Source organism: Clarias gariepinus, chromosome 21 (assembly GCF_024256425.1).
Source record: "Clarias gariepinus isolate MV-2021 ecotype Netherlands chromosome 21, CGAR_prim_01v2, whole genome shotgun sequence".
Taxonomy (NCBI): Eukaryota; Metazoa; Chordata; class Actinopteri; order Siluriformes; family Clariidae; genus Clarias; species Clarias gariepinus.
The window spans coordinates 926,345-976,935 of NC_071120.1; the positions used below are offsets into that span (position 1 = coordinate 926,345).

General features: G+C 41.0%; 2 protein-coding genes across 2 annotated transcripts; one reads left to right on the forward strand and one right to left on the reverse strand.

The window, feature by feature from the left end:
* The first annotated feature begins 4,736 nt into the window (after positions 1 to 4,736).
* Positions 4,737 to 30,415, forward strand: LOC128509411 (uncharacterized). The gene is made up of 4 exons (XM_053481146.1): positions 4,737 to 4,944; positions 23,313 to 23,615; positions 27,070 to 27,360; positions 29,794 to 30,415. The coding sequence occupies exons 2-4, from the start codon at positions 23,366 to 23,368 to the stop codon at positions 30,009 to 30,011; spliced, it is 759 nt and encodes a 252-aa protein (XP_053337121.1). The 5' UTR covers positions 4,737 to 4,944; positions 23,313 to 23,365; the 3' UTR covers positions 30,012 to 30,415.
* On the reverse strand, positions 18,536 to 21,309 carry LOC128509696 (endonuclease domain-containing 1 protein-like). Its single transcript, XM_053481528.1, has 2 exons — positions 20,995 to 21,309; positions 18,536 to 19,198 (listed from the first exon to the last, which is right to left on the reverse strand). Exons 1-2 carry the CDS (start codon positions 21,307 to 21,309, stop codon positions 18,536 to 18,538), a joined length of 978 nt encoding a protein of 325 aa, XP_053337503.1.
* Positions 30,416 to 50,591: the final 20,176 nt, after the last annotated feature.

Here is a 50,591-nt window from a genome sequence, read left to right on the forward strand (position 1 = left end):
CTCTGGATGCCTCAGGATCCTCACAGGGTTGGCCTTTATCTACTGAAGCTGGTACAATCTCCAAATGCCTCGGGATGGGTAGAAAAGTACAGAATAGATGGAGAGAATTAGCGTAGTTGCCATTCAGGATAGATGTACTGAAGTATGAAGTTATGGGATGAGTTACGTGTATGCCAGATTAAAGAGATGCGTCTTGAGTCTACTTTTAAACTGGGAAACTGTGTCTGAGCCCTGAACACTGTCTGGAAGGCTATTCCAAAGCTTTGGAGCTAAATATGAAAAAGCCCCGCTCCCTTTTGTAGATTTTGATATTCTGGGAAGTCCAGAGTTTTGTGATCTTAAGGAGCGTGGTGGATTATAGCGTCTCAGAAGACTGGTTAGGTATGTGGGAGCTAAACCATTTAAAGCCTTGTATGTAAGTAATACTATTTTGTAATTAATTCTAAACTGAACAGGTAGCCAGTGCAGGGATGATAATATTGGGGTTATATGATCATATTTTCTGGATCTAGTGAGAACCCTGGCGGCTGCATTTTGGACTAACTGAAGCTTGTTTATTGAGGATGCAGGACAACCACCTAGTAGTGCATTACAATAGTCCAGTCTGGAGGTCATGAATGCATGAACTAGCTTTTCTGCATCAGATACGGATAAGATGCTCCTAAGTTTGCCAATGTTTCTAAGATTGTAAAAGGGCTGTTTTTGTGATATTGGAAATATGATTTTCAAAGGACAAGTTACTGTCTTATATTACGCCCAGGTCTTTTACTGTTGAGCTGGTAGTAACAGTACATCCTTCTAAACGCAGGCTGAATTGTGAGAGCTGTTGTGTGCTGGTTTTTGGGCCGATGAGTAATATCTCTGTCTTATCTGAGTTAAATAAAAGAAAGTTATTGGTCATCCAATCTTTTATGTCCTGGACACACTCGGTTAATCTAGACAACTTGGGTATTTCATCTGGTTTTGTTGAGATATATAATTGAGTATCATCAGCATAACAATGGAAAATAATCCCATGTCTTCTAATAATGTTACCCAAGGGAAGCCTGTATATTGAGAACAGCAGAGGTCCTAAAACTGACCCTTGTAGGACCCCATATTTCACTGGCATTACACCAGACGGTTCTCCATTAAGATCTACAAGATAGTATCTTGTATAGATGATCAAAACCATTTTAATGCCTGCCCCTGAATACCTATATGATTTTGTAGGTGATCTATGAGAATATTATGATCTATAGTGTCGAATGCAGCACTAAGATTAAGTAAGACTAGTATTGAGATGCAGCCTTGGTCCGAAGCTAAAAATCATTTGCAATCTTAACTAGTGCAGTTTCTGTACTATGATGGGGCCTGAAACCTGACTGAAATTCTTTAAGGATGTTGTTTTCCTGCAAGAATGTGCATATTTGAGCTGATACTACTTTTTCTAATATTTTTGAAATCGGTCTATAATTTGTTATTTCGTTTGCGTCCAAATTAGATTTTTTAAGAAGCGGCTTAATAACTGCCAACTTGAAAGGTTTAGGGACGTGACCTAGATATAATGAGGAATTAATAATGTTTAGAAGTGGCTCTCCAACCGTAAACATCACTTCTTTTAAAAATCTGGTTGGGATTGGGTCTAACAGGCACGTTGTTGATTTAGCTGAGGTGATAAGTTCATACAGCTCTTCCTGTCCTACACCTGTAAAGCACTAAAAATCTAAATGTGAAGCTCTAGGCTGAACTAGATCATGAGATGTTATTAGAGGTTGAACCTCCGTTATTTTCTTCCTAATGCTATCAATTTTTTCATTAAAGAAGTCCATAAAGTCTTCACTACTAAAATCTTGTGGAGTACTCTCTGCAGGCATCTTAGGTTTTGTTAGGCAGGCCACTGTACTAAATAAGAACTTGGGATTGTTTTGGTTTCTTGCTATCAGTTGGCTAAGATGCTCGGTCCTAGCAGTTTTTAGAGCCTGTCTATAGCTGCACATACTGTCTTTAAACGCAATTCGAAAAAACTTCTAATTTAGTTTTTCTCCATTTTCGCTCGAGGTTACGGGTTGCTCTCTTTAGGGCGCGAGTATGACTATTGTACCAAGGTGCAAGTGTTTTATCTCTGACTTTTTTAAATCTGATTGGAGCAACAGTGTACTGGTAAAAATAGTACCTATGCTGCTAGTCACTTCATCTAGATCGTCTGCATTTAGGGGTCTAATAAGAAATGTGTAAGTAATCGCCACTAGAGGGCACTGTTTTGTCTTTTGTAGTTTTTGTTTTGCAGACTCGGTTTCCCAGAAGGCACCTTGGTCAGGTGATGCGGGAGCACACCTAAACCGAGGTAGGTCATTAAATCTTCAATAAAGAGCTGATTAGTCTGGGAAACTGGGTCGAGCATTGAACGTTTGTACGTACTGTCAGTTAAGTGGGCATTTTGTTTTGTGTATTGTTTTTCTTTGTTTATATGTTGGTTTATTTTATATTATTTTGTAGTTCATGTTATTCCATAACTACAAAGCATGTCCCCAGACTAGATGTGTTTGTATGGCTAAGTGAGTCTTTGGTGTTCAAGTGTGTGTGGAGCTGATTCGGTGTTGAGTCGAGTTGTGTTGTGTGTTAGAGAAGAGGTAAGTTGTTTGCTCTGTGTGTCCCTTAGCCTCTGGGCTTCTGTGTGTCCCTCTTTTGATGTTTAGCTATATGGTAGGGGTAGCTAAGTGTATGTTAGACTAAAGACATGTTTAGCTAATTGTCATGTGTATCTCATTGCCATGTCTTTAGCCTTAGTCCTGGCTCGGGTCTCTAGTCCTGTCTCTAGTCTCCTCATTACAGCCTACAAGTGACTCGGCCGAGGTTCATCATTCTAAATATGTCCAAGATAACAAGGGAAACACATCCTGATGGCTAGAGTTCGTCAGGGGATTAAAAAACGCTAACAATTTCCTTTTTGGCCTTTACTGTGTTCCGTAGAAGCTCAGTGGTCCGCGCATATAGACAATTTTTTATAGCCAAACGAAGCTACCTTCGGTATCATTTCGCGAACTGGCGCGTTCACGTTGTTGTCACGTGTTGGACGCTGTCGAATCAAAAGAATCTACGGTACTTTGATTTGATGTCGTGCCGAATGCGCGCATGCGCTCTGTCACACACACGCGCACAGACACATAAACAGAGATAGAGCGGACCGTGTTAACATACTTTTTATCTTTGGGCTTTTTATGGGAAGTAGCGAGTCTTTACAAGTCAATAGGCGCAAGTCCAAGTGAAAGTCCGAGTTATTTATGTTAAAGTCCAAGTCGAGTTGCAAGTCTTTTTATATTTTGTCAAGTCGAGTCTAAAGTCATCAAATTCATGACTCGAGTCTGACTCGAGTCCAAGTCACATGACTCGAGTCCACACCTTTGGTATATAGTCAAGAAAATGCAAGAAGGTATCCAGCAGGTTGAGAGGTGGGGAATAAAATGGGGCTTTAAATTCTCTGTTAAAAAAACTAAAGTAATGTTTTTTACTAGGAAGAAAATTAATGAGGGGATTAATTTAAAATTATATGGAAATAGTTTGGAGAAGGTTAATAAATTTTGCTTTTTGGGAGTACATTTTGACCCAGGGTTAACCTGGGCAGAACATATAAGGAAGGTGGAGGTTAAATGCAAAAAAGTAATAAACACAATGAGGTGTTTAACAGGACTGGAGTGGGTGCAGACTATCAATCACTAAAATATATATATGTAAGTTTAATAAGATCAAGAATTGATTATGGGAGTGTGGTGTACAGATCAGCAGCCAATTGTGTACTTACAGTACAAGGCTTAATAAAATACAGGCTAGAGCTTTAAGATTATGCTTAGGTGCAGTAAAAACATCTCCAGTGTGTGCGCTTCAGGTGGAAGTGGGAGAAATGCCATTAAACAGTCGACGTAAACAACTGCTGGTAAATTGTTGGATTAATTTAAAAGGACATCGAGACAATCACCCCACTAAGAAAGTGTTATGAATATGTTGGGAAAAGGAAAAAGTACAAAAGAATAGTTTTGGGTGGGTAGGAGATGAGTCAGCTAGAGATTTGGGGGTGAGTGAAGAAGAGTTCTGTCCAACTGTGATATGGCCCGACTATCCAATGTGGAAAATAGAAACCATGGAAGTTGATTTTAAATTGCGTCAAATCAAATCAATAAATAATAATATAGACCTAGTAGATGAATTTTATAGATACGTGGAACACAAGTATAGAAACCATAGTCAGATTTACACAGATGGATCAAAAGAACCTGAAACTGGAAGGACTGGATCTGCAATTGTTATAAGTAACCAGGGAAATGAAGAGCAAACGAACTTCGAATAAACAGAGTGTGTATACAGTCGAACTGTATCCCATCATGACGGCATTAGAATGGGTTGGAAAGGAGGAAAAAATAAGTAAATCAGGGGGTCCAATAGCCGTCAGGATCTGGTGTATGCGATATTGATAACATATATGAGAATAAAAGCAAAAGGTAAAAAGATTCAGCTTATTTGGACTCCAGCAAACATACTGTAGGTGTTTTGGGAAACGAGAGGGTGGATAAATTAGCCAAGCAAGCAATTAAAAAAGATAAAATTGAAGTAAATATAAAAATTAAAGGGAGACTTCTTACTTACTACTGGTTTGATGGGTAGAATGTAAGGATGTGAAGGAAATAATCTGGAAATAGAGAAACATCAAAGGAAAATCAACCAGAAGGTGGCGGCAGTGCAACACTTACGGGTGCAAGCCGCCGTTAAACTCCAAAGAAGAAGAAGAAGAAAAGAAGTAAACACAGCCGCGCGGAGCTCCACTGGATACTAACAGAGAAGTTCTGACCGCACGAGCTCCTCTGATCCTGAACCTGGTGAACAGTGACTCAGCAGGAAGTGTTCCTGTACACAGGTGACGTCACTCAGGTCCCGTATGTAGTGTTAGTTTGGAGACTCGGACAGTAAAGTGTAAGTGATGATATTATAACGTTAATGTATCATTAATAATCTGATTAATACACACGTGTTAGGAGGGAATTTACAGGACATACTGTATTTACTGCTGTCAATAACTTCTGTTCGTCACGTGACCGAAATGTTTATTTCATGAACCTTCATTTAAAAGCTCGTTATACTGACCTCTAGTGGTGACATTGTGTAGCACAATTAATATGGACATGCAGCTGTAAAATATTATTACATACGTGTGTGTGTGTGTGTGTGTGTGAAAATCCACTGAGCAAAAGCAAATGCTTATGCACATGATCTCTGAATCTTTAAAAAGAAAGTGAAGAACTAAAACAGAAAGGAAAAGTGAAGAACTTCGATTTATAAATTTTTAAATTATGATCATAAATACAATAACAATCTATTTGGAATCTTTGACCAGCATTTAGATAAATAAGAAGTCAATGTAAAGTTTATTGATCTCTCTGTGACAGTCAGGAAAGTGATTCTGCTCCCTATAGGAGAACACAGAGAGACTGAGGAGGAGCTTCTCCTCCATACGGTCTCTCAGTCAGACACCACACAAGACTAAACCATTCTCTGCATTAGGACGTAGGACATAAGACTAACCATCTTTCCATTATTGCACATTGCATATGTATGGATATTTCTGATCACTGCACATCAGCACACTCGGGTACATTTACACTCACCCTGGACATTTCTGGACATTGGCACATTCAGTCTCACACACCCTGGACATAGGCACATCTACACATTCATGCACATTTGCACACTCCGTGGACATTTGTCTTTTAGTTTACTAGAATCCAGTCCTTTTTCAGTGTTCACCCTCCCCCAAATGTACATAGTGTTTATATTTATTCTTACAGCTAAGGTTTTTCTATAGTTTTCTATATTTCACTAATTAATATATAGTATAGCTAGGTTTTTTTTATATTTTATTATATTTTGTTCTATTTTCAATAGCTTTGTTTTTCTATAGCTAAGTTCCTCTATATTTTATTTCTAATTTTATTCCATAATTTATCTTTTATTTTTGCTTTAAGGTCACAGGCAGTCGTATAATCATTTCATACGCATTTCATATGCATATTTGAATTTAAATTCAAAATGTATTTGTCACAAACACAGTCATACACAGTACGATATGCAGTGAAATGCTTAGACAACTGCCCGTGACCTTAAAAAATAGACAATGAATAGGATATAAATATAAAAAGGAAAACAGAAGGTAAATTTGACTAAGTAAGAATGAAATAAAATATAAAATAAAAAATAAAATAACACTATACAGTACAAAATATACAATATAAGAAAAATGTATGAAAAATTTAGAAAAATAAGAGACATCTGTACTGTACAGGACAAATATACAATATAAGAAACATTTATGAAAAATGAAAAATGTAAAAAATAAGAAACAGTTGTGCAATACAGAGATATAAAGTTTATGGACTTTTGTGGAAATGAAGTTGAATATAAATTGAATAAAAAACAGAAATGCCACATATTTAAAGTGTTTAAAGTGACTGTGAACAGTCCATTGTTGGGATGGCTGAGGTCCTTCACAATCTTCCTGGCCTTGGTCCAGCACCGCTTGCTGTAGATCGAGTGCAGGTCAGGGAGCTCGGTGCGGATGGTGCGCTCAGCTGATCGCACCACCCTCTGTAGAGGTCGTCTGTCCTGTATGGTGCTGTTCCCGAACCAGGTCGAGATGTTTCCCGTCAGGATGCTCTCTATGGTGCACGAGTAGAAATTCCTGAGCACCTTGGAGGGCAGTCTGAAGTCTCTCAAGCGTCTGAGGTGGTAGAGATGCTGTCGGGCCTTTTTCACCACGGTGTTGATGTGACAGGACCATGACAAGTCCTGCGTGATGTGAACACCGAGGTATTTAAAGCTCTCCCCTCTCTCCACTGGGCTTCCGTTGATGATGGGGGTCTGGTAGCTCCTTTCCTGCTTAGTGCTGAAGTCCACTATCAACTCCTTTGTCTTACTGCCGTTTAGAAGAAGATTGTTTCTCTGGCACAAGTTCTCCAGATTCCCAATCTCCTTCAGGTAGGCCGACTCATTGTTGTCAGAGATCAGGCCCACCACGACGGTGTCATCAGCAAACTTAATGATGGTGGTGGAGCTGGTAGTGGCCACGCAGTCGTGGGTGTACAGTGAGTACAGCAGGGGGCTCAGAACACAACCCTGGGGGGCTCCAGTGCTGAGAGTGCCTGTGGTCTGCCAGTTAGAAAATTAGAGATCCACTGGCACAGAGATGGGTTGAGTCCCAGGTGCTTTAGCTTGGTGGTGAGTGTGGAGGGAATTATGGTATTGAATGCTGAGCTGTAGTCGATGAAGAATATTTTTACATAATTCCCCCTTCTAGTATCCAAGTGAGTAAGTGATGTGTGGAGGAGATGAGAGATGGCATGATCAGTAGAACGGTTTGGACAGTAAGCAAACTGTAGTGGGTCCAGTGTGCCTGGTAATAAAGAAATTATGAGGTCTCTGACCAGGCGCTCAAAGCACTTCATCACTACTGAGGTGAGGGCTACAGGGCGATAGTCATTGAGAGAAGCAGGATGAGGTCTCTTCGGGACAGGAACAATGATGGACTCTTTAAAGCATGTGGGGATCACCGGCTGAGATAAAGAGATGTTGAATATCTCACTGAACACAGGTGCTAGCTGGTCTGCGCAAGCTCTGAGGATACGACCTGAGATGCCGTCTGGTCCTGCTGCTTTCCTGGTGTTCACTCTCTTGAAGGCTCTCCTCACGTCATGCTCTGAGATGATGAACGCGTTACCGGTGCTGGCGGTGGCTTCCTGTCTGCAGCCGTTAGCGCCGCTAGCATTAGCATCGCTAGCGTCTTTAGCTGCAGCCTCGAAGTGAGCATAGAAAGTGTTCAGCTTGTCTGCCAGAGTCACGTCCGCATTCGTCATACCGGATGTTGGTGCTTTATAATCCGTTATTGTCCTCAGTCCCTGCCACAGGCTCCTAGAGTCACTCTGTTGGAGCTGTGACTCTAGTTTCCTCCTGTAGCGCTGCTTCGCCTCTTTTACCGCCTTCCGGACGTTATAAGACGCAGCCTTGTACGGTTCCATGTCCCCTGACGCAAGTCTCGTGTTGAAGGCAGCGGTGCGAGATCTTAGAGCGTCGCGGATGGTTTTATCCACCCACGGCTTCTGGTTGGGAAACGTTCTAATAGTCTTTTTCTCCACGGTATCATCTGCTAGTTTCCCGATGAATCCCACAACCGCTTCCGTAAACACGCTGACGTCATCATCGGAGCTGTTTCTGAACATGTCCCAGTCTGCGTCATCGAGTGCGTCCTGTAACGCGGCCACCGATTGGTCCGTCCAGCGCGCGACCTCCCTCTGAACCGGAACTTCCTGTTTTAGCCTTTGTTTGTATTTAGGCATGAGGAAGATGGCGGCATGGTCGGATTTACCAAACGGAGGACGAGATTGTGCCTTGTAGTCGTCCTTGACTGTAGTGTAACAGTGGTCCAGTGTCCTTTCGCCCCTGGTGGGGCAGGTGATATGCTCATAAAAGTTTGACGCTGCGCGTTTGAGGTTGGCACTGTTAAAGTCCCCCGCCACAATAAGTTGGGTGTGCAGGAGCGTGTGAGAGGAACAACGCTCGCGCTGTTGCACCAGCTGCTGTTTACCATTAAACACCAGTTATATTTGGTTTTATTTGGATATTTGGTTGTGTATTCTTCCCTCCCCTTGACTTCCCCGAGTCCCGCGTCCTGTCCATGCGGTGAACTGAGAAGAACTCGGCCGGCTGGATGGCGTGGTCCGGCACCGCTGGGTTCAGCCATGTCTCAGTAAAGCAGAGGAGATTGCAGTCCCGAATGTCTCTCTGGAACTTTATCCTGGCCCTGAGGTCATCGAGCTTGTTCTCCAGTGAGAACAAGGCCTCGTTTACAGAGGTGGAAAGTAACGAATTACATTTACTCGCGCTACTGTAATTGAGTAGTTTTTTTTTGTGTATTTCTACCTTTTTTTTGTTTTTAAAATCTGTAATTTTACTTTTACTTTAGTATCTTTTGTTTGAAGTATTGTAATTCGCTACATTTTAAATCATATTCTGTACTGAGTAAAACAAATGAATGAAAATGATAAAATAAAAATATTCTGCTTTGTATAAATGCGTCGTTGCGCTCGCGTGTGTGTATCATGTCCTGGTCGTGCTCCTGACTCCACTCCAGGTGTTCTTACTGTCCCCACACAGGCATCTACCTGACCTTCCACACGGTCGCTTCCGCCCTGAGAGTGACGTCATCGACTAGCGTGACCATATAGAAACCGAAGAGAGACGCGGGAAAGGGGAAAGAGATTGTGATTTTGGCGTTTTGATATTTGGTTGTGTATTCTGGTTTTGATTTTGTCCCTCCAATTGACTTTGGTTATTGCTTTGTCCCTTTGGTTTGGTTGGTCTTTGTATATATTTGTAGATAATTTCACTGTATGTTTGTGCACTCACTAGTAGTAGGGGCGTGGCTGCCATTTATTTTGGGAAGAGGGAATTTATTCACTGGTTTTGATTGTTTTTTTAGGGAGTCCGGGAACGTACCTGTATTTGTTTGTGTGTGTTTTTTTTTGCAGGTACTCTAGCTACTAAATATAAATAACATTTTGTTTATTTTGGCCTGGGTCCACCCTAAATCTGATTTTCCTCCTGATGTGTTTGTGTGTGTGTGTGTGTATTTTTTGTATATACAAACCTCATTATTTCATCAGTTAATGATTGGATCTAGTTCTTTCTGCTATATACCACCATTTCCATACAGTTTAAAATAGAACCCTGAACCATTCTTGCTGTATGGCCCAACCCTAGACTGGGAGGGTAACCTATTGATAGGATGGAATACTGAAGCACGGATGGAGAAGGAGAGGAAAAGGACTAGTGGGGGGGATATGAGGGTCATTAGAGTAGTGAGAGTGGGAGGAAAGTGGATCAGTTGTTACGTGCGGCTGTAGTGCACGTATGTGCGCGTGCGTGCGTGCGTGGCTGCTGGTGCTGCTCTCTCTCTCCCTGCCTTTCTCTCTCTCCCTCGCTCTCCCTGCTGCAGGAGGTCCCGCCTTGATTGAGCGTGCTGTGACGTGCGACGGGATTGGCTGGCCGTGGAGAAGCCCGTCCTTTTAAGCTGGCCGGTAAAACCCGGAAGCGCGCGCTGTAGGATTTTGGAGATGTGTATTGTGTTGTGTGGTTGGCTAGTGATTGTAAAACTGTTGGGTCGCGCCGGTATTTTGTCAGTTGTAAAGTGTTGGTTTTTCTTTTGTTTCTATCGTTGTTTTGCTTTCGTTGTAAATATTGTAAATAGTTTTCTGGTTGGTTGTATATACTTTTTTTGTTGGAAGCAGTAGGGGTTGGGTGCCATTTCCTTTAAAACCCATTTTCTCCTGTTTTTTTGTGTTAGTTAGGAAGTTAGGTTAGTTTATGTATTTTGTTTATAGTTTTTTTGTGGTAGGTTAGTTAGCTTGCGGGAGGAGATAGGGGGAAGTTTTTTTGTTTATTGTTTTGGCCTTGGCCCAACCCTGAAGCCTAGAGCTTCCTGTGTGTGTGTGCGTGTGTGTGTAAAATAAAAGACCACGCACTCTCCATCCTGTTGTAAAGGATTTATTTTTTTATTTCTTTTTTATTTTGTTGCGGCCCTGAACCCTAGACTAAGGGGTCGTAACACAGTGAATGTACCGAGGTGATCACATGATCACAGGATACACTAACACCCTCAACACTAACATGGAGGAGGTGATGGAACAAATCAGGATGAGAAACAGTGCTGTGAGAAATGTGACAAGAGGAGCAGAAGAACTGTGACAGAGACAATAATGTTAGAGTTTGAGGGGAAGGGACTGCGGAGAGAGGATTGTTGTGGATTTATAGATATAAAGTGTAAAGAACATTTGTATCAAAACCATTAAGAGTAAGAAGTGTCGAGAATTCGGACATGTGGCTCAGAATCGTAAAAGGTAATGAAGGTGTACGAGAAGTGCCTCCACTTCTCGTACACCTTCATTACCTTTTACGATTCTTTTACAAGACCATGGATATGGGGAGTGTGGAGAAGGAGAGAACCCAAGATGTTGCAGCTCTGGGGACAATCAATAATAGATGAGTGTATTGGGGATGTGAAGGGTTGAAAAGAGAAATAGAAGTACAGAAGATGCAGGGGGGCGCTCTTGCGTGGCTATGGGGTAGGACGTGTTTGGCTCGTGCTCTCGCCGAACTCTTGTTTTTTTATATAAATAAGCGCTTAATTTTACGGAAACACTATATAAAATTTTATATGATTTTACTTTAAATTAAAGGGGGAAATTAACATGCGGGTCAATGGCGGAAAAACTACGCAAATATAAATACGACGCATCATCCAATACTAGGCCCAACGTCGCCTCGTCTTCGTGCTCCACCGTCACTCGGTCCCGAGCAACACCACCCCCTCCGGGCAGTCCGGAGAAAATGGATCCTGAGGCCTTGAAATCCGAGATTCTTCGCTCATTAAAAGAAGACATCTCGGCAGTAATTAAGGCTGAACTAAAAAATGCGCTTGCTGATGATTTCAGCGCCCTTAAGAACGAGATACAATCCGTTAAAAAGGAAATTATAAACAATGCGGCGGCCTTTCACTCTGAAATACAGGAGATGAAGACCGTGATACAGGAGGTGGAAGGCGGCCTATCAACGTGCTCAGACGAGGTGACAACTTTAAAATCTGTGGTCACTTGTTTGAAAACAGAGGTAGCCGAGCTAAGAGGGAAATGCGAGGACATGGAGGGAAGGATGAGAAGATGCAATATCAGGATAGTGGGGGTGGCTGAGACGGAGGGATCAAACTCGACTGTGTTTGTTTCGAGGCTGCTGAAAGAAACACTACAACTGGAGAAGGATGTGCTTGTGGACCACTCGCATAGAATTCAGGCTCAAAGAAGATCGGATGGAAAACCGCGTGTCATCATGGCTAAACTTCACTATCACCAAGACTGTGTCGAGGTGTTGAGTCGTGCGCGCGCTCGGGCTCCGCTGAGATTTAACGGAGAATCAGTCGCCATCTTTCCGGATTATACTGCGAGTGTTGCCAAGGCCAGGGCTGCGTTTACTGAGGCTCGGAATCTATTGCGAAATCGTCAGGGCGTCCGGTATGGCATCCTATACCCAGCACGTTTACGTGTTTCACACGACGGGAGAGAAAAGGTGTTCACAGATGCAGAGGAAGCCATGAGGTATATCAGGAAGAACATTATCCCCACAGAGGCTTGAAAACTATGAAAACACTTAACTTATCCGTCTATACCGTTTTCCAGCCTAGACCGCATTTCAGTGGAACAGTGACCTTTTAGTTCGCGTTGTTTTTAGCTCCTCCTAGAGGACGTACAGGGTACTGTTCAGTCATGAGCAGGAGACTTTCCACAGATAATTCTGACATGAAAATATTTACTTTAGTCTCGCTGCTGATGGAAACATCACTAATTTTACTATTGATATATCGTTAAGGTTTCCTTCCCTACTTTTTTGTTGTTGTTGTTTGGTTTATTTATTTTATTGTTGTTATTATTATTATTATTATTATTATCATAATTATTATTGTTGTTATTACTATTTTATTATATCTTTTAATTAATAATATAGTTCTTCCTTAATTGTGAGCTTGTGTTGATTAGTTGCAGTTTAAGAGAAGCGTCTAATATTATTGCCTTTGCCGGTGTCAATAGGCTTACTTTAACTGTTTTTCTTATTGCTATTACCATTATTATTACTATCTTATTCCGCAGATTTTATGACATATCATAATGCGCTATTTGAGTAACTTTAGTCTGGTGGGTTTGGCGGGAGCGTGAGCTGTTGGCTCTGTAGATCTCCCAACACAAACACTTAATGTGTGGATTTGTTTTTGCAGGGTATTTTGTTCACCATGTTCTTGTAGGTGATGGGGGGGAGGGGGGTGGGGTTTTATCCAGGGTTTTTTTTTCTACCAGACTTATTCTGTCAGATGTCCATGTTAATTTTCACTCACTTTCAAGTTGCTTTTATGGATTTCATACATATAAATACTTCCCCTTAAGATGACAGCTATCCAAACTTTTAAAGGGCTGGATGGCTGTTCAGTTAATTTCGTGAGCTGGAATGTTAAGTCACTTAACCATCCCGTGAAACGTAAAAAGGTATTTGCACATTTAAAACAACTTGATGCGGACATCGCATTTCTTCAGGAGACTCATTTACGTACAACGGATCATTTCCGGCTCAGAGGGATTTGGGCGGAACAGATATATCACTCCAATTTCCATTCAAAAGCTAGAGGTGTGGCCATACTCATCAAGAAAAATACACCATTCACTATGACTAGTATAGAGGCTGATTCCTTGGGGCGATATGTTATTGTGGTGGGCCAGCTTTATTCCCTCCCAGTCATTCTGGCCAATATTTATGCACCAAACTGGGATAACCCTGCATTTTTCTCAAATATTTTCTCTCGGATACCAGATATATCATCACACCACCTTATTCTTGGTGGCGACACAAATTGTGTACTCTCCCCTGTTTTAGACCGTAGCTCGTCCAAAAAAGCTCCCCTTTCTAAATCAGCACGTTCAATTAAACTTTTTCTCAAATCATATGGTATAGCTGACGTTTGGCGGTTTCGTAACCCAATTTCCAGAGAATATTCCTTCTTTTCTTCTGTTCATAAGACCTTTTCCCGTATAGATGCTTTTTTCCTAGACAAGAGACTTCTTCCTTTTATTACCAATTGTCATTATGGAGCTATAGTTATATCGGATCATGGTCCCCTAATTATGAAAATGCGTATCCCCAATACACAATCCAGCTACCGTCCCTGGAGGTTAAACTCCTTGCTTCTATCAGAGGAAGCTTTCACTGAATTCATTTCCTCTGAGATTGCATTATTTATTGAGATCAATCAAACACCAGGGATGTCCTCTTCAACTATATGGGAGTCACTTAAGGCATATTTACGAGGCCAGATAATTTCATATTGCGCAAAGAAGAATAAAAATGACACTGCACGCTTTAAAGAACTGGCTGATGAGATACTGGAGCTAGATAGACTATATAGTTATGTACCCTCTGCAGACATAATGAAAAAGCGTATACTTTTGCAGACTGAGTTTGATCTCCTGTCAACAAGGCAGGCTGAATATCTTCTTTCTAAATCAAGACATATGTCCTATGAGCATGGGGACAAGGCTGGGCGAACACTTGCTCATCAGCTAAAACAAAGAACTGCCAATCAGTCTATCCCTGTAATTAACAATGAGCAAGGTTTAAAAAATACTGATAGCCTTAAAATTAATGCATGTTTCCGAAATTATTATCAGTCACTATATACTTCCGATTCATGTGTCGATCCTCTTTCCCTGGAGGACTTTTTCAATAATATACATATCCCTTCTATAGATCCAGTGAATGTTGCTGAATTGGAAGAAAATCTCACGGTGGAAGAAATAGCCTCAGCAATTGCATCTATGCAGAGTGGCAAGTCACCAGGACCGGATGGTTTCCCAACAGATTTCTTTAAAAAATTTTCAGAGCAGCTTTCACCTTTACTGTTATTAGTTTTTGAAGAGTCACTTTCAGTAAAATCCCTACCACCAACCATGCGTCAGGCAGTTATCTCATTAATCCTTAAAAAAGACAAGAACCCTCTCGAGTGTAGCTCATTCCGTCCAATCTCCCTACTTAATACCGATGCCAAAGTGCTTGCTAAAGTCCTTGCGCGACGTTTAGAGGGGGTGTTGCCTTCCATCATATCACCTGACCAAACGGGGTTTATTAAGAATCGTTATTCTTTTTTTAACATCAGACGACTTTTGAATATTCTTTATGGCCCCTCCCCACCTGGCACACCGGAGGTAGTTCTCTCATTGGATGCAGAAAAGGCATTTGACCGTGTGGAATGGGGTTATCTTTTTAATACTCTGGAGAGGTTTGGATTTGGTCGTAAGCTTATATCATGGATAAAACTTTTATACACATCTCCATTAGCCGCTGTGCGTACTAATAACAGCATATCTGCTTATTTTGAGCTTCAACGTGGCACGAGGCAGGGATGCCCTCTGTCTCCACTTCTATTTGCAGTTGCAATGGAACCACTTGCTTTAACTTTGAGACAAAGAGCCGATATCCATGGTATTCAACGGGCAGGATTGGAACATAAGGTGTCGCTTTATGCAGACGACATGTTATTGTACTTGTCACAACCCCTGACAAACTTACCTAAGTTAGTGACTCTACTTACAGTGTTTGGCAAAATATCTGGCTATAAAGTTAATATCCAGAAAAGTGAACTAATGCCTGTTGGTGATGGGGTCAGTCTGTCATCTTTAAGCTCAATTCCCTTTAAGATTAGCCCTAAAAAATTTAAATACCTTGGGATTTGGGTTACGCATGATCATAAAGACTTGTTCGGAGCCAATTATCCAGCTCTTTTATCCAATCTTAAACAAGATCTTGAGCGTTGGGACCACCTCCATCTTTCATTGGGTGGAAGAATTAATACAATAAAAATGAATGTATTGCCCAAGTTTTTGTATATTTTTCAGTGCCTTCCGTTATTTTTAACAAAATCTTTCTTCTCCAAATTAAATAATCAGATCTCATCCTTTATTTGGAACAAAAAAACACCAAGAATTAAAAGAATTATACTGCAGAGACCTCGTGCAAAAGGAGGGATGGCACTTCCAAATTTCATGTATTATTACTGGGCAGCCAATATAAGAGCGCTGTTGTTCTGGTTAAATAATGACATTAATCCCCCTGTTTGGACAATTCTGGAGGGGGCCTCAGTTAGGCCCACTTCTCTAATAGCATTATTGTGCTCTAAAATACCATTTATTCAACCAATCTCTAGTTTGACCTCTAATCCAGTTGTTATACATTCAGTTAAAATCTGGAATCAATTCAGACTATCGTTTTCCCTTAAGGAGTTACCAAGGGCTGCCCCAATTGCTAAAAATTACATGTTTGTTCCGTCTATGATGGATGATGCCTTTAAAGTTTGGGCTAGAAAGGGTTTGGTCTCATTGTCTGAACTCTATATTGATGGAAATTTTGCATCCTTCGAACAGTTGGTGCAGAAATATGACATTCCCAAATCACATTTTTATAGGTACTTGCAGCTTCGGAACTTTGTGGCATTGAATTCTAATAATTTCCCGTCATGCCCTCCACTTTCTTTATTAGATTCAATATTTGAATGCAAATCAGTCCAAAAACAAACTATACGCGGGATTTACGAAATACTCAATATGTATGATTTAACACCCTTAGACTTACTCAGAAATAAATGGGAGACAGATTTAGATGAACCAATTTCAGAGGAAATCTGGCACAAAATAATACAGGGAATTTTCTCATCATCCATTTGCCTTAGACATGCTGTAATACAATTTAAGATTGTGCATCGTCTACATTGGTCAAAAGTCAGACTCTCTAAGATTAAGGCTGATATAGACACCACGTGTGACAGATGCAGACAGGCTCCTGCAACTTTGCTGCATATGTTCTGGACTTGTCCAAGACTCCACATGTTCTGGACCAATATTTTTGAGACTTTTTCTGGAGTATTTGGAGAGATAGTAGAGCCAACTCCATTTGTTGCATTGTTTGGTGTGCCTCCAGAAAGTACCAGTTTTGACCAAAGGGAAATTAAAATACTGGCCTTCTGTTCCCTTTTGGCTAGGAGATTAATCTTGACTAAATGGAAAGACCCTGATCCACCAACATTTAGCCACTGGATAAGGGAAGTGATGCATTGTCTTAAACTGGAGAAAATTAGGTATACAGTTAGAGGGTCTACTGACACATTTTATAGTATTTGGCAGCCTTTCTTAACTTTTGCTGAGGTTATAAACGCAGATAAGATAGTACCGTAAAGGAAGTGTGTGTGAAGATTACTTATTATTATTTTATTTATGGACATCTGATTGTTATGGCATCCTTGTGTTTGTCTGGTGTTGGGGGGGGGGGGGATGGGAGGGTTTGACTTTGTGTTCTCTTTTGTTGTGGTTTGTTGTGTTTTTTTTCTGTAAAGTTTGAAAATAAATAAAAAAACTTTGATCAAAAAAAAGAAGTACAGAAGATGAGAGCAAAAGAACAAGTGATGTCATATGCAGGGGCAGATAAATATGTAAAACAGAATAAAAACAGAAAAGAAGGAAGATTCAGCAAAGAGAAATCAGTAAAAACGGAGGGACAAGACAAGAAGAAGGAGTGGAGAGAAAAGACGGAGCTGGAGACATTTATAGCAGGAGTAATGAAATTAATGCATCATACGAAGTTAATTTTAAAACAGAAAGAATACAGATCTTGGTGAAACAGCAGAACATGATTTAGATACGGGAGAAATAAAGTGAGAAGAAGAGAATCATGAACTACAGACTGTTTATCAGGACAAGAACAGAACAGTGCAGATCCAGTAATCCTGCAGAGGAGCCTTAAAGCCCATGGACAGTGCAGGAAGAGAAACCAGAAATAATTAGCATTCAAGAAACACATGGCTCAAGGTGAAGTGGGAGGTCAACATTTATGGTTGTGTTCCAGTGAGAGGAGATAGGGAAAAGTAAACTGGCCCGGTACTGATCCGTACTGTGTTTAGGTGATTTTAATAATAACTTTACATGTGATAGGCAGATCAATGTACTACTACTACTCTGTCCAAGTTTTCAGAAATTAGTATTGAGTTTGTGTTTTCCTGCCAGCTGTGGTGACAGGTGTTTATTAGTTATAGGTGTTTATTCATTAACACTCTGGAGGAGAAGACTCTAATCACTGGTTATTTCACAGTGTTATTTCAGGGGTAGCTCAGTGGTTAAGGCATTGGACTACGGTTCAGAAGGTCCCAGGTTCAAACCACAAAGTTACCACTGTTGGGCCCTTGAGTGTGGCCCTTAACCTTCAACTGCTCAGATGTGTAATGAAATAAAAAAAAATAAGTAAGTCGCTCTGGATAAGAGGATCTGCCAAATGCCTAAATGTCAATGTGTTATTTCTGCAGGGGAATGTCTGGGCAATCCTCCATCTCTGGGATCAGATCCCTTACATTTACAGCATTTGGCAGACACCCGTATGCCCACAGCAGGGTGAGTGTGTGACTCAGCAGTATGCTCGCTCAGTCAAAGCTAACAAGAGCACACTTCCTCTGAGCTTCACCTTTAAAGCTGGCCTTCTATGGAAGAGCAGGTGACACATGTTCTTGTTTAATGAAGCCATTCTTACTGAAAATACTGTATAGTGTGGATTAGAATGTATGTCTGGGCACAGGAAAGCATCTGACCTTTGATCGGCAGTGTAGGTTAGATGTTTTTTTTAAAGGCTTTTTGGTGTGTGCATTGAAAGGACAGCACCTGTGTATGTACATGAAGCATCAATAAAAACCTTTCCTCCTCTCTGAGTTTGTGCCTGCTTACATCTTTATTAAGAATCAAATCAAAAAATGATTCACAATTTAACATACATGTACATGAATATCAGATTCTTTTAACAATTTTATGTCAAATTAAACAGCACATAATAATCAAAACAACAGAAATGAGCATAGGATTACACTAAATCAAGGAAACAACATTAATGTTTAAGTAGTAAAGAAGAAAAAAACAGAGTCAATCAGAGTATTTAAAAAGTTGGGTTTGGCATTTTCACGGCACAATTCTCCAAATATTCTAAATTCTTCTACGGAGTTCATGTAAAGACCTTTGAGATCCTCCTCCAGCTGCTGCAGTGTCTTTTTGCGCACGATTAGATCGCCATCTTTGAATTTCTCCAGATCTTCATCTTGGTGTACTTCCAGATCTTTATCTTTTCTTTGGGCTAGCCAGGCAACTGACAAGAAAGTATGGTCGATGTTTTTGGACTGACAGCAGCAGGCGGTCCAGAAGTGGTCTGGGATATTGACTCCAGCCTTAATCACCAGCCAGGTCTTGCCTGGTACTGCTCCAGTCACAACATGCGCAAAGTCCTTATCACAGTTATCCTTTATAAATTTCTCCATTTTCTTCTCCACCTTTGTACCCCATTCATTGTTGACATCTTGAGTTTGTGGAACGGCATTAGTGTGTGTGTAGGTAGCAATGGCGCAGTCCTGCTCGTTATTGTGGCAGCGTGGGAAAAGGTGCCCCCTCGTATAACCTTCTGCACGAGGTGAAGAGTAATCATCATATATTGCCTGGTTTTTACCTTTGTCTATCATCTCAGGGTTCTCTCGTTCCATATCAGGTCCTCCATTGGGGTCATCAAGCTGGAGAAGAAAATAATGATTTTGACATATAATGAGAAAAGATGTACAAAATCAAGAAGATGGTCAGAAACTAATAAGTCAGATAATAGTTACCACAAATTATGAATAGCAACAGATTAAAAAAAACATCTACAATGAATAAATAAATGTTTGTGATTGAGTACGTATACAGTGGCTTGCAAAAGTATTCGGCCCCCTTGAACTTTTCCACATTTTGTCACATTACAACCACAAACATGAATCAATTTCATTGAAATTCCACGTGAAAGACCAATACAAAGTGGTGTACACGTGAGAAGTGAAACAAAAATCATACATGATTCCAAACATTTTTTACAAATAAATAACTGAAAAGTGGGGTGTGCGTAATTATTCAGCCCCCTGAGCAATACTTTGTAGAACCACATTTTGCTGCAATTACAGCTGCCAGTCTTTTAGGGTCTGTCTCTACCAGCTTTGCACCTCTAGAGACTAAAATCCTTGCCCATTCTTCTTTACAAAACAGCTCCAGCTCAGTCAGATTAGATGGACAGCGTTTGTGAACAGCAGTTTTCAGATCTTGCCACAGATTCTCGATTGGATTTAGATCTGGACTTTGACTGGGCCATTCTAACACATGGATATGTTTTGTTTTGAACCATTCCATTGTTGCCCTGGCTTTATGTTTAGGGTCGTTGTCCTGCTGGAAGGTGAACCTCCGCCCCAGTCTCAAGTCTTTTGCAGACTCCAAGAGGTTTTATTCCAAGATTGCCCTGTATTTGGCTCCATCCACCTTCCCATCGACTCTGACTAGCTTCCCTGTCCCTGCTGAAGAGAAGCACCCCCAGAGCATGATGCTGCCACCACCATGTTTGACAGTGGGGATGGTGTGTTCAGAGTGATGTGCAGTGTTAGTTTTCCGCCACACATATAGCGTTTTGGATTTTGGTCTCATCTGACCAGAGCACCTTCTTCCACATGTTTGCTGTGTCCCCCACATGGCTTTTCCCCAACTTATGGTTTTCTGTTAACAATGGCTTTCTTCTTGCCACTCTTCCATAAAGGCTAACTTTGTGCAGTGCACGACTAATAGTTGTCCTATGAACAGATTCCCCCACCTGAGCAGTAGATCTCTGCAGCTTGTCCAGAGTCATCATGGGCCTCTTGGCTGCATTTCTGATCAGCGCTCTCCTTATTCGGCCTGTGAGTTTAGGTGGACGGCCTTGTCTTGGTAGGTTTACAGTTGTGCCATACTCCTTTCATTTCTGAATGATGGCTTGAACAGTGCTCCGTGGGATGTTCAAGGCTTTGGAAATCTTTTTGTAGCCTAAGCCTGCGTCTTTTGGACTTCATGGTGTTGTTGCTCCCAATATCCTCTTAGACAACCTCTGAGGCCGTCACAGAGCAGCTGTATTTGTACTGACATTAGATTACACACAGGTGCACTCGGTTTAGTCATTAGCACTCATCAGGCAACGTCTATGGGCAACTGACTGCACTCAGACCAAAGGGGGCTGAATAATTACGCACACCCCACTTTGCAGTTATTTATTTGTAAGAAATGTTTGGAATCATGTATGATTTTCATTCCACTTCTCACATGTACACCACTTTTAGTGTATTTAATTATTTCCATTGTTTAAATGTTAATTATTTGAGCTACTTCATCAAATGCTTGCTTATTTAATAAAATTAAAAATTATTATAATTAGTTATCATTATTATTATTATTGTTATTATAATAATAATAATAATAATTATTATTATTATTATAATTATTATTATTATTATCAGTTCTGTAATAATCAGAGACTCACCTGTGGTTCGATCTTCCAGTCAGCTTTGTCTACCTTATGATATCCCACATAGTAATAAGCAGAGTACACCGGGATCCTGGCCTTCGTGTCATACAGAGTGGCGTACCTGTAGGATCCTTGCCAGCGCTGGCAAATCTGCTGGTATCGGTTTGGATTTTGGTCATCTTGAAGAACAGTGGGGGGGTAGTGGACATTTTGGTCTGACGGTTTTGGGATAAAGAAATCAGGACATGTATTATTAAAAGACTGCACCACCTCTCCTCTGGCCCTGTTCCCAAACACCTGCAGCAGGAACCCCAGGACGAGCAGCTTCATGGTGAAGGTGAAGCAGAGTATGGGCGATAATAAGCGGTGGAGCTCAGAGTGAGGCAATAAATACACACAGGCACAGAAGGGGGCGGGGGTAAGGCTGGACGGGAAAATAAAAGTAAATAAATAAAAACCAAAACAGTAAGGGTTTTGTAAAGGTGCTTGACCGCTTAGCTGTAAACAAGCAGCCCCATGATCCCATTGGATGGTTCAGTCCAGGAACCCAAGGACCGCAGGTATGAGTAGGTGATCGGGTTGCTGTTAGAAAGGTGTTGTTCTGTAATGTTTGGCCACAGGACTGTGTGATGTGAGCTGGCTGTGTGGCAATAATAATAATAATAATAATAAAATAATAATACAAATCTAATAAATAATAATAATGATTACATGCAGAATGGCAACATGCTGGTGTAGTGTGTTACAGTGAGAGGAGATAGGGGTGTGTGTGTGTGTGTGTGTGTGTGTGAGTGTGTGTGTGCCACATTTATAAAACAACATATTCCATATGAGGTAACGGGGAGGACGAGAGCAAGAATCTGTGGTTTAAGGAGTGTGACGGTGGTGTATTACTGTAACCCATGTGAAAGACTAGAGCTACAGGAGGAGAAGCACAGCATGAGGGTTATATGGTTTGGAGATTTAAATGGGAACAGGAGACTCGGGGGAAGTAACCGAACAGATGATGATGGGAAAGTAATAAATGAGACGTTAGAACAAAATAATCCAGAGTGTGTAAATAACAGGAACAGTACCAGGATAGACATTAACACTGGTGCTTATCTGTCTTTCCTTTTCTTTTTCTTTCTGTTAGCCCTGATACCGTACCGGTTCTGCTTAAATGATCAGACGTAGTGCCGAGGTATCAGGACCCTTAAATAAACACGCCGCCAGGTGTGGCACCTTCACACTGATTGCCTTATAGCGAAGTTGCCTGGGAACCGTGTGTCTACCTGACCACGCCTCCGCCTGTTCAGAACTGTTCTGCCCTCGTAAGACCCACGTCGTTACAGATTGAACTTAAGAAAAAAAAAGTGTTGTCTGTGCAGGACTTTCATCTATCTTGTATTAAAATAAAAGTCACCTTTTCCTATTTTAATGTAAATAAAGAAAAGTTGTTCAACATAAATAGAATATTAACAATAATACATAAAAATAACTAATAAGTAGCACTTGTGTATTTTGGACACTCAGACTACAGAACATCATCAGTGTGTTAGTTTATATTATTATTATTATTAGTTAAATGTAACAGTGTTATGTAGTTTATTATTAAACATAGTTTACAGTGTAGAGATTATTGTTGTTAGAGGGTTTATTGCTGAATCTTAACACACCTCCAGTAAAGCAAAAGAGAGCTACTTTAAAGAATCAAAAAAATAAAACATATTTTGGAATATTTAACATGTTTTTGTTGTCTCCATAATTCCATAATTGTTTTATTTTATTTATTGTTTTTTTGTTTTTTTTTTATCATTCCAGTGTCTTCAGTATAAAAAGACAATGTTGAAAACCATCAAGATAAAGAATTAGAAGGTGTGTCCAGACTTTTGACCGGTACTGTATGTGTGAAAACAGAGCCGTTCCACATAAACTCTATAATTTATAAAATACAGATTGTTTATGTATATTACTTTAACCTCTTCTATTTCAGACTCCATCTGAGAGATTTAACCAACATGAGTTTTATCTTTTACAGTCACCAGTAAATTCACTTTAAAGTCAGCTCATGTCTGATAAATAATAAAAATATATAACATATAACTGTGTGTGTGTTTCTGCAGACATGTGGAGCTACACGCTTCTGTTTGGGCTGCAGATTTTCATCTGTAAGTTTTATTAGAAATACATACACAGCTCTATATACTAACTAACCTCGTGGTGTTGATGGTGTTGGTGTGTTCAGCTTTATCAAAGTCAATGTAGACTATTAACGCTAATTACTGCTTAAAAACCACTTTAGTTTATTTCCTCTGAGATTTTCAGGTTAACACTTTTTGTTTTTCCCTCAGTCCCTCCCCCTGTGTCCGGTCAACGCTCTGTGACGGCCAAACTCCATCACCCCATGACTCTCACCCGTGACTGGGAATGTCATGGTTTACTCAAATGGAGCCCATTTAATAAACCAGACTATATGCTGGCTCAGTGTAATCAAACATCCTGCAGGTCAGAGGAGGGGTTTACCATCTCTCATGCTCAGTACCTGAAGGGGAAGCCGTACCTCACCATCACTGCAGCTGATTACAGTAACAGAGGGACATACACGTGTCAGTGTAAGGACAGTGAGGTCTGTGACGTGCGTCTCATCATCCAGCGTAAGTCTCTCATAAAATACATTGTGTTTTATAAATATGTCTTTATTAAACGAATCTCTTGAAAAACAATGAACAAATACTAATTCTTATTCTGCATTCAGGAGTGTACACTAAATTTACATCCAGTTAAAATGCACCCTTGGGATCTTACACCCCGCTCATAATTTTAAAATGTTAACACTCAGGAGACTGAAGGCAGGTTGGGAGTACTAATTTTATTCTTTTACTTTATTTAACTATATCTTCACCCACAGCTCTCACTCACTCTCTGGTTAAGGGTCATATAAATAAACCAACAGCCACAGATGCTCATCCAGGGGATCAGATTTAGTGTTCTCTTTTTAGTGAGGTCAGTCAATGGGCTGGTGACATTAAAAAAATTTGACACAAATCTACAATAGTAGAAACCATCGTACCCCCTTTTTGTTCTTAGTTCTTGGGCAGACCACATTCCTGCTTTCTCAACAATTTTCAATGACCCAAGTGGAAGCCCAGATTCCACCTGTCTAACTGAGCACTTCCTCTGGTTTCACTTGTCTTAGGACAGCTCTCAGATGTTGAAAATGCTGCTTCTAGTCATTACTATAAATTATTATATTATGTAATTAGTGTGGTGTCGGGCCTGCAGCCCTCACCTCTTACCATGTTTACTTTCCTTGCTCGAACAGAAAAATGAGACCAGCACCATGTCCAGCTTCATTTGTTTACAAGGGGTGGGGTGCCTCAACTTGCATGGGCTGGCTGGGTATCGCTTTCCACCATAAGTATTGTAACCATATTCATGGTGCTCATAACATACTAATAGAAAGACTGGAAAACTGGGTCGGGTTTTCTGGGATGGTAATAAAATGGTTCAGATCATACTTAGAAGGCAGAGGTTATTATGTGAGTATAGGAGAGCAAAAGTCTAAGTGGACGTCCATGACATGCGGAGTCCCACAAGGCTCAATTCTTGCACCGCTCCTGTTTAGCCTGTATATGCTCCCACTAAGTCAGATAATGAGAAAGAACCAAATTGCCTATCACAGCTATGCTGATGATACCCAGCTTTACCTAGCCTTATCTCCAAATGATTTTAGCCCCATAGACTCCCTCTGCAAATGCATTGATGAAATTAACAGTTGGATGTGCCAAAAATTTCTTCAGTTAACAAAGGAGAAAACTGTAATTGCATTTGAAAACAAAGATGAAGCTCTGAAGGTGAATGCATACCTTCACTCTAGGGGTCAGATAACTAAAAATCAAGTCAAGAATCTTGGGGTGATTCTGGAGACAGACTTTAGTTAAGTAGTCATGTCAAAGCAATAACTAAATCAGCATACTATCATCTCAAAAACATTGCAAGAATTAGATGTTTTGTTTCCAATCAAGACTTGGAGAAACTTGTCCATGCCTTTATCACCAGCAGGGTGGATTATTGTAATGGTCTCCTCACCGGCCTTCCCAAGAAGACCATTAGACAGCTGCAGCTCATCCAGAACGCTGCTGCAGGATTCTGACTAGAACCAGAAAATCTGATCACATCACACCAGTCCTCAGGTCCTTACACTGGCTTCCTGTAACATTTAGGATAGATTTTAAAGTACTTTTACTTGTTTATAAATCACTTAATGGCCTGGGACCTAAATACATTACAGATATGTTCACTGAATATAAACCTAACAGACCACTCAGATCGTTAGGATCGAGTCAGTTAGAAATACCAAGGGTTCACACTAAACAAGGGGAGTCTGCCTTTAGTCATTATGCTGCCCGCAGTTGGAACCAGATCCAGAAGAGATCAGATGTGATAAAAGATTAGTCACATTTAAATCTAGACTTAAATCTGTTTAGCTGTGCATTTATTCAATGTGTACTGTGCTACGTCCGAACTGACTGCACTGGATTTTAGATTTACTTTATTATTTTTTACCTGTTTCTAAATCAAATTTCTAGTAGTTTTAAAAGCATCATTACGAACTGTTTTCATTTTTATTTAAAATCAAATATAAATAATTTAAAAAGTTTGAGTGCTATTATTTTCTATTCCTTTTTATAATTATTTTCTTTTCTTTTATGTAAGGCACTTTGAATCACCATTGTGTATGAAATGTGCTGTACAAATAAACATGCCTTGCCTTGCCTAACAGCAAATTCGAGCACACAACTTACATGTGTTTTGACTCTCTTCTGACCATGCTGGAAACTCTCCCACACAGGGCACGCTGCCAAGGAAGGGAAAACTCCAGACCACAACCGTCTCCTTTTTCATTTACTTATTTATATTTACTAATTTATTTATTAGTTCAGGATATCTTCTTCCAACTTCTGGTTCTTGCTCTTCCTTCTCCCCAAAGAAAGGAAAGCTTTAGCCATGAAAGCCCCCTCCTCCCTGCGAGAAATATTAAACACCCTCAAGTGCATGCTGATCATCCTCTCTCTTGGTCTTGAGAAGAAAAGCCCACTGGAAATAAGCCCTCTCTGCTTCATCCTACACCAAGGGCTAAGTCTTTCGGCTTACTGAACCGTCACAATTCCTCACAGAACAGTTGTCTGCATCGCCCACTTTCAGGACCGTCTAAGCGGTAACGTGAAACCGTCCCCAGTCACCACCCACATCCCAAACAGTTCACACAGGGCATCCATGCTCCCCTCTAACCAAAAAGGACCAGGACGAGTCAGGCAGGTCCAGAGGGCAAAGGGGGTCTGGATCACTGGCAGCTCAATATAGTGAGACAGGGGGAGAGAAAGATAAAAAGAAGAGAACAGAGAGAGAACAGTTAGGTATAGTCACATAATGTATAGGTTGAATGTATATTTAGTGCAGAATGGCGTGATCAATGGTGTCAAAAGTTGCACTAAGGTCAAGTAACACAAGCAAATAGTCATTTACCGCTTTAACCAGCGCTGTCTCTGTGCTGTGATGAGGCCTAAACCCTGACTGATTCAGCTCCTGAATGTCATTCCTACAGAGCTGATGTGCTCCAACCGTTTCTAGGATCTCTGAGTTAAAGGGGAGGTTTGATATCAGCCTGTAGTTGGACAGCTGACAGGGGTCGAGGTTAGGTTTTTTAACTCTTCTAGTTTTTTCTAGACAATTTTCTAGAAAATCCTTTCTAGTGTCTTTGCTGCTAGATTCATTAGTGGACAAGATGTAAAAATGCCATGATTGGATGCACCGCATCCTTCAAGCATTAAGAAAACATGGGGATCCAGAAGAATGTAAAGGGGGACCTGATTGGTTGGTTCTTATCACATGACTTGCCCTCATCATGTGAACTTGCTTGATTCTGAAAAGAAGGGTACAACATTGTGGCTCTTTAATGTGAACGCGCTTGTCACATGTATATTAAAAATAATGAACTTAAGTACACAAAAGACACGACATGTAAACGGCCCCTAATGTGGGTATTAACCTCAACACAACACACTTTCCTCATTCTATTTCTAATTTTCCTCACTTTCCTCTCTTTAGCTGTAGAGATGAGGCGTGTGGTTATCCCAGGAGAGCCCATAGACGTGCACTTACCCCTCACTGACCAGGTGGAGGTGAGTTTTACTCCCAGTGCCGCTGTACAACCATCAAACCTGCAGATCTGCACCGTGACCAAAGAGAAGATACACTGCAGTCCAGATTATAAAGAGAGAGCGTCTTTCCTCAACACTCTTCAGATTAAAAATGGGTGTGGCTCTGACAGCGGGAACTACACAGTACGGGATCAGGTGAACGATGAGACTCTCACCATCATACAGGTCCATGTGACAGGTGAGTGTAAATCAACAATATACTAGTGCATCTCAAAAGGTTAGACTAGAAATAGAAAAGAAAGGTTAATTTATTTTAGAAAGTAAAACTCACATTATAGAATCATTACATGTAACATGAAATATTTCAAGAATTCTTTTAGTTTAAATTTTAATGATTACGGCTTACGGCTCATGAAAAAAAAATTCAGTGTCTCAAAATATTAGAATATTTTCCAAGATCAATAAAAAATATCTATAATTTACAGTACAGAGATGTCCAACTTCTGGAAAGTTATGTTGATTTATGCGCTTAGTACTTGGTTGGGGCTCCTTTAACACAAAATACTGCATCAGTGTGGCATCTCATGGTGGAGATCAGTCTGTGGAGCTGCTGAGACGTTACTGAAGACCAGGTTGCTTTGATATCAGCCTTCAGCTGGTTTGTATTGTTGGGTCTGGGTTTCACATCTTCCTCTTCACAGTAGACCAGAGATTCTCTATGGGGTTCAGGTCAGGTGAGTTGGCTGGAGAGTCAAGCACAGTAATATCATGATCAGCAGACCAGTTAGTGGTAGTTTTGGCACTGTGGACAGGTGCTAAGTCTTGCTAAAAAAGGAAAGCAGCGTTTCCTAAAATCTAATGGTAGACACTGTGTTGACTTTGGACTTGATAAAACACAGTGGACCAACACCAACAGATGACATGGCTCCCCAAATCATCACCAACTGTGCAAACGTCACATTGGACTTGAATTAACTTAAATTAACTTGAATTAACTTAAATTCTGTGTCTCTCCTCCTTTCCTCCAGACTCTGGGACCCTGGTTTCAAAATGAAAGTTCTTTAAAGAGAGGACTTTAGACCACTGAGCAGCGGTCCAGTTCTTTTTCTCCTTAGCCCAGGTAAGATGTTTCTGACATTGTCTCTGGGTCAGGAGTGGCTTGATATTAATCATACCACAGTTGTAGTTCATTTCCTGGAGACTCTTGTGAGTGGTGACTCTTGATGCACTGACTCCAGCCTCACTCCTCTCCCTGTGAAGCTCTCCCAAGGGCTGCAGTCATCCCTGTTGCTGGTCCACCTTTTCCTACCACAGTTTTCCCTTCCGCTCAACATTCCATGAATATGCTTCGATACAGCACTCTGTTAACAGCCAGCAATTTCTGTGATGACCTTCTGTGTTTCATCCTCCTTGTTGTTGTAGGTCTCATCTTCTGGACAACTGTCAGGTCATCAGTTTTCCCCATGTGTGTCCTGAGCTGGACAAGAGAAGAGTAATTGACTCAAACCCCAAATGAAATATTCTGAGATACTGGATCTTCATGAGCTGTTAGCCGTAATCAATAAAATTAAAAGAAAAAGAAAAGCTTGAAATATTTCACTTTTACATGGAATGAACTCAGAAACTACGATTTCAATTAAATTAAGGAGAAATAACTTTTCCATGAGATTCTATTTTTGAGATACACTAGTATACTCTTTATTATTGTAAGGAGAAGTATATGTGTGTGTAACAGTTGTAATGATTGAATTCAACCCTGAATAGAGCTTTTTTGCTTTATTAATGCTTTATAATGAACTTGACTAACATGGGTGTGAACGAGCCTAAGTGTGTGTGTGTGTGTGTGTGTGTGTGTGTGTGTGTGTGTGCCAGTGTAACTAAGTGTACCTCTCTGTGTGTAATACAGAAACATAAAGATCAGCTCTCGCTGTAGTTAATAAAGCAGTTAGTGAGTGAGGCTCCATCACATCATCACTCTGTAAGACCCTGATCAGTTCTCTATCAGTGATGGAGTGGAGCAGTAAGAGCTCTGTAGATCTGTACTCGTGTCTCCTACACTTCTATACGGGACTCGACATCAGCACTGAGCTTTAATACACCCTAATTCACTGACTGTGTGTGTGTGTGTGTGTGTGTGTGTGTGTGTGTGTGTGTATGTGTGTGTGTGTGTGTGTGGAGGTCTTGTATAGGAATCATGATGTGATTTATATATTATTTATCCTCAGAGTTAACATGAACACTGCAGCGTCCTTGAGACTAAGTAGTTATTATTATGATCTCTTGTATATTTCTTTAGAATATGTTTCGTTTTATGTTTATTTAAAATTCTAATGCTGAAATAGACACTAAAATAAAAGGAAAAGTAGTAAGGGTAAACTCTATAACACAGCGCCATCTCCTGGCAGAAACACACCTGAAGCGTTTCCAGACTGTACTGAGGGTTAGAGATGTGTTTCTGCCACATGATGCTGAAACCTGTAATGATTGATGAACAGGAGACTGTAGGCTGATCTTCTATAACACATCATATCTATAGATGAGAGACTGCAGGTGGAAGATATCAGAGCCCAGGTTCAGCAACACATAATGTCTGATGGAGTGATGGGACTCTCAGGAGCTCACAGGGGGATTTCTCTCCCTCTCTCCCTCTCTCTCTCTCTGTGTGTTACAGAGCCGTGTCCAGTGCAGGAGGGAGGTGTACCAGCGTGGGCCGTCGTACTGATCGTGCTGCTGCTTCTGTTTGGAGCTGCGTTTGTGTCTCTATCTGTGATCCACCTGCGTCTGAGGAGAGAACATCAGCAGTGCCGTCAGGGATCTGAAGGGAGGAGACATGAGCAGATCCCCATGACTGGAACTGTTCCACCTGATCCAGGAGAAGAGCAGGACTGATACACACTGAGCTCTTACTGAACCCACACACACCAGGAGTTACAGAGAGTACGGTGTACGGTGGGTACTCAGTGTGTATCAGTCCTCCTCTTCTCAGTTCATACAGTAATATGTTACTAATAAACACACTGTGTGTGTGTGTGTCGGGGTGATGGAGCTGCAGGTGAAGGATGCTGTACACACACAGAAACATGATGCTTTGCTCCATAATCATGTGATAATCATGTGATAATCAGAGTGTAGATGAACCACAGTCTCCTGATCTGTGTATGAGTGTGTGAGATTAGTCCTGTGTTACACTCAGTGCCTTATAGAATACACTCTCACTTTATTATTAGGGCCTGGACACTTAGACATCAGCCCTATTCTGTCATGTTACAATAATAATAATACTTACACACACACACACTAGGGTTGCGCGATATGCCCATTGTCATATCGTCCTATCGTCAGCCTGTAAGATCGCCGATACACGATAGTAGTCAAAGCCCAGGGATTCTGCGTGCTGTCGCGTTGTATTCAGAGAGTACTACATATTTTTGTGGTTATTTTTTTTTTCATTTCATGTCTGTTGTTTTATCGATAAATCTGCTCATATCTGCGCACGCGTTTATCAGCCTTTTGATCAAAAAGTTGCACGCGCAACTCACTTTCACTTTGCACAAGGCAGTGTTTATTGTTTAGTGTATATTTAAAGCGCATAAACACAATAAAACAATTGTTTTAGGCTAACATATCATACCTCATTGTAGTTTTTTTGCACACACGCGCGGGTGCGTTACAATAATAAGGAAAAATCACAATAATAAATTCGGAGCAGTACTACTAATAATAATTATACTGAATGAAGAAAGCGCCGTCGAAGAAGTATCATCATTGAAGGAGAGAAGAAAATGAAGAATTAATACTTATCAGTATTTACAGTTTGAGCTCGACATGTTTATGAGCTCTGTCGCTTGCTGTCAATGGGTGACTAGGAGAGAGAACACATTTTCGGCTTCAGTAGACACACAATACTTCAGACTGAAACACGACTGCCCCCTACAGGTAATGAAGGGCATTTTCACAGCTTGCCGTGCGCAGCCGTGGCAAGTCACGGGATTCCTTTTCTTGAAACGTGGGTTTTTAATGGCGACATCTGTATCGTCCATATAGCTGACTATCGTCGATAGACGAGACTATCGTCGATAGACAATAGTATCGTCTATCGGCACAACCCTAACACACACTCTCATACATCGCACACATACATACATCACACATAAACACACTCACACATACACCCACCACAAATGTTAATACTCTCTCACACACACACACACACACACACACACACACTCACACAGACACACAAAGACAACACACTCATATACTATACACACTCTGGAAAGATGGAAAAAGGCTGTTTTTGTGATATTGGAAATATGATTTTCAAAAGACAAGTTACTGTCTAATATTACGCCCAGGTCTTTTACTGTTGAGCTGGTAGTAACAGTACATCCTTCTAAACGCAGGCTTTTCACAAGAATTGTGAAAGCTGTTGTGTGCTGGTATTTGGGCCGATGAGTAATATCTCTGTCTTGTCTGAGTTTAGTAAAAGGAAGTTATTGGTCATCCAATCTTTTATGTCCTGGACACACTCGGTTAATCTAGACAACTTATGTATTTCGTCTGGTTTTGTTGAGATGTATAATTGGGTATCATCAGCATAACAATGGAAACTAATCCCATGCCTTCTAATGATGTTACCCAAGGGAAGCATGTATATTGAGAACAGCAGAGGTCCTAAAACTGACCCTTGTGGGACCCCATATTTCACTGGCATTACACCAGACAGTTCTCCATTTAGGTCTACAAAATGGTATCGATCAGACAGGTATGATCTAAACCATTTTAATGCCTGACCCTGAATACCTATGTGATTTTGTAGGCGATCTATGAGAATATTATGATCTATGGTGTCGAATGCAGCACTAAGATCATGTAAGACTAGAATTGAGATGCAGCCTTGGTCCGAAGCTAAAAACAAGTCGTTTGCAATCTTAACTAGTGCAGTTTCTGTACTATGATGGGGCCTGAAACCTGACTGAAATTCTTCAAGGATGTTGTTTTCCTGCAAGAATATCTGTGTGCATATTTGAGCTGATACTACTTTTTCTAATATTTTTAATATGAACGGAAGGTTTAAAATCGGTCCGTAATTTGTTATTTCATTCGCGTCCAAATTAGATTTTTTAAGAAGCGGCTTAATAACTGCCAACTTGAAAGGTTTGGGGACGTGACCTAGATATAATAAAGAATTAATAAAACGGATAAAACAGATTACAGAATAAAATAATAATAATAATAATAGAGTTCAGGTGGTAAAGTGGGGTTTTGAGCTTGAGGTTTTCATCCACACAGTACGGTCACAGTCACTGTATCTGTTCAGGCAGAAGATTCACACCCTTAATGTTCTCACTCTGGTGGAGTCGTGTTGTGGAGTGAAACAGGGCCGATGTAACATGAATGCCAGAGACGCTTTTCATCCCGGTTTGTCATAATACAATTCAGTTGTAATAACATGTTCATTATCTCAAAGCAGCTTCACAAAATTTAAAGAAGATAATGGAAATGTGTAGGAGGAAGTAAAATATGTGTATAGATCATAGTGATGAGATTGTCCCTGATGAATAAGCCAAGGGTGACAGTGGCACATCTACATCACACCATCATGTACATAATATGTTTAGAGTTTAGAGGTTATAGAGCGCTGCGTCCAATCACACACACTCTCGGGAAAGTGAAACAGCCGTGGTTTGATGTGTCATGTGATACGGATTCTGACTGCTTTTACCAACAAATCCTCAGAAGCCCCTGAATTCTCGGACCCGTGACCCTCACTGTCATGAGATACGTCTGTTTCACTCCGCGCCACGAGTCCGGCAGATGGATTATTATTATTATTATTATTATTATTATTATTATTATAAGGTAAATGTCTGAGTGTGTTATGTAGTTTGTAATTACGTATATAGTTTACAGTGTAGAGTTAATTGTAGTTAAATGTTTTATTGATCTGACTACACACTTGTAGTTTAACTCTCTGTAGTGTTCATCTGATCTGAGTCTCTGTGTAACAGTGAGAATCAACACTACAGATTTAATTCACTAACACACTCACTTATATCACTATTACACACTACACACCTGTCTCTCATCACACTGTAGTGTGTGTTTTAGTTTTGTGCGTGTGCGTGTGTGTGTGTGTGTGTGTGTGTGTGTGTGTGCAAAAGACATTTAATGTATGCTGATAATAAAAGAGAATAACACTGATATAATCTAATGCACACAACAACAGAAGAACATGTGCTGGTTTGATGTGTGGATGTGGAGAGTTACAGAGAGCATCGAAAGAAGCCGATCAGAAACAGGTCAAGCTGAGCCTCTAAATTGCGCAGTGGTAAAGTTCTCGCCCTATCATCCGGAGATTCGCAGATGCTGTTTTTTCAGATCAGCCCTGACTCTGCTGTAGACCTCCGTATCACTGGTCTGAAGGCCGTGTGTCTCACTTTCAGCAGGAGACGTACCTCAGAGTTCCTCCAGGGCTTCTGATCGGAAAAGGGTTTTCATTATTTAGTGTTAGTGACATTGTCAGTGTGTGAGTTGATGGCTGATGTGGGTTAGCTTTAGCCTAGCTCTAACACCACCTCACTTCCCCTGTCTTTGTTTACGGTCTCTGCACCAGGTTCTCTCTGTCGGTGAGGTCTTAACGGTGTCCTGGTGATTTCCGAAGGTACTAACACATTATATCAGCTGTATGAGATACACAAGGAGATTCTAAATAAATAAACATGCAGCCAGTAGAGTAATAACTACTGAATCATGAATCAATTATCTCCTCCTTGTCACACACACCCGTTCCGCGACCGGCACTAGTTCGTGACACTCCTGACGTGGACGTCTCCTGTGTTTAACCACAAACCTAACCCTAACCCTATTTTAACATGAATCATTTAACCAACAGCAAGAACAACTTAATATGACAATAAAAATTGTAATTAATATTAGATTTGAATACTAAAAAAAAACATATACTGTATACATATATAATATGTGTAAGGTGAGGCTTTAGGCCTGTATTCCCTGTTCGGGTCGGGACGGGTCAACACTGTGTGTGATGATGTGACATTATAATCTAATATTATGTTATGTAATAAAATATAGTATAATATAATACCATACATTATAATATGTTAAATTATATGATATTATATTACATTATATTATATTACATTATATTACATTTAATGATATGATATATTACATTACATTACATTATATTATATTATATTATATTATATTATATTATATTATATTATATTATATTATATTATATTAGAGTTACACAGTGTATAAGAGAGAGAGAGAGAGAGAGCAGAAGAGGAGGAGAGATAACAGTTAGGTTTATTTAAAAATAAACACTTAGTCCCAGTTTGACTTGAACCATGCATACACATATGAGAGGCGTTCAAGTCAAACTGGGACTAAGTGTTCCCTTTATTTTGTTGAGCAGTATATTTAGTGTAGCGTGCGAGCAGGGACTCCAGCAGGACTAACTATGACATCATAACTAAAAGGCGGAGCCAGAAGGAAACGCAGACATAAGGGGGAACTGGGAAGTAAAGCAACCGAATCACTTCACTGTCAACAAACCTGAGTGATGAATGAGAGTGGGGAAGACTAAACATACCCAATGCTGAGTGAAGAATTATTTATTCTCAACAGGGGTTCTATTATTGCTGGTACTATCTGTTTAAGAAAATGTGTCGGTACAGGATCTAATATACAGGTTGATGAATTTGCAGAAGAGATGAGTGAAATTAGTTCATTCTCTTCAAGGGGAGTAAAGTATTCTAGGTTCTGATCTGACATGGCTAGATTAACATCTGCATCAATTACATTGTTCGGTTTCAGAGCCTCAATTCTTTTGCCCAATATTTATGATTTTGTTATTGAAACAGTTCACGACTGTATGTTGTAGTGGTGGAGATTCTGCAGTGGTCTTGTTTCTACTTCATTTAGCTACAGTATTAAACCTCATGTTGTGTTTAATTGTGACTCACACTCATAATGTTCACAGTCACTTTTAACCAGAGCTTTTGATTCCATTATAAATCCACAATAATACATATATTATCATATAATGTTGTATTAGATCTTTTTATCAACCTGAACTCTTGTGAACATTATAAGTTTTATATTAAAAGTTTTGAACTTGTATATGTGTGTGTCCAGCAGGCCTCATTTACCTAAACTAATAATACTCGATGTTTTAGGGGAAAAAATAGTGTATAGAAATTATTATTATTATGACTATAACAAACATTAAGATGAAACCTAGTGTAGTGTTTATCACAGAGTTCTTCACTGAAATGTTTACCAAAGTCACTTTTGTAAACAAGTTAATTTTTCTAAATTGTGGCACAAAATAACTTTTATCTACTCGGTCAAAACTGACCAATATGATTTATTAATTGTAAACAGAAGCCCAAATGTACACAGGGAAAACTTAACTATAATATAAATATAATCCTTGACCCAAATACAGTATGAACACATTTACAGTTTTACAGTAACCCTGCTGTCATTACTGTAGATCATCAAAGCCATTCACACGTGACAGGGTGTGGAAGGTCTGCAAAGACACTGTAGTGTGAAAAGTCACATGACCTGTTGGAGGATCTGTAGACACCAAATCAGCACACACATGTAGGATTCAGTATTCACCCAGGAAAAGTTATAAACAGGACTTGATGTGCAGTATCCCGATCATCCTCGGGATACTGCACACGGGTTAGGGTTTGGGTTTGGGTCCATGTGTGGATGAAAGGAGACCACAGCTTCAGCTGGGTTTTCTTCCTCCATGTGTTATACTGTGTATCATCCTCATCCTCTGACTCTTCCTCCTCTAAACCCTCTTCACTCTCACCCTGACGTCTCTCCTCCTCATCACAGCTTCATGCTGTCACATCTCTCAGCCATTGTGCTGATAAAGACACTGAAAAAAGCTGTAAGAGCTGTGAGGTGTGTATGATATAAACAATGTCGCAGTTTTGTTTTTCAACAGATAAAAATTATATTGTTGAAGGTTCCTGTGTGGGTTGCCTTAGTAGCTAAAAAGGGGCACAAGAAGTGTGTGTGTGGTAGTGTGTGTGAGTATGCTTGTGTGTGTGTCTGCTTAGGGTTAGGATGTACACCAGACAGCGAGCAGTTTGACACCTGCACTGATGGTCAAATCCAATCAGCCACGCCCATACTTATGCTTAACAGATTTTATTCTTCTTAATTCTATTATATTCTATTTTTCTTCATTACATTTATTAATATACACAAAGTTACAGACATGTACAGCATCACCAAGTATAACAGAGACCTGAGAGAAAGAATAAACCATCAGTACAATCAGTACACAGGTAGAAATGATCATGAATATAGTCAATATAGAGTGAATATAGCTTTAATAAATAATACAACTGTAACTGATGAGTTACATAAATATTAACCCCCTGTACTGTTATGATAAATCTAACTCTGGAGACCCAAACCTGTTCTGTTCCAGGCTGTGAGCATGTTTATTTCTGTTGTAAAGTCAGACATTTTAACACAGCGCTCTATGGGGATCAACTCAGTTCTAGAGTCTAGTGGACATTTGAGGAACTCACGGTTGGCCCTTGGTGTGCACACGCTGGTTAAGTGAGTGGTCTAGCCAGAGATAATCTGATCTTCCTTAGGTGAAGGAATGAATCAAACATTTAACATCACTGTGGAGGAATTTTGTCCCGCTCTTCTCTGCAGAATTGTATTAATTCAGCCACATTGGAGGGTTTAAACTGTTTAAGGTCACACCATAAACAGATCTTAATCAGATTTAAGTCTGGACTTTAACTAGGCTGATCCAAAACATCCATTTAGTTTTTTATGCTGTTCTGAGGTGGACTTACTGGTGTGTTTCAGATCGTTATCCTGCTGCAGAACCCAAGTGTGTTTCAGCTTGAGGGTTACGAACTGATGGCTTGTCATTCTCCTTCAGAACTCTCTGTAGAATTCTTGGTTCCATCAATTATGAAAGTCATCAAGGTCCTGAAACTGCAGAGCCCCAGACCTTCACACTACCTGAAGTGACATCACTGTTATGACACTGAGAGATCCAAAGTATATTAGTATACTAGTATTATAGTGAATGTTGTAGTTTTATCAGGTTTGTATAGTTTTACACGGTGGAAAGAGAAATAAAATCAGCACCAGTTGTCTTCATTGTCTCACCCATCGTCTATACCGCTTGATCCTGTGTACAGATGTGCATGATTGCAGCTTGTTTTCCTGTTGATTTCACGCTGTGTAGTGGGAAATGGATAAATTTGCACATGATCTGTGGTTCTGTAAGAGCAGAGTCTGATTTATTTCCAACACTGTTGGCTGTGACAAACCCAAATCATCACTGTTTCAAAGCCACGTCTTCACTGTTACTGAAAACCATAAAGTATCAGACGCCTGCAGAGACAGTACACGACATGTTCATTAATGGACCAGTTACAAACTGCACACAATCTGTCACAAAATTCAATTCAATTCAATTTTATTTGTATAGCGCTTTTAACAATTGCCATTTTCTCAAAGCAGCTTTACACAATCAAAAGAATTATTTAAATTTGTATGGAATTTGAATGTGTATGAATCAGAATGATCAGATCGTCCCTGGTGAGCAAGCCGAGGGCGACAGTGGCAAGGAAAAACTCCCTGAGATGGTAATAGGAAGAAACCTTGAGAGGAACCAGACTCAACAGGGAACCCATCCTCCTCTGGGTGGAACATAAAGCAGGAATTGATCTGCATTCATACTGTGTGTTAGGTGGCAGGCAGTTCAGTATAACAGTTGATGTTAGTTGATGTTAATTTGGAGTCCAGGTAGTTATTGAAAACTCAGGTAGACTTGTAGGAAGTTCCAGTCCTGAACTATCGAACGGTCAAGTCCTCAGGGAAACAGCTGCCAACACCAGTCGAGGCCAGAACCGTCTTCTAGGTAGAAAGAATCATACCCAGACACCAGACGCATCCCAAAGAGACTGGCTAAACCAAAACATCCCGGACTCAGTCTTTTAAATTGATGGCTTTCGGCTTTTCCGTGCGGACCGCGATTACCGGTCGGGGAAAAAAAGAGGAGGTGGACTCTGTGTGTATGTGAATGAAGGTTGGTGTACAAGCAGTAATTTGGTTAAAAGTCACTGCTCCGAGTCGATAGAGTTCATGACAACAAAGTGTCGGCCATTCTATCTGTCGCGGGAGTTTAATGTTGTGTACGTCACCATTGTTTACATCCCGCCGGGTGCTAATGCTAGCGTAGCGTTGCAGGAGCTTCATGATACCATCAACTCGCTGCAGACTAAACACCCGAAGGCATTTTACGTGGTTGCGGAGGCCTTCAATCACGTGAAACTGACGGACACTCTTCCCAAATTCCACCAGCATGTGGAAATTCCAACACGGGGAGAAAATATTTTGGACTGTGTGTATACAAACATCCGCGGTGCATACAGAGCTCTCCCCCGCCCCCATCTTGGCGCTTCCAATCAACTGACGGCTAAATCCACATACGCCCAAAAAATCCAGGGTCACCTTACTTCCAACGATCCGCGAAGTATGTGGAAGGGCATTAAGTGCATCACAGACTACAACACCAAAGATGCACAATGCCCTAGGGACCTCTCCCTGCCTGATATACTAAACTCATTCTATGCCCGCTTCGAGGAACATGACAACCCTCCTCCCTGTACCAAGCTCCCATCACTTCCTGATGACACGCCCCTTAAAGTAACAACAGCCGACGTGGAGAGGATTCTAAAAAGAATTAACCCCCGCAAAGCTGCAGGCCCTGATAATATACTAGGAAGGGTACTTAAGGACTGTGCTCACCAGCTGTCAGAAGTGTTAACTGACATATTTAACACCTCTTTGTCAACTGCGACTGTTCCTACCTGCCTGAAGACTGCCACCATTGTTCCAGTCCCAAAGTGTTCAACAGTGACTTGTCTGAATGATTACCGCCCCATAGCTCTAACCCCGGTAGTCATGAAGTGCTTTGAGAGGCTGGTCAATACTCACATCAAAGCCTCCATCGATGCCACTGTAGACCCCCATCAGTATGCGTACAAGACAAATCGCTCTGCAGATGACGCCATCTCATCAGTGATCCACACAGCCTTACACACCTGGAGAATAAGAATTCCTACGTCCGCCTGCTTTTCCTGGACTTTTCCTCTGCCTTCAACACCATCTCTCCACAGACATTAATTCTAAAGCTTTCCTCTCTTGGCTTAAGCCCTTCAGTAGGGAACTGGGTTCTAGACTTTCTGACCAACAGATCTCAAACTGTCAGGATCAATGACACCATCTCCTCCACCATCACCATCAGCACAGGCTCGCCTCAAGGTTGTGTGCTGAGCCCCTTCCTGTTCACTCTGTTGACATATGACTGCATAGCGAGACACTCCAGCTGTCATATAGTCAAATTCGCAGATGACACAGCAGTAGTGGGACGCATCACTGACAACAATGAATCCTATTACAGAGAGGAGGTAGAACAACTGGTACAGTGGTGTAGGGGAAATAACCTCTGCATCAATGTAAAAAAGACCAAAGAGTGGTGGACTTCAGAAAGAACAAGCGAACTCCTCTCCCCCTACACATTGATGGAGCAGCTGTGGAAGTGGTCTCCAGCTTTAAGTATCTAGGCGTCCATATAGCTAAGGACTTAAACTGGAGCGTCAACACCTCGGGCCTGATTAAAAAGGGCCACCAGCACCTCTACTTTCTCAGGAAGCTAAAACGAGCTGGGCTTGGAAGCCTGGTTCTGAAGAGTTTCTATCGAGGAGCGGTTGAAAGCATCATCAGCTCCTACATCACTGTGTGGCATGGCAATAGCACCGTAGCTAAGAGGAAAGCCCTGCAGAGAGTAATTAAGGCTGCACAGAGGACAGTGGGTAGCAGGCTCCCCTCCATCACCGAACTGTACACTGCAAGATGCAGAGAAAGAGCCCTCCGCATTATTAAGGACTCCACCCACCCTGCACATGCTCTATTTCAACCTCTTCCATCGGGCAGAAAGCTGAGGAGCCTTCAGTGCAAGACCACCAGGCTCAAAAACAGCTTTTACCCTGAAGCAATTAGACTGCTGAACTCTAGCCGTGCTCTGTAGGTCCTCTCCCATTAAACACAATCAAACTTTTAGTGTAATATATAACTCTATGGTGCAATACATATATATAACCCTATAAGTCGAATATACAATGTACAGCCTCTGAAAATGTGCAATTCACTATGTATAGTTTATGTCTAATTTCCTGCATAATATATCTCTGACTGCTCTTATTTATATTCATGTATATACATATTTACACCCTCATATTTATATTACTATGCTATCTCTGTGGCTTAAACAGGACCTGGGTCCTAATTTCGTACCAGAACATGTAGGTGTGCTGGTATGACAATAAAGCTCCTTGAATCCTTGAATCCTTAAATCCTTAAAAGAGACACACGGGGCATCCATGTGACTAGATCTCCAACCAGAAGCGGGGCACCAGGATGGGTCAGACAGGTCTGGAGGGCAGAGGGAGTCTGGATCACTGGCAGCTCAGGAACGACATGTGTAGCTCGACAGAGAGAGGGAGGAAGAGACAGGGGGAGAAAGGGAAGAGAAAGAGCAGGAGAGAGAGCAGAAGAGAAGAGATAACAGTTAGGTCTGGTCACAGTCACATAATGTATAATGTGAATGTATATTTAGTCTAGAGTGCAAGCAGGGACTCCGGCAGGACTAACTATAACAACTTAACTAAAAGGGAGAGCCAGAAGGAAACACAGACATGAGGGGGAACTGAGATGTAAAGCAACCAATCACCTCACCGTCAGCAAACCTGAGTGATCAATAAGAGTGAGGAAGACAGCATCTAAACATACCAGTTCACCATAATACTCTACGTCCATGAGTCCCCCAGATCTGCTCCTTTACCTAAGGCTAATCTATTTATAAAAATGCTTGGCTAAATAAATAGGTTTTTAGCCTGGAATTAAACACTGAGACTGTGTTTGAGTCCCGAAAACTATTTGGAAGACTATTCCATAACTTTGGGGCTTTGTAAGAAAAAGCTCCGCCCCCAGCTGTAGTTTTTATAATACGCGGTACTAATAAGCAGCCTGTATCCTTTGATCGAAGTAGGCGTGGCGGATCGCAAGACACTAGCAGTTCACTCAGATACTGCGGCGCGAGACCATTTAATGCTTTATATGTCAAGAGTAGTATTTTAAAATCAATGCGAAATTTTACAGGGAGCCAATGGAGTGAAGATAAGATAGGGGTGATGTGCTCATATCTTCTGGTTCTAGTGTGGACTCTCGCTGCTGCATTCTGGACTAGCTGAAGCTTGTTTATGCATCTAGCTGAACAACCAGACAGTAGGGCATTACAATAGTCCAACCTAGAGGTGATAAAAGCATGAACTAGTTTTTCTGACTCGTTTAGCGACAATATATTTCTTATCTTGGCAATATTTCTGAGGTGAAAGAATGCTATCCTGGTAATATTATCTACATGTGCTATCTATAATCACACCAAGGTCTTTTACTGTTGCACTTGATGGAACAGAAAGGCCATCTAAAGTTACAGAGTGATCTAGAATCTTACTTCTAGCTGTATGCGGTCCTATGACTAGAACTTCTGTCTTATCTGGGTTAAGCAGAAGGAAGTTAATTAGCATCCAATTTCTTATGTCCTGCACACATTGCTCAATTTTAGTGAGCTGGTTTATCTCAAAACATATAAAAACATCATGCATTGTGCCGGTACCCAAAACACCACGTCCTTGTGCCCAGAACGATTTCAGGCCTGTTGCTTTGACATCGCACATTATGAAGGTGTTCGAGAGACTGATCCTGGATACACTTCGTCCCCTGGTGAAGTCTTCTCTGGACCCTCTTCAGTTTGCCTATCAGCCGTTCATGGGAGTCGATGACGCCATAATACACCTGCTACATCGTACCTACTCTCACCTTGACAAGCCTAGGACCACAGTAAGGATGATGTTCTTTGACTTCTCCAGTGCCTTCAACACCATCCAACCGGCAGTACTGGGGGAGAAACTAATGAACATAAACATTGACACCGGCTTGGTTTCCTGGATCCGGGACTATCTGACCTGCCGTCCCCAGTATGTCCGACTACAGAACTGTGTGTCCGAGACTTTGATCTGCAGCACTGGAGCTCCACAGGGGACGGTACTGTCTCCGTTTCTTTTCACCCTATATGCATCTGACTTTAGATATAACTCAGTCATGCCACCTGCAGAAGTTCTCTGACGACTCTGTGGTTGTTGGGTGTGTAAAGGAGGGTGACACCTCTGAGTACCAGTCTGTGGTGGATGACTTCGTTTCCTGGTGTGAGCGTAACCACCTACAACTAAACATCAGGAAAACAAAGGAGATGGTTGTAGACTTTAGGAGAAGCAAGACCCCTGTGACTCCTATATCTGTAAAGGGAGAGATAGTGGACATGGTCTCTGAATACAAATATCTCGGAGTCCATCTGGACAACAAGCTTGACTGGTCACTTAACACAACGGCACTCTACAAGAAAGGACAGAGTCGGTTGTGTTTTATTCGAAGGCTCAGGTCTTTTAACGTCTGTAACACTATTCTGCAGATGTTCTATGAAACCGTTGTGGCGAGTGTCATTTTTTACGCTGTGGTCTGTTGGGGTGGTAACATTAGGGTGTCTGATAAGAACAAACTGGACAAGTCAATTAAAAAGGCCGGATCGGTGCTAGGCATGGAGCTTGACTCTGTGGATATAGTAGCAAAGAGGAGGATTCTATCCAAAGTACAATCCATTTTGAACAATCCTTCTTACCCGCTACACAGTGTCTTTGCTGAACAGAGGAGCAGTTTCAGCCAGAGACTGGTTACCATCAAGTGTTCCACAGAGCGCCACAGGAGATCCTTTCTCCCAACGGCCATAAAAATTTACAACTCTTCCCTGTAACTCATACACACATGTATGTGGATTTTTCACTAACTGTTACACAGCAGGACATTATCACTTACCATATTAATAATATAATTACTGCAATACTACTTCCCAATAAAATATGTAATACAAGATTACATACAATAATACAATATTACATAAACAATACTAGATTACTGTGCAATACTTACAAGTGGCCCTGAGTCATATTCTTATGGTACTTACTGTTTTAAGAACTTTTTTTAAAAAAATTTAAGATTATTATTATTATTATTATTTATTACCTTTATTCTTTATTACCTTTCTTAGTTAACAACTGTGAGCACCTGTAACCAAGCATAAGCAATTTCCCTCTGGGATTAATAAAGTTATTTGAATCTTGAATCTTGAATCTTGAATATTCCATTTCTGTACAAATGTATCTTTTATGTCACTAATAAAAGTTGCTTTCACACCTACAGCATTTGGTACGTGTTTGGTCCCTTGGTTTGGTTCGTTTGCATTGATGTGAATGCAATCTCGGTACTTTGGTGCGCACCAAATCAATCGATCCGAGACCTGCCTGAAGGGGTGGTCTCGGACCGCTTTATCCGCTCTACTTTGGTGCGGTTCGTCTGTTGTGAAAGCAACCAAACGAAATGTTGCAATCTGACGAAATGGTATAGTTTAATGCACTTTGAGTATAAGAGATACGGGGTTGTGGGTAAAATTCTTTTCACTTCCTGTTGACTCCATTAAATTTTTCAAGCTATCGACTCGCAATGAAATTAAACCGCGGAGAAACGCGGAGTGCCGAAGAAATTAAGTGCCTCATAGATATATGGTCGGATGAGCATATCCAAAAGCAACTGTCCACGACACATAAAAACAGCTGCATTTACACGCTGTTCAGTAAGCAGCTAAGGGAGAAAGGCTATTCTCGGACAGTTGAACAATGCCGGATCTGCAGGAAGATCGCCGGCTAATAACAAAATAATCATTCAGGAGGAGGGCATGTCTCTTCTCCCTAAAGTGGCGCGCAATGCGCCGTCGGCGAGATGAATAAACCAGGAAGCTGGTTTGGAGTCGCAGCCGCAAATCGTGTTTGAAATTAATTATCTGAAAATAATGATTTGCACGTAAAAGGTAGTGCGTGAGGATTAGCGCCATGAGCGCAAAGCGAAGCTGTTCCTCCATGATTATTGAAAGTGGCAAACGGGAAGCGTAGTCTCGCGAGAGTAGAACTTAGGAACCAACACATAGTCCATGAGACAAACACAGCCGGTCAGGTTATTTTAAGTGGCACAGCTGTTTTCATTTACTCAGCATAATCATTAATGTCTTATATATTAAAAATAAACCTTTATGTGTCAGCACTACAAGATGGTAGGCTAGAGTGTGAGGGTGGTGTGTGTGTGTGTTTCAGGTGAACCCTCCTCAGTTCCTCCCTGCCTCTTGTCACGGCATGTACCAGTGATGGGTGTGCGCCTAAATCTGTGGTCACACCTTTCTTACTCTGTAGGGTCACTAGGAGTGCGAAGGGGTGCGGCCTCCAGAGCGGGTACAACTGGTGAATAATCAACGTTAATAGATGTCAGGTCGGAGGTCAGGGGTCAGGTCAGTGGTTAAGGCATTGGACTATGGTTCAGAAGGTCCCACTAAGTTGGGCCCTTAACCCCGTGACTGCTCAGATGTGTAATGGGATAAAACTGTTAGTTGCTCTGGATAAGGTCGTCTAAATGTAAATCTCAGGATTTTTTCATGCTGTAAAAGCTAGGCGCAGAGTTTAGTCTAAGGTCCGGAGATAAAGTTAAGAGTTGCATGGCGGACGTATGAAACGGAGAGTGGCCAGTCACAAAAGACCCGTGGCCCCCATTCCCAGCCGGGAAAACCGGCCAGCCGACAGATGTGGCCACGCCCAGGGAGAGCTGGGAGGGGCCGGTTGGGCAGGATAGTAAGAGAAACCACTTAAAGAGTATAGAGGAGCCGCTACTGCCCCAACGCCATCACTTGCCAGCCTCATGCTCCATACCTGTCAGTTCAATTCAGTTTTATTTGTGTAGTGCTTTTAACAACTGTTACTGTTGCAAAGAGCTAAAACTAAATTATAGGAATGTGTGTAAAATGTGTGAATCAGAATGATCAGATCGTCCCTGATGAACGAGCCGAGGGTGACGGTGCTGAGGGAAAAACTCCCTGAGATGGTAATAGGAAGAAACCTTGAGAGGAACCAGACTCAACAGGGAACCCATCCTCATCTGGGTGATAACAGATAGCAGGGATTGATCTGTGCTTTTACGCTTTATATAATAATCATATAATAACTGATATGTTGCCTAATTTAAAACAAAATTGAAAAAGTCTGTAAAACACTTAAACTGTGCTGTAATGTTCTGTGTTCCTCACTTTACACTTTAATCACGAACCTGTTATTATGTCTTTATTACAGGATCCACAGCAGCCATGATGCATCTCTGTACAGCTCTGATCTTAATACTGGGTAAGGACGTGTGTGTGTGTGTGTGTGTGTGTGTGTGTGTGTGTGTGTGTGTGTGTGTGTGTGTGTGTGTGTGTGTGTGCGTTAACGTCACCAGTCTCATCACACTCTTTCTCTCAGCTCTGTATCAGGTGGACTCCTCAGACAGACTAAAGGTGTTTGGGAATCTGCACGAGACATCGTCCCTCCCCTGTCCTGAGACGTGCTCTGGTCTTCTCACCTGGACCACGTTTCAGAGATGGGGCGATGTTCTGGTCAGGTGTACCAGAGACTCGTGCTGGAGTAAAGACGGGTTTAGTCTTCCTCTGGAGCAGTTCCTCAGTGGAGACTCCACCCTGACGGTGCTGAGAGCCAATTACAGCCTGCGAGGTCTCTACATGGCCAAGTGTGACTCTGAGACCCTGTGTGAGGTCATCTTTACTCTGTCCCGTGAGTATTCACTCTACATTTACTCTCCATGATCTACTGTTGTTCTGTTACACAGTTCTGTTTCTCTACGTTTAATGAAGGGAATAAAACAGATTATTATGGTCAAGAAAAAAGGTCAGATCAGAACTTTGATAAACAGTATCAGAGTCTTAATAAATAAAACCAAAAGAATTAATGACTTAATAGTTTAAAGCGAGCATGTGTGTGTGTGTGTGTGTGTGAGTGTGTGATCAGCTGTTACAGTGTGGGTTTAAACCCCTGAGCAGCACTGATGATATTAAACAATGAACTGCTGGGAAACTGATGAACACCAAACTTAAACATGCTTCACATGATGTTCGATACAGTCACTGTCCACTTTATTAGGAACACATATTAAGTACACCTGACTATTTGTTTATTTTAGTTAAGCAGCCAATCATGTTGTCCCAGGTCAGCACATAAAATCATTCAGTAGACCATCAGGAGCTCGTTGGTGAAGGACACAAACCAGGTGATGGACCTCAGGTGGTTAGAACAGGAGAAGGGGAGCTGTGGATGTGACTGTGTGCTGGGAACTGAGTTTATAGAAAATAGCATGTCAGGTTGTTAAAGCTCTCAGCATGTGCGCCCATACACACACACACACACACACACACACACACACACACACACACACACACACAGAGGATATTCATCTGATACATTCCTAACTAGCATTTTGTTTCCTAGCTTTTGGTTTTGTGTTTGTCTTTAAATAAGGCCACACACCTGTAAAACAGTTTTAAACCTTTTTACTTCTCTCACTAGCTCAAGAGACGTCCCGTAATATTACCCCAGGAGAGCCCATAGACGTGCACTTACCCCTCACTGACCTGGTGGAGGTGAGATTTACTCCCAGTGACGCTGTACAACCATCAAACCTGCAGATCTGCAACGTGAGCAATGAGAAGATACACTGCAGTCCAGATTATAAAGAGAGAGCGTCTCGTCTCAACACTCTCCAGATTAAAGATGGGCGTGGCTCTGACAGTGGGATCTACACAGTACGGGATAGGGTGAATGAGGAGACTTTAGCCATCGTACACGTCCATGTGGGAGGTGAGAGTGTAAATCAGTATTTACTGTATGTCATTATAAGAAAATGTATATGTAGAGTGCTCTGAAAAAATAACTGACTGCCTCTTGATTTCTTCTCCTTCTGTATATCTTATTCATAATTCTGGATTTTATTTCTGTATTTAATTCTGTTAGCCGTTGTATTTATTTTTTGTTATGATCTGTTAGGTGTTATGATCTGTTAGGTGTTATGATCTGTTAAATGCAGCTTTTAAACAGGAGCAGTCTGGGTTTAAGACTGTATGAGCTGACACTGGGGGGGGGTGTAGAGGTGGGAACATGAATGTCACAGCAATATTCGGCTTGTGAGAAATATATTGATCTGGTCGTTTTCTGGAAGAGAAATAATTACACCATATTCTTTATAGAGTTATAGAGTTTAGAGCTTCTGGTAGAATTCTGCTTGGATATCTGTGTTGGTCTCCTGGCAGAGACCTGTAAGCATGCTCCACACATTTTTTTCAATCGAGTCGAAGCTCCAAAGCTTAAAGTTGGCCTGGTTTATCCATTCCACATCCAGCTCTGATGTGGGTTTGGGTCATTGTCCTGTTGGAACATTTAATTACTCCCAAGTTAGAACCATCTACATGGTGATTTGAGGTTACTGACGAATTCGGAGGTTCTCCTCTTTCTTTATGATTCCATCCACTTTGAGCACCGCACCAGCTCCACTGGCAGCAGAGTAGTCCCAGAGCATGATGCTACCACCACCATGTTTAACACCTGCAAATAATGGAGGCTTTGTGTGCACACGCTAAAATTTTTCCTTATTAATTTCTTGCACAACATTTTGACTTTTGGTTGGTAATTTCCATATGAAGGTCAAATAAAACAAGGGGAGAATAAAGTTATCTCAAAGCCACCAATTACTTCATAATCAAAGAAGTCAGGACAAACTGTCTTTATAGATTTTTTCTTAGGGTTATAAAGTAAGAAAACATACAATTTTGTACTTTTCTATTGTGTTATTGTTATTGTATTATACACTTTATTAAATTAGTAAATTACTGGGATAAGACTTTTCCAACACAATAATAAACCCTGGAAGGATAGAGCTGAACTGTCAACATTATGAAAGAAATGTGTTCAGAAAACCATGCTAAAGGTCATGCTTAAACACTTCTTTATTTTATATATATTCCAGGATATAAAGTGTGTGAGAGAGCAGCTCTGGAAGCATGAGGGGTCATTTTCACACAGGAACCACACTGTGCACCGTAATCAAAGTTAACCACTGTGTTGCGTTTTATATTCTATTTAAATTTTTCACTAATCACTAAAGTCTAATCTCTAGCCACCTAGTTCATATAATGTTATCTATAAAACACTAATGAATGAGTGAGGCTGTTAAACTCACCTTAACGTGTCGTTACACAAAGAACAAAACTGCCATGATTTTTACTGCTATTATAAACAGGGGGATGATAAAATTCTTTTAGCGTGTTTGGGTGTTCTTCCAGACCAAGTGGCTCTGTATGAGAAACCCAGACTCTAAAAACACAAGTGTAGTTAAGATATTCATGAACACACAATTCAAAGAACATGTCAATCAAAACCGGCAGGGATAATCCAAATCTTGTAAACAGACAAGGGTCAGTTGATGTGCAATAGGCATCTAAATCAGGCTAAACTCAGAATGTAGAACTCCTGATGTTTATTGAACTGTAGTTAATAAAGCAGGAAGGGAATCAGCCTCCATCACATCATCACTCTGTGAGACCCACAACAGTTCTCTGTCTGCTCTGTAGATCTGCACTCGTGCCTTCTCTGATGTTCCCATGTTTCTGTACGGGAGTCGAATTCAGCACAGAGTTTTAGTCACTCACTTACTCATTATCTATACCGGCCATACTATTATATCTATACTGCCATTATATACAGAGGGATGCGTAAGTTTGGGCAGCCTTGTTAATCTTTAAAAATTTCTGTTAAATATATGATATAGGAGACACACACAGTGATATTTGAGAAGTGAAAAGCTTATAGGATTTACAGAAAGTGTGCAATAATTGTTTAAACAAAATTAGGCAGGTGCATAAATTTGGGCACTGTTGTCATTTTATTTATTCCAAAACCTCTAGAACTAATTATTGGAACCCAAATTGGTAAGCTCGGTGACCCCTGACCTCCATACACAGGTAAATCCAATTATGAGAAAGAGGTTTTAAGAGGGGCAATTGTAAGTTTCCTTCCTCTTTGAATATTCTCTGAAGAGTAGCGACATGGGGGTCTCAAAACAACTCTCACATGACCTGAAAACAAAGACTGTTCACCATCATGGTTTAGGGGAAGGATACAGAAAGCTGTCTCAGAGATTTCAGCTGTCTGTTTCCACAATTAGGATTGGATTCCTCCAATGAGGAAATAGAAGACCACAGGCACAGTTCAAGTTAAGGCTCGAAGTGGCAGACCAAGAAAAATCTGGGATAAACAGAAGCGACGACTGGTGAGAAGAGTCAGAGTCAACCCACAGACCAGCACCAAGGACCTACATCATCATCTTTCTGCAGACGGAGTCACTGTGCATCGTTCAACTATTCGGCGGACTTTACACAAGGAGATGTTGTATGCGAGAGTGATGCAGAGGAAGCCTTTTCTCCGCCCACGGCACAAACAGAGCTGCTTGAGGTACGCTAAAGCACATTTGGACAAGCCAGCTTCATTTTGGAATAAGGTGCTGTGGACTGATGAAACTAAATTGAGTTATTTTGGCATAACAAGGGGCGTTATGAATGGAGAAAAAAAGAACACAGCATTTCAAGAAAAACACCTGCTACCTACAGTAAACTATGGTGGTGGTTCCATCATGCTGTGGGCTGTGTGGCCAGTGCAGGGACTGAGAATCTTTTTGAAGTTGAGGGACGCATGGATTCCACTCAATGTCAGCAGATTCTGGAGGCCAATGTTCGGGGATCAGTGAGAAAGCTGAAGCTGCGCCGGGGCTGGATCTTTCAACAAGACCACGACCCTAAACACTCCTCAAAATCTACTAAGGCATTCATGCAGAGGAACAAGTACAACGTTCTGGAATGGCCATCTCAGTCCCCAGACCTGAATATAATAAAAAATCTTTGGTGTGAGTTAAAGAGAGCTGTCCATGCTCGGAAGTCATTAAACCTAAGTAAACTAGAGATGTTTTGTAAAGAGGAATGGTCCAAAATACCTTCAACCAGAATACAGACTCTCATTGGAAGCCATAGGAAGCGTTTTGAGGCTGTTATTTCTGCAAAAGGAGGATCTACTAAATATTAAGTTCATTTCTTTTTTGTGGTGCCCAAATTTATGCACCTGCCTAATTTTGTTTAAACAATTATTGCACACTTTCTGTAAATCCTATAAACTTCATTTTACTTCTTAAATATCACTGTGTGTCTCCTATATGATATATTTAACTGAAATGTTTTAAAGATTAACAAGGCTGCCCAAACTTATATTTTATATTATATACACCCCACTGTATATTATTGTCCAGACTGTAGAGGTCTTGCAGGTAGAGTTTGTGATTTTTATTCTATTTTTT

Bases quoted from the DNA above. Each gene is read 5' to 3' on its own strand.
- LOC128509696 (XM_053481528.1), bottom strand. From the start codon at position 21,309: ATGAAGCTGCTCGTCCTGGGGTTCCTGCTGCAGGTGTTTGGGAACAGG. The intron at 19,199-20,994 runs GTGAGTCTCTGA...TTTCTTCTCCAG, and splicing joins ACTGGAAGATCGAACCACAG to CTTGATGACCCCAATGGAGG.
- LOC128509411 (XM_053481146.1), top strand. From the start codon at position 23,366: ATGACTCTCACCCGTGACTGGGAATGTCATGGTTTACTCAAATGGAGC. The intron at 23,616-27,069 runs GTAAGTCTCTCA...TCCTCTCTTTAG, and splicing joins CGTGCGTCTCATCATCCAGC to CTGTAGAGATGAGGCGTGTG. The intron at 27,361-29,793 runs GTGAGTGTAAAT...TGTGTGTTACAG, and splicing joins CATACAGGTCCATGTGACAG to AGCCGTGTCCAGTGCAGGAG.